This window comes from Bidens hawaiensis, unplaced genomic scaffold (genome assembly GCF_021521415.1).
Source record: "Bidens hawaiensis isolate Kalapana, Puna unplaced genomic scaffold, B.hawaiensis_p1.1 tig00002307_1, whole genome shotgun sequence".
NCBI lineage: Eukaryota > Viridiplantae > Streptophyta > Magnoliopsida > Asterales > Asteraceae > Bidens > Bidens hawaiensis.
This window is the reverse complement of record NW_027491124.1, coordinates 2,006,780-2,078,868: the sequence shown is the minus strand read 5'-3', so window position 1 is coordinate 2,078,868 and position 72,089 is coordinate 2,006,780. Positions and strand designations below refer to the sequence as shown.

At 36.8% G+C, this 72,089-nt stretch overlaps 2 protein-coding genes across 2 annotated transcripts; both read left to right on the top strand.

Moving 5' to 3' along the window:
* The first annotated feature begins 54,735 nt into the window (after positions 1 to 54,735).
* LOC143616784 (prohibitin-1, mitochondrial-like) lies at positions 54,736 to 56,795 on the top strand. Its single transcript, XM_077089519.1, has 5 exons — positions 54,736 to 54,906; positions 55,022 to 55,138; positions 55,203 to 55,373; positions 56,163 to 56,375; positions 56,467 to 56,795. Exons 1-5 carry the CDS (start codon positions 54,748 to 54,750, stop codon positions 56,650 to 56,652), a joined length of 846 nt encoding a protein of 281 aa, XP_076945634.1. The 5' UTR covers positions 54,736 to 54,747; the 3' UTR covers positions 56,653 to 56,795.
* A 6,985-nt stretch (positions 56,796 to 63,780) lies between these two features.
* Positions 63,781 to 68,199, top strand: LOC143616773 (bifunctional riboflavin kinase/FMN phosphatase-like). The gene is made up of 10 exons (XM_077089510.1): positions 63,781 to 63,844; positions 65,133 to 65,319; positions 65,419 to 65,549; positions 66,094 to 66,163; positions 66,294 to 66,359; positions 66,450 to 66,604; positions 66,686 to 66,763; positions 67,137 to 67,273; positions 67,879 to 67,971; positions 68,080 to 68,199. The coding sequence occupies exons 1-10, from the start codon at positions 63,781 to 63,783 to the stop codon at positions 68,182 to 68,184; spliced, it is 1,086 nt and encodes a 361-aa protein (XP_076945625.1). The 3' UTR covers positions 68,185 to 68,199.
* Positions 68,200 to 72,089: the final 3,890 nt, after the last annotated feature.

The following is a 72,089-nucleotide window of genomic DNA, read 5'->3' as shown; positions in this document are numbered from 1 at the left end:
GATGATCTTGAGCTTATGGATTTGAAGTGGAACATGGCCATGATTGTTCGAAAGGTTAAAAGATTCATGCAACGAATGGGAAAAGATCTTCCCACGTTGAACAAAAGGGTTGGATTTGATAAGTTAAAAGTCAAATGTTATAATTGCAGTGAATTTGGCCATTTTGCCAAAGAGTGTGACAAGCCGAATAAAGATTTTTCTGGCTCACGTAATTCTGACCGTTCTTCTACAAAGTCTTCATCTGGAGGAGATAAAAGTAACACTACTGGCTCTAGTGATCAAGAAAAATCTCCAGTTACTCAAGCTTTATTGGTAAATGATGGAGTTGATTGGTCTCAGCGTTTATTGGGAAACCAGGCAAACGTTGCTATCGTTGAGCCTGTGGAGAATTTTGAGGATGCAAGTAGCGATAATGTATTAGAAGGTAGTGATTCTTCTGACTCGAAAACTGACAGTGATCAATCTCTGTCATCTTCACAAGAATCATCTCCTGAAGAAACTGCATCTTATGCCTGCATGGCTAAAATTGATGAGGTATGTCTTACACCTCAAAGTAATGTAAATGAATCTGCATCAATAATGGTGGATTGTTCTGAGTGTGCTGTGTTAAAAGCCAAACTTGAAACAGAATTAACTCAAAACAATACATTTACTAATGATTACTTTACGATCAAGGAATGCTATAAGCAGAAAACAAAATTGCTTGAACAAGCTAATCTAAAAATTCAGAAATTATCAGATAATAATCATGATCTTAAAGCAAAGGTTCATTGTAAAATTATTGAAGTGGATCAACATTTAAAGGAGATTCTTCGTCTTCGAACTTGCATTTCCAAACTCGAACAAGAAAAAATGGAATTAAATCATAAACTCAGTAAATTCAGATATTCTTCTTTTCTGTTGAATGAGATAATTGAGGTTAATCATTCACACAAAAAGAACGGAAAAGCAGGTTTGGGATACGTCGAAATTCCTCCTCCATTTAATCAGGATTACAGTAGCATTCCTAAGGCAGAAAATTCTTTAAATATGTCTACTGTTAAACCTGAAAATGTTGAGTCATGTAAGCCGACTCATGAACCAGTTATTATTGAAAGCAAAAAGGTGTTTACCAAAAATGAAATGGACGGTTCAATTGAGGAGTTGACTGAAACAGATGTGATTGTTAAAAATAAGGATATTCCAATTGATAATCACATTCTGTGTGAACCAGAAGATTTTGAATAAGTTGTTTATGATGCAAAATCTTAAAATGTTTCTTTAAACAATTCAAGTGTTCCTAACGAGCTTCCTAAAGTAATTCCAAAGGAACATTTTAATGTAACTTCCACAGACAAGCTTTCAGTATCTGATGAGGAATTAATGCAATTTATTAATCCTCCACTGAAAACTTCAACTGGAAAAGTATTTAAATTAAAAGGTCTCTCAAAAGTGTTCTCAGAGAAAGAAGTTCCATTGAATCTTCTTAAACCAGAATTGATTGAAAGTGTATTTCAAGATGAAACTACTCAAATGACTGAACTTGAGAGGAAATTTCTTCAATCAAAAACTAGTAATGTTCAAAAACAAAAAACAAATGTTTTTAAACCTATAAAACTCATCAAATCGTCAGGTTTGGAAAATTCATCGAATTTGAAAAATCTTGAATTTTACAAAATGAAGAAGGGTTTAAAACATGAGTCATCAAAGAAGGTCACTTTTGAGACACCTAAATCTGATAATCTGAAAACTTTGTTATCACAACCGACCGGTACATCATCACAACGAAGTTTAGACTCCCGACTATGTTTCAAGTGTGGTGAACCGGGTCACGTTTCAAGACGATGTAAAGCAAAGATCGATAATATCAAAAATTATTCAACTTGCAAAACGAATGATTTTTCTAACATAAAAGAAAATCAAGTTGATGATTCTTTGATAATATATTCAAACATCAATCCGAGGAAAGTTATTCGGGTTGATGAACTTAATGTATTGAACACATATGTTGACCGTGCTCAACCCATTTGTTCAAACACAGATTCGGGAAGAATCCGTAATGGTTATCTTAAGAAGAAATCTAAGAAAACTGCCACTTATTCTCAAGTACCGAATATGTGTGTTAATTTATTAAGTTCTCCAAAGGTTTCAAAGGGAAAGCCCAAGACTAAGGCTTGGGCTGCCTTTTTGAACTAATCATTTTACTTGATTATGCAGGGTACATCTAGGTCCGTATCAACTCAAAAATGGATATTGGATAGCAGATGTTCTCGGCATATAACCGGTAACATAGACCTTCTGTACAACATTAAAGATATTCAAGGGGGTCATGTGGCGTTTGCTGGTAATCAAGGATGGATGATTACAAAAGAAGGAGAAGTTTCAAATGGTAGAATTACGTTTGAAAAGGTTAATTATTGTGAAAAGGTGGATCACAATCTGTTGAGTGTTTCACAGAATTGCAATAAGAATTTTACCACCATTTTTACCGACAAGGAATATGTTATTCTTCAACCAGGATTCACAATCCCAGAAGACATGGTTGTCATGAGATCACCTCAATCAAATGATATTTATGTACTTGACATGAGTTACGATATCAAAGTTTCGCCCTAATCTACTTGCTTCGTGTCTAAAGCAACGGAAAAAGATTATATTCTTTGGCATAGACGCATGGGACATATTCACTTAAGAAAAATGAACTTTTTGATGACAAATAATTTAGTGAATGGTGTATCCCTCAAGAACTTCAAATTTAATGATCATTGCATTGCATGCAAAAAGGGGAAACAAAAGAAGAAATCACATCCAACCAAATCACTAAACGATATCGTTACTCCTCTGGAACGACTTCATATGGATCTCTTTGGTCCAGTGAACCGTGCTAGCATTGCTGGAAATTTTTATTGTTTGGTTGTGACGGATGATTTCTCTCATTATTCGTGGGTGTTATTTATGGGATCAAAAAATCAAACTCCTGTGCTGATTCAAAACCTTATTACAAAGATCGAATCACTTTACAACCTGAAAGTGAGACGAATTCGTAGTGACAATGGAACTGAGTTCAGGAATGATGTATTGGATTTCTTCTATATACAGAAAGGAATTCATCGGGAATTCAGTGCACCTTATGTTCCTCAACAGAATGGTGTGTCTGAGCGAAAGAATCGTACGTTGATTGAAGCTGCACATACAATGCTGGCTGATTCAAAGCTACCTGTTCAATTCTGGAACGAAGCTGTGAATACTGCTTGCTACACATTGAATCACGTACTAACGGTAAAGAAGCTCAAGAAGACTAGTTACGAGCTTCTATATAATTGTAAACCGAACTTAAAGTATTTTGAACCATTTGGGTGTCCATGTACTGTGTTGAAGAAAGATGTTGGAAAGTTCGATGAGAAAGCTTTTGAAGGTTATTTCTTGGGTTATAATTCTCCGAAGAAACGGATTTTCAATATTTCTTCTGGCTGCGTAGAGGAATGGTATCACGTTGATTGTCAAAGTTATACTACTCCACCAACTGGTACAGGACCCGATTGGATGTTCGATTACGATCGATTATTTAATTCATTTACATCAACAGTTACTGATATACCTGAAGATCTCGTTAGATCGTATTTGGAGGATCAATGTCTTCCAAATCCAAGGTTTTTCTCGGTTGATGCAAGTGACTCTCCTAATGTATCTGAAATGTCAAACAATGCTTCTGAATTTTCCGATGATGCTGATTTTGTTGATTCATCGTCTATAATGGTAGATGACGCTCAAGAACCTACCGAGCCTATTCTAATTAGTGATGATTCATCATCTGTCTCTTTAGACACTACGGAGGAGAATATTACTAATTTGGGTAATAATGTATCTGTTCCTGCGAATCCTATTTTACGGATTCATTCACAACATCCACAGGATAAGATAATTGGTGATGTGAATGATGGGGTTCGCACAAGGCATTAATTGGCTAACATATGTAACGATCAATCTGATCATAATGTATCTCCTACTGAGGATTCGATTGTTTGTGCTTATGCGGATTTGCACTCTTCGGGTATCCTTAGTATCGCACAATACACCTGCTTTTTATCACAAATAGAACCAACAAGTGCCGCAATGGCACTCAAGGAACCATCATGGGTTGAAGCTATGCAGGAGGAGCTGCAACAGTTTGTTAGACTGGGTGTATGGGACTTAATCGACAAACCCAATCGCGTTAAAAGGCGATTCCTACAAAATGGGTTTTTAAGTGCAAGAAGAACGATCGTGGGGTTATTGTGCGAAATAAGGCATTTGGTCGTTCTTGGTTACAATCAACAGGAAGGCATAGATTATACAGAAGTGTATGCTCCGGTGGCACGACTGGAGGCTATACGACTATTTCTTGCCTATGCAGCCTACAAAAACTTCAAAATTTATCAAATGGATGTAAAATCGGCATTCTTGAACGGAGCAATTCAAGAAGAAGTGTACGTGAAACAGCCTCCTGGCTTCGAGGATCCAGACTTTCCTAAGCGTGTTTATCGTTTAAACAAAGCTCTGTATGGTTTGCATCAGGCCCCGAGAGCCTGGTACAGCACGTTGGCTGACTATCTGATTGAAAATGGATTCAAGAGGGGAACTGTGGATTGTATGTTATTTTACAAGAATATGGGTGATGATCTGATCCTCGTCCAAATTTACGTGGACGATATTATTTTTGGTTCGACAAATGATAGTTTATGCAAAGACTTCTAGAAAACAATGCAGGCAAAATTCGAGATGAGTTCGATGGGAGAAATGAGTTTCTTTCTGGGTTTGCAAGTTCACCAGTCTGACGCCGAGATCTTTATCCATCAGACAAAATATGTGAACAATGACTTGAGACGATTCAAGATATCCGATGGCAAAATTCCCTCTACTCCTCTTCCCATGGGTCACAATTTATCACCGGATGTATTGGAGGATACTGTAGATCCGACCCTATATCGAGCTATGATTGGATCACTCATGTATTTGACTGCTTCTCGACCGGACATTATGTTTGTTGTCTGTTTGTGTGCTAGGTATCAATCGAGTCCCCGAGTGACTCACCTGGCAGCAGTAAGGCGTATCTTACATTATCTGCGGGGAACTCCAGACATCGGGTTATGGTACCCCAAAGACGACAACTTTGATCTCACCGCCTTTACTGACTCGGACTATGGAGGTTGCAAGATCAATTTCAAATCGACAACGGCGGGATGTCAATTCTTAGGAAACCGGCTTGTTTCCTGGCAGTGTAAGAAGCAGACAACGGTCTCAACTTCAACAGCCGAAGCATAGTATGTGGCGGCCTAGAGTTGCTGTTCACAGGTTCTCTGGATCCAGCAACATTTGCGGGATTACAGTTTGAAGTTTCTTACTACTCCTATTTTTATTGATAATTCTGCTGCAATTTCTATCACCAAAAATCCAAGTCAACATTCAAAAACAAAACATATTGAAATCCGTTATCACTTTATTCGTGATTGTTATGAAAAGAAATTAATATCAATTGACAAAATTCATACGGATTTTCAAAAGGCTGACCTTTATACTAAAGCTTTTGACAAAACGCATTTTCAATACTTGCTTGGTATAAATGGTTTAAAATATTTCACAGAAATTCAAAAGCTTGGTTAGATCATTTTTTTTTGTTTTGTTTGTTATTTCACTTTTTACTGTTTTTAGGGGGGGGGGGAAATAGAAAAATACAAAAATAGTGTGGTTTCGTTTGTACAGAAAAATTCTATAAAATCCAAAAACATTCAAATATTGAAAAATCCAAAACCATTGAAAAATGCTCCTCAAAATTGAGTTTTGAAGCAAAAAAAGGAAGATGACACTACATTGACTTAGCGGTCCTAACACATGAAAAAAAATTGTAACACCCGTTAACTCCGGTTTGAAGAACTAAAACTTGTAGAGTATGTATAACTCTCGGGACTTAACCAACGTTTCTCGGAAGCCTTCACGTCATCCCGGTACATTAAAGAACCTAACCATTCCTTCCATTTTGCCTTACACTTGAATCTAGAAGGGGTTAGTGCTTCGTCAATCGAGTCGGCGGTTAGTGCTTCGTCAATCGAGTCGGCGGTGCGCGAATTTTCGTTTAAATGTTAAAGTAAGTGTTGTGAAAAGGAACCGTCAACCCTATCAACTCGGGTGACATATTTATGATGAATGAAAAGGTTTAAGACGGAATTTGGTCCATTCGGGGCTGATTCGGTTAACAAATGGTTTTAAGGATTATTTCACGCGCATTCGACCCGATTTGACTATCTTTGGGCCTTGGGCCAAGTATTGGGCCTTGGGCCAAGTTGTTGGGCCTTGGGCCAAGTAGTTGGGCCTTGAGCCAAGTATTGGGCCTTGGGCCAAGTTGTTGGGCCTTGGGCCAAGTATTGGGCCTTGGGCCAAGTGGCTAGGCCTTGGGCTAAGTATTGGGCCTTGGGTCAAGTTGTTGGGCCTTGAGCCAAGTGTTGGGCCTTGGGCCAAGTTGTTGGGCCTTGGGCCAAAGTGTTGGGCTTGTGCGGCCCATTAGGCTAAAATGTTCCTACAGTCTAGTTTAGTAACGCGTTATGTATAATTTACAGGCCCTTGCTTGTGATTTTGCCCTTAGGAACTTCCTAACTCGTTGCAAGTATTCGATCGATCTCAGGTGAGTTCATGATGCCCCTTTTTACTCTTTTAAGTTTTTGGGCTAGCATGCACACCTAAAAGTTTTTCTTACTTGATGAAATGTTTTGAATGGTTTTACATAGGCTTGCTAGTACTGGTAGGCCTTGGAATTTTATAGAATGTGTATGTATATATATATATATATATTTATATATATTTAGAATGGCCAATATTTGGCGAATGTTATAGTCGTCTCGACTACTGAATATTGCGTATGCCTACCTTGTGTTTGTATGCGCCGAATGTTACGTGTTTGGGTTGTACGTTTGCTTGACCCTGAATGTTTGTAGTCGTTTCGACTACTGAATGTTGCGTATGCCTACTTTGTGTTTGCATGCGCTGAATGTTACGTGTTTGGGTTGTACGTTTTCTCAGCCCTGAATGTTATTTATTGAATGTTATATATATATATATATATATATATATATATATATATATATATATACTGATATATATAGGAATGCACGTATAGAGATGCTTATACGTAAGAATGACTATTTATCGAATGTGGTGACCTAACCGATGTATTTCCGTTTACCGTTTTAAAACCGTTGGAATGATTATTTACAAATTTTGTTACTTATTTAAAACTTGAACTCACTCAGCTTAAGCTGACTTTGTGTGCATGTTAGTGTAAGTTTCAGGATTTGGAAGAGGATGCCTTATCGCTTGGAAGTGCACGGAGCTACATAGATGGTGAAGGGCATACTGGAAGGAAGAATTGTTATGAATATTTTATTTCAAGGAAACTTATAAGAGTTATATTTACTTTGGATTTTGGGCAAAATTCCCGGGTTTCGGGAACTTATTTCATTTTTTTCATGTTTTCCGCAAAACTGATACTCTGATACGTTGGTTTTAATGGAAGAAACCGTTTTCAAGTTTAATTATTTTCCTAAGTGTTTTGTATGATTTCCAACTGTGGGGTTCCCGGGGTTCGGGGCCTTACAAGTTGGTATCAAAGCCTTGGTTCGAGGAATCCAAGCATCCCCGAATGCTTGGACTCGAACTGTAAGAAAAGAGACCAGTATGCCCGCCACGAGTAGCTTCACGCCAAGAGGTAACTTTAAATTACTTAGTCATTCCTTTACATTTAAGATTTCCCTTATGTGATTAACTGTTAAGGGTTAGATAGAGTGCTAATATGGTTAGGGGCCAAGGGTGATTAGGACGGGTAGGTAAAGTAAACGACTAATCACACTTGATCAACGTCATTAGCAGTTTACCCTTACCTTACATGTTCTAAATGCCACTTGTACTTAATTATATTAAAACTCTGTCTTTGTAGGGATAAGTCATGGTTAATACTCGAACAACCAGGAGAGGTGGTTCTAGCGGTCGCGTTCGTGGTCGTGGTCGTAGGCCACGTGCCGAAGCCAAGAATGAGATTCCTACTCCCCAGCAGGAAACTCCGATTCATGAGGAGGGGGGTAACCCCGCCTTAGATCCTGCCTTACGCGCGGCTATCGCGGATGAGGTTTACCAGGTGCTCCATAGCGCCATTCCAGAGATCGTTGCTGAGTCCGTCAGGGTCATGGAAGAATCACTAGCTGGTAAGGGTTCGGATAGGGGAAGGAAGAGTAATGAGGTACAGGTCGAAGAGGAAGAGGAAGTGTATGTGCCGAGTGGGGATGATGATGAGGTGCGGACCGTTAGTGTATCGACCCCCATTCTTTCGATGGTACTAAAGATGCATTGGTAGCACATCAGTGGGTAAGAGAGATGGAGGCTGTTCTGAGGGTTAGTAAGTGCAAGGGGGAGGATATGGTGACTTATGTTGGTTGGATAACTTGGCGCAAGCTATGGGTGATCGTTCAATTAGGAGGATGACGTGGGATGAGTTTAAGAGATTGGTTCTTGATCAGTTTTGTCCTCCGCATGAATTGGATAAGATAAAAAAAGAATTCTTGACCTTGGAGGCTGGTACTATGTCGCATCGGGAGTATACCACAAAATTCAACAAGATGGCTCGCTTATGTCCCGATCTGGTTACCCCTGAGGCAAAAAGGATTAAGAAGTATGTGAAGGGCCTCCCGGCGGATGTTCGTAGGGGTGTGGTGACCACCGACATGAACTCCTTTCACTCGGTGGTTACCTTGGCAGGTACATTGTATGAGCAAAGGGAGAAGTTACCACCGAACGAGGCTAGGAAGCCCTGGAACACTAATTCGTATGGTAAGCGGCCTGGGGGAAACAATTTTAGTTCGTCTGGCAAGAGGGTGAAGACTGAAACTTCTGAGTTTAGAAGGGATGCGGCGTTCAGTAACTGCAAGAAGTGCGACAAAATACAGAAGGGGGAGTGTAAGAGTGGGTCCGGCACCTGTTTTCGTTGTGATAAGGTTGGGCACCCCCAATACGAGTGCCCGACTCTGACTTGTTTCCGCTGCAGGGGTTCTGGTCACTTGTCATCAAACTGTTCTACCAGTAAGGTGGGGGGGTCCGGTCAGGGGACTTCCTCAAGAGGGAAGATGGATGAGAAGCCGAAGGCCAGGGCGAGGGCCTTCAACATCTCCAAGAAGGAAGCAAAAGGGGATGCGGATGTCGTTTCAGGTACTTTTTCCTTGTTTAGCTTTCATTCCACCGTTATAATTTCTTATTCCTTTGAAATCGTATGTGTTAATCGTGTAGCTAAGCAGTAGTATAATATTGTCCTAGGTACCTTTCTACTTTATGAATTACAGGCGTCAGTCTTATTTGATTCGGGCACCAATAGAATTTTTGTGTCTACCGCTTTCTGTTCCTCGTTGGACAAATCGCCCAATCGCGTAGTCGATGTGTTTGAGGTTGAGGTCGCCGTAGGAAAATCCGTGTCTAGGGCTATTCAAGGTTGTTCCATCGAGTTTTCTAGGTATAGACTTCCAGTGCAATTGTATTTGATGCCGCTTGGCTGCTTCGACGTGGTGCTCGGGATTGATTGGCTTGCGAATGTTGATGCGCATATCATTTGTGGTCAGAAACTCGTTCGTCTAAGGGCCCCGGATGGGACTCAAATTACGGTCTTCGGTGATCGGAATGTTGCGACGCCACATATTATATCCATACTTAAGGCGAGGAAGTTGATGCAGTGGGGGTGCGGGGCGTATCTGGCGTATGCTATGAATGTGAATACCGAGGTGACTACCGTCGGTAATGTTCCTATTGTTCGGGATTTCCCGGATGTATTTCCAGATGATTTGTCAGATGTGCCGCCGGATCACGAGGTCGAGTTCCAGATAGACCTTGTACCGGGCGCCAAACCCGTTGCCCGAGCTCCCTACCGCCTAGCGCCGAACAAAATGAAGGAGTTTATGGCTCAGTTGGAAGACTTGCTCGATAAGGGCTTTATTCGACCGAGCATCTCACCTTGGGGTGCCCCGGTCCTGTTCGTTAAAAAGAAGGACGGTAGCATGCGGATATGCATTGACTATCGTGAATTAAACAAGCTCACTGTCAAAAATCGGTACCCTCTCCCAAGGATCGATGATTTATTTGATCAGCTCCAAGGAGCTAGTTGGTTCTCGAAGATCGACCTTAGGTCCGGGTATCATCAGCTGAAGATTCGGGAGGAAGATATTCCTAAGACTGCCTTCCGCACTCGTTATGGACATTACGAATTTCTGGTGATGTCTTTCGGTTTGACCAACGCACCGGCTGCGTTCATGGATCTTATGAACCGGGTGTGTAGACCGATGCTCGATCGTTCGGTTATTGTGTTCATCGATGACATTCTTGTGTACTCTAAAAGTGAAACCGATCACGCCGGTCATCTCAAGGAAGTGTTGGAGGCTCTGCGGAAACACAAATTGTATGCAAAATTTTCTAAGTGTTCCTTCTGGTTACGTGAGGTTCAATTTTTGGGCCATGTTATCAACCCGAGTGGTATTCTGGTTGACCCTGCAAAGGTGGAAGCCGTGATTGAATGGGAGTTTCCTACGTCTCCAACTGAAATACGTAGTTTTCTGGGTTTGGCGGGGTATTACCGCCGCTTTATTCCTGATTTTTCGAAAATTGCTTTTTCGCTAACCAAGCTGACTAAGAAAAGTGTTAAGTTCGATTGGGGTACGGAACAAGAGGAGGATTTTCTCGAGTTGAAGAACAGATTGACGCATGCCCCGATCTTAGCTTTACCTGATGGCACCGACGATTTGGTGGTGTATTCTGATGCCTCTTATCAGGGGCTTGGGTGTGTTTTGATGCAGCGAGGTCGAGTCATCGCTTATGCCTCACGACAATTGAAGCCTCACGAGGCGAATTATCCTACCCACGATTTAGAACTGGCAGCTGTTGTGTTTGCGCTTAAGTTGTGGAGGCACTATTTGTATGGTGTTCCTTGCGTTATTTATACCGATCATAAGAGCTTAAAGTATTTCTTCGAGCAAAAGGAACTGAATATGCGGCAGCTTCGATGGTTCGAGTTGATTAAGGACTACGACCTGGAGATCATGTACCATCCGGGTAAGGCTAACGTGGTGGTCGACGCATTAAGCCGGAAGGAGAGACCAAAACCTATCCGTGTGAAATCCTACCAGCTTATTCTCAAACCCGACATTTTGAAACAATTAGCCAACGTACAGAATGAAGCGTTGCAGGTGGAATGGATTATGTCAGAGCGTATTTGGGGTCAGGAAAAGTTGTTGGAAGACATAGGTGATGGGGTGAAATACAAGGATGGTCGTTTATGGGTACCGAGGTATGGAGGATTCAGAGATAAAATTTTGGATGAGGCACACAAGTCGCGCTATTCTATTCACCCGGGCGCGACCAAGATGTACTAAGACTTGAAGAAAAATTATTGGTGGCCTGCAATGAAATTTGAGGTGGCTCAGTACGTGAGTAAGTGTTTGATGTGTCTACAGGTTAAAGCCGAGCACCAGAGGCCATTTGGGAAACTTCAGCCATTGGAAATACCTGAGTGGAAATGGGAGCATCTTACTATGGATTTCGTGACTAAATTGCCTCGTACTCCTAGGGGTAATTATGACACCATTTGGGTAATCGTGGATAGATTGACCAAGAGCGCTCATTTCTTGCCGATTCGAGAGACTTTTAATTCTGAGCAGCTGGCCGATGTGTTTATTCGTGAGATCGTCTCTAGGCACGGGGTGCCGGTATCTATTGTTTCGGATAGGGATACGCGTTTCACTTCCAGGTTTTGGAAAAGGTTTCACGAGGAGATGGGCACCAAACTCCTCATTAGTACCGCTTATCACCCGTAGACGGATGGTCAGTCCGAGACGACCATTCAGACTCTCGAGGATATGTTGCGGGCTTATGTTATCGACTTTGGTGGTAGTTGGGACCGTCACTTACCGTTGGTGGAGTTTTCGTATAATAACAGTTATCACGCCACGATTGGGATGCCACCGTTTAAGATGTTGTATGGTAGGAGGTGCAGAACTCCTGTCTGTTGGGGTTCCATTGGTCAAAAGCAGTTAGGTAGTTTAGAGGTGGTCGAGGCTACGACTGAGAAACTCGACAAGATTAAAGCATTTATGAAGGCCGCGCAGGATCGTCAGAAATCTTATGCCGATAAAAGGAGAAGGCCTATCGAGTTTGAGGTTAGGGATCGGGTTATGTTAAAAGTTTCTCCCTAGAAGGGCATTATTCGTTTTCGTAAGAGGGGGAAGCTCAGTCCGAGGTTTATTGGCCCGTTCCGTATTTTGGCCCGAGTTGGAGAGGTAGCTTATAGACTGGATTTACCCAAGGAGCTCGCGGGAATTCATCCTACTTTTCACGTGTCACATCTGAGGAAATGCTTAGCGGATGAGGAGGCCCATGTGCCTCTTGACGATGTTGAGCCCAATAGTAAGCTGAACTACGTCAAGTAAGCGATTGCTATCCTTGACCGTCAGGAGAGACGACTGAGGAATAAGGTGGTTAGGCAGGTGAAGGTGCAGTGGAGACACCGTAGGGTGCCGAGGCTACTTGGGAGTCCGAAGACGAGATGAGGAAGCATTATCCACAGTTGTTCCTGTTGCGTAGGGATTCGGGGACGAATCCCATTGTAAGGGGGTGGACTTGTAACACCCGTTAACTCCGGTTTGAAGAACTAAAACTTGTAGAGTGTGTATAACTCTCGGGACTTAACCGACGTTTCTCGGAAGCCTCACGTCATCCCGGTACATTAAAGAACCTAACCATTCCTTCCATTTTGCCTTACACTTGAATCTAGAAGGACTAGAGTGTAATATCTTAAGTTATAACAAAAAAAATAAAAAACCCTAGCCACACTAGCTGTGCGATCGGTAGCTTCTTCAAGACCAAGACCCATGTTTTTTTTCTTTTGCAGCCAATTCTAAGCCTTAGAACTTCAATTCAAGGTATGTACTATGATTCCCCAAGTCTTTTTCACGTTAATTGACCCTCATATTGCGCGTGTTGATCGAAAAACGTCTTGTTGTAGGCTAACCGGGTGGCTGCCCAATTGAGCGTTTCCGGGGCTGTTTTGAGTGAGGTTTTCGCATCAAAATCCCACTAGGTATGACATGTTCATCATATTATAATTTCATGGTCATTGGACGTGTTTAGGTCGGTCAATCGATTTTAGTTTGAAAACTAGGGTTTACCGGGTGTAGAATTGCAAATTGTTGAGCTTGATGCGTTAGTTGATCGGATGACCGACCGATTCAGTTTGTGCAGCCCTAGGGAGGTTTAAGGGCTGTGGAAAAATTATTTTGTTGGTGCTCAGGGCTGTTGGGGTTAGTGCTTCGTCAATCGAGTCGGCGGTGCGCGAATTTTCGTTTAAATGTTAAAGTAAGTGTTGTAAAAAGGAACCGTCAACCCTATCAACTCGATTGACATATTTATGATGAATGAAAAGGTTTAAGACGGAATTTGGTCCATTCGGGGCTGATTCGGTTAACAAATGGTTTTAAGGATTACTTCACGCGCATTCGACCCGATTTGACTATCTTTGGGCTTTGGGCCAAGTATTGGGCCTTGGGCCAAGTTGTTGGGCCTTGGGCCAAGTATTGGGCGTTGGGCCAAGTTGTTGGGCCTTCGGCCAAGTATTGGGCGTTGGGCCAAGTTGTTGGGCCTTGGGCCAAGTATTGGGCCTTGGGCCAAGTTGTTGGGCCTTGGGCCAAGTTGTTGGGCCTTGAGCCAAGTATTGGGCCTTGGGCCAAGTTGTTGGGCCTTGGGCCAAGTTGTTGGGCCTTGGGCCAAAGTGTTGGGCTTGTGCGGCCCATTAGGCTAAAGTGTTCCTACAGTCTAGTTTAGTAACGCGTTATGTATAATTTATAGGCCCTTGCTTGTGATTTTACCCTTAGGAACTTCCTAACTCGTTGCAAGTATTCGATCGATCTCAGGTGAGTTCATGATGCCCCTTTTTACTCTTTAAGTTTTTGGGCTAGCATGCACACCTAAGAGTTTTTCTTACTTGATGAAATGTTTTGAATGGTTTTACATAGGCTTACTAGTATTGGTAGGCCTTGGAATGTTATAGAATGTGTATGTATATATATATATATATTTATATATATTTAGAATGACCAATATTTGCCGAATGTTGTAGTCGTCTCGACTACTGAATGTTGCGTATGCCTACCTTGTGTTTGTATGCGCTGAATGTTACGTGTTTGGGTTGTACGTTTGCTCGACCCTGAATGTTTGTAGTCGTTTCGACTACTGAATGTTGCGTATGCCTACTTTGTGTTTGCATGCGCTGAATGTTACGTGTTTGGGTTGTACGTTTTCTCAGCCCTGAATGTTATTTATTGAATGTTATATATATATATATATATATATATATATATATATATATATATATATATATATATATATATATATAGGAATGCACGTATAGAGATGCTTATACGTAAGAATGACTATTTATCGAATGTGGTGACCTAACTGATGTATTTCCATTTACCGTTTTAAAACCGTTGGAATGATTATTTACAAATTTTGTTACTTATTTAAAACTTGAACTCACTCAGCTTAAGCTGACTTTGTGTGCATGTTAGTGTAAGTTTCAGGATTTGGAAGAGGATGCCTTATCGCTTGGACGTGCACGGAGCTACTTAGATGGTGAAGGGCATACTGGAAGGAAGAATTGTTATGAATATTTTATTTCAATGAAACTTATAAAAGTTATATTTACTTTGGATTTTGGGCAAAATTCCCGGGTTTCGGGAACTTATTTCATTTTTTTCATGTTTTCCGCAAAACTGATACTCTGATACGTTGGTTTTAATGGAAGAAACCGTTTTCAAGTTTAATTATTTTCCTAAGTGTTTTGTATGATTTCCAACTGTGGGGTTCCCGGGGTTCGGGGCCTTACAAAAATAGACTAAAAAGTGCTGTAAGATCAATTGCATGATGTGTATGATAGGCTTAACAGATCGCATAAGTGCTGAAAAGATATATACCTAAATGCTTGCCAAATCTAGTGGTGTTACATCTTGATGCATAGTTAATATCCGTATTAAGTATCAAAAGATTTTAAGATTGCTGTGTGTGCATGCGCTCATTTTTGAAGAAATTTCTGCTTTATTTTATTTTTAATTTTGCAAAGAAATTCAACTTTATTTTTTTCTTTATTTTTATTCAAATCTTGGATTCTCTCCTGCGCGATAAGATTATCCAACCTGAGGGTTAAGATTTGGATATTCTGCTTTATTTTCTTGGTGTTTCATATGAGCTTTGGATCTCCTATGCGTATACTATAAGCACAAATGTGTGAAAGTCATGTATCGAACTAGAGGGAAAATTATTTTTATCTTTTTATTTTGTTAAAATGGAACCTTATCTGCGTGTAGTAATACCGATATTAAGGGAAAATTTTAATTTTCTGCTTTATTTTCTGTTTATTAGTTTTGTATGAGTCACAGCAAATCAATTCAAAGAAAACTGAAAAATGTACATGTGAAATTCATTGTATAAGAGATATGAAACTGTGTCTGACAGGTGGGGTACACATAAGATTTGTGCTTAATTGAACTTTAAAATGTATCGTAAAGTTACGGATGGATCTGTCTAAAGTTTAAAGTGGACAATTATATCTGCAATCATCCTTGGGTTACGTGCATAATAATGTCAAAATTGAAGTGTAGTCTAGGACGTTATTAGTCAATATGATTCCCTGTTCAACTCACAAAATATGTACTGCTTTTCATTTACTGCTATTTGAAATTTTTCAAAATATACAAAAAGATTTTATATTCTTTTTATATATTTTTTTTCCTCTTCTTTAGTTTCGATTTGCCAAGCTAGCGAATTAATCATTGAGAAAAGGAAAAAGAGTTAAACCCCGGAACAAAATTTAAAGTTAAATCGTGCTTAACGTATTTTCAATTGGTAACAATTGATGTTTTTAACGTAAAAATCCGTTTAAATTAATTAGTACCGATGTTTGTTGATCGGGAAGTTTAATGTATCCAATTAAAACCTAATTTGGATTTAATTGATTAATTTAATTCATTTGAAAACCTAATTTGGTTTTTAATGATTATTTAATTTTGTTAAAGAGTATTGGTGATTCGTTAACATGTTTAACGAATGTAAGGCCATTCGTTATTTAAATGTAACGAATGAGTTATCTTATTCGCTATATAGACATTCGCTTCCGTTGTGCATAACGAATGGAAGACATTTGTTTAAAAATTTAACGAATGTGAATGGTTAACGTATTATTCGTTAAAGGTTAACGAATGACTTAGTTAATCGTTAAAAACTTAACGAATGGGATCTCACAGTTAACGAATGGGTTCATTCGTTAGTTCAAATTTTGAACGAATGACCTCGATTCGTGTGAAATTATTGGATATAATCCCTAGGTTAGACGAATGACGGTTCATTCGCCTATTTCCTATTTCGTCGTCTTCTCTAAACGAATTGTTTTTTAGAGTAGTCTTTGGCTACAAGTCTTGCTTAGTGCCTTAAAATTTCACCATTGGGACCACGTTTGGTTTTAAACAACCATTTGACTCCTACATGATTCTTGCTTTCTGGGAGATGGGTAAGCTCCCATGTTTGATTCTTCTCAATCGCCTTAATCTCTTCCTCCATTGCCTCCTGCCATTTTTCACTCTTTGCTGCTTGCTCATAAGTAATGGGGTCAGAGATACTTAAGGCAAACTGACAAGACGTGAACAAGCTTTCTTCATCTAATAAACCTTCACCCGTATGATAATCTTGAAGCCATGAAGGAGGTTTTGAAACCCGATGGGATGGACCAGGATATGATGAGTTTTGGCTTTCTTGGATTGGTATGGTATTATGACCAGCTGGTTCAATGGGTGTAGTAGAGGACAAGGTAGAGTGAGTAGATGTAGGTGTAGGTGTAGGTGTAGGTGTAGTGGAGGACAAGGTAGAGTGAGTAGGTGTAGGTGTATTTGACAATGAGGTGACATATTCAACTGGAAATGGGTCAACAAAAGTGTATGTGTAGTTGCTATCACCTTTGTTAGTTTCTTTCCAGTTCCATTGTGTATTTTCAAAGAACACTACATCCCTTTTGACACTAAAGTGCTTTGTGTCAGGGTTGTACAAACGATAGCCATGACTTTGTGAAGAGTACCCAATGAAAATATTTTTCTCAGTTCTTCCATCCAGCTTCCTCCTGTGCTGAGTTGGAACCATACCATATGCTACACACCCAAAGACCTTCATGTGGTTAATATGGTTTCTTACCTGTCCATGCATGGATGGGAGTTTGTTTAGAGAGAGCTTTAGTTGGAGATCTATTTATGGCATATACTGCAGTGGAAACAGCTTCTGCCCAAAGATAACTTGGAACTTCTTTCTCCTTAAGCATGCTTTGAGCTAGACCCATAATGGTACGATTCTTTCTTTCCACTACCCCATTGTGTTAGGGGGTATATGGAATGGTCAGCTCACGTTTGATCCCCTTTTGCTCACAGTAAGTATCAAATTCTTTTGAGCAAAACTCGCCACCCCTATCAGATGACCATATAGATGTCATACCTGAGGTGCCATAGACAAGACTGATCATGTAAAGGATCATGGTCAGGGTTCATTGAGGTGGCATCAAGGATGAACATATTGTTGCTGGCTACTGCAGTTTCCTAACATGTTTGCCGGACTCTTTACATGTGATAACACATTTCCCATCATCAAAGTGAACAGAATATCCTCTCTTCATGAGCTGCCCAATGCTTAATAAATTGTACTTAAGCTTTGTAGTGTAGTAGACATCATCAAGCAACTTGAATGAAGTTGGACTAGTAATGATTTTGACAGTACCCTTTCCTTCCACTTTTAGTGTCTTTCTATCACCAAGATGGACTTCCAATATGAATGTCTCATCGAGTGATATAAAGCTAGCCTTGAACCCCATCATATGATTAGAGCAACCAGAATCAATAAACCAAAGGTGATTAGATATAGTACCGGTGTTGTTATCAGTGGCAGTCAATGCAGCAGGATCCTTATCACTGATGGCCATCAATAGACGTTGGTTTTCATTTTCATTGATTGCTTCTCTGATTTCCTCATTGTTGTCTGCCACATTTACTTGAGCCTCTTCATTGTACCAACAATCCTTTTGCATGTGACCATATTTCTTGCAAATGTAGCAGTGGGGTACTTTACTTCGATCCATACCAGTTCTACTTCGTCCTCTTCCTCTAAACATTCCTTTTCCACGACCACGCCCACACATGGTTCTATTATTCTCTTGAACACTTGAAATGCTTTTTCATCTTGGTGTTCAGGGGCTTTGTTTTCACGAGAGATTCGACCATTCATTCTTTCTTCTTGGGATTGTAGCATTCCCATCAATTTTATTGGTGTTATGGTGGTCATATCTAGTGCCACTTCAATTGAAGGAATCACATAATCAAACTTTGGTGATAGACTTCTAAGAGTTTTTTCAACTACCTTTTGATCTGTTATATCCTCACCATACGCTCTTTGTTGGCTCACGTTAGCCATGACACGGGAGAAATAGTCTCCCACCTTTTCTTCTTCCTTCATGAATAGGTTTTCGAACTCTCTTCGCAGGCCCTGCAGCTTGACAGCCTGCACTTGTGAGTCTCCCTGAAACTCTAGGCGTAGAGTTTCCCATGTTTCTTTGGCAGATTCAGCTGCTGCAATTCGGGAGAACAACTGGTCGTGTACTCTTTGTTGGATAAGAGCCATATCAAGTGCATCCTTGTTCTTTGCTTCTCTAAGATCATCAACTCCAGTGTTCCCGGCTGTGATACCGAGATAAACAACATCCCAAAGTTCACGAGACCTGAGAATTGTTTTCATTCGAAGGCTCCAATGCTCATACCCTTCCCCCTTGAAAACTGGAATCATTGGAGCCATCGTGACGGGAATATTTGTACTATCAGCCATGGAATCGAGAGAGGTAAGTGAGAGAGCAACCAGGCTCTGATACCACAAATGTTGATCTAAAGAGCTTGTATGCACTGTAAATGGGGTAAGAAACAAGAGAGATAGTGAATAACTTGGAACTCTAGGGGTTTTTTTTATTATCTGAATTGCTCAGTTACACAGGAGGCTATCATGCCTTAAATACTAAAAAGACTCACGAAAATAACTCAACAAACAAAACAACCAAACTACTAATTCAAAAATAACAAAAGAAGTCGTTAAGCTTTATTCAGTTGACCAAACCATGAGACCCGGACCCATGAACAACAAATCCCACGTGATAGTTCCAAGATAGTAGCAACAGTTTTAATCAGTCTTCATTAATAACAACTCACCTATATTTCAAATCCAAATAAATTACAAGCAAGTTAACATCAATGAAACGCATATCGAAGTAGCTCGCTTGCCGGTATTGTGTGATAGTGGACCTTACATGTGGTATTCAAATTTATAACCCTAACAAAATTAATTCAATAATTTGAAAACACTATGGATTTATATGATACCATTATAATCTATTTAACTCATGAGAAATGGTGAATGTCTTATATTTTATATCTAACCGGTTTGATTTTGTTAAGCCACACATCGTAAGTCCATAACCAAAGCCAAACCACAAGTTTCATATACTTAGTTGACTTAATCAAACCATCGATTAATCATTAGGTTCAGTTTAGTCGGTTATGGTTTGGCTAGTTTGGTTATTTGGTCACCCTACTGTATACGCAAACAACTTGATTAATGAATGGATCCAATGTTTTGATTGTTGGCGGATAGTATATAGCCATATACGTTGGTCATTTAAAAAAATTACAAATATTTCTAATATATAAAAAAACATAAAAATAAAAAAGGGTTGCTTTAAAAATTAAAAAAAAATGTTTTTTTATAAATGATAACAAAATGGCAAAAGAAAAACAAAAATGTCTAAATTGCAATAATGTAAAACTTTTGGGATGACGTATGTTTAGTAAAAATACAGCAGAGGGGATTGGTTTTATGATTACACCCTTTACTATTTTTATACATTTAATGTTTTACATCCTAAATTTTATGCTATTTTTTACTGTGAAGGGTCCGAAGCTTCTTAACAAATATATTGGTGAGAGTGAGTCGGCGGTGCAGGCTATATTCAGTCGTGCAAGGACATGTTCTCCATGCATATTATGCACCCATTCAAATATCTTAGATGTTTCATGTGCACCCATTTTATTAATTACAATTTATAGTATGGCAACTATAGCCTTCATATTTGGATTAATACTACAGATAAATGCTCTGACAACAAAGCCTGGAAAGGAAGGGGGTGGGTTGTTGAGAGATTTCTAAACCTGGTAAGATTCTTACTTGTGCATCAAATTATCGACATTCTTACATTTTCAAAGTTTTATACCCATAATCTTCTTGTATTTAAGATATGAAGATTCATTATATTTTACAGCTATTGATAGAGCTAGATGGTGCTATCAGCGCAAGGGGGTTTACATAATTTGTGCTTTTTGTAGGTACTAGCAACACATCACTTTATGTTATAAAATTTACTTGTGAACAATAATTTCTAGTCATTGAACTTGTTTCATGATTATCATAGGCCTCAGGTGATGGATCGAGCAGTTTTACGACCAAAAGGTTTGGGAAACTTATGTATGTCCCTCTGCCAGATCAAGACAAGCAGGGGTTGATTCTAAAAGCTCTTTATAGGAATAAACCATCATATGCTAATGTGTACTTGATTGCTATTGCACGGAGCTAGGCTTGTGCAAATTTGAGTGGAGCTGAACTTTCTACATTGGTTTGTGACCCACTTCTCCTGCTAAACAGCCAATACAGTTTATCTCATTTGTTGGACCCTTTTGTTCATATTTTAGATGAATGAAGGTGCGTTGGTTAATGTTGAAGAAAATTTTAGTAAAATTGAAGTTACTGCCCTTGAAGGGACATCAGAAAGCTATGTAGGTGGCATGAGGCATACTATTAGTATTAAAGCTATCCAATTTGAGAAGCATTGGGAAAAATCTTACCTTTTGTCTCTGATAAGGTATAAACTTGCTCAATTTTGTGTCGCGTGTTCATAAACATTTTAGGTGTGTTTTTGTAAACTGTTCAAACCGATGGAACCGCCCAAACCAACACCGATATGTTTTTCAGCCTGTTTGAGACTTATGCAGATTGGTTTTGGATTTTGGTAGCTTACGGGCTAGGCTAACTTTTTGGAACTTGGAATGGGGTTGTTAAGCTATATGAATTCGAACTAACGATTTTGAAAAGGAAAATTGGTTCAAGTGCCAAAACCGAACCGACACTCTATTAAGTTTGGCTAGTTTGTTTGTTATCTTTGAAATCTTAGGTTTGAGTTGACCCACAATTTTTTATAGTAAACACTCTTATTGTTCTCAGTGTTTATAAATTGGTAGGGCTTTAAAGCACCATAAATGTGGGTTATGGTTTTTGTTTATTGAAGGTACCACTTACGTAATTATAGTTTGGCACTTTCCTCGTTTTAGAACGAGCTACACCTACCTTGACGATTTTAAAGGGTGGTATTCATTTTTGTTACTCAAAATATAGCATTTTGAATTATTATGATGTATGCTTACAAGATTGATAATAGGCTATAATAGAAATCGGTAATATGTTTTGAGTAATACATCGAGTTTCTTTTGGGTTTCAGTTTCAAAACTTAGGCTCTTTTTCGTATGCAGTGAATTTAATGGTTAATGTAGTTCTAGTCTTCCTCAATCATTATCTTGGTTATGATTTATCATCTCTAATAAAAGTCATATGTCAATTCCTCACATGACATGAAAATAATTATGTTTTGGGTGGGTGTGTTAATTAATTAGGTCTACTTTAGTAACCCATTTATTACAATCACCTAGGGGTGTTCACGGTTGGATTTTCGTAGTTTTTAGATCAAACCGTGAACCAAACCGTTAGTAACGGTTTTTGATTTTCATAAACCAAAACCAAACCGTTGAACTCTTAAACCAAACCAAACCGAACAATTAGTAACGGTTTGGTTCTGGTTTGGTTTCACAGTTTGAGCTTATATGGGTTTTATACAAAATACTCAAAATAATTTTGTGACATTTAATTTGTAGAGCTCCCGATAATTTACAGAATATTACACAAACCAACTGATTCTTGAGTTCTCTTTTTAAATATTGAAAGACCACTTGAAGTTTTTTGAGTTTTGGCACTTTGTTTTATATATTGTGTACATTCTGTCAATACTCATATGTATACCATATGCATTAATAATTTTTATTTAATTATGTCTATAAATAATATAGTTGTATACACATATATAATATATAAAACATTTATGAAATATATATGATTAAATCATACGGTCCAGTCCGGTTTAAACGGTTTGTACCAATACAAACTGTAAACCAAACCGTTCGCTAAGGTTTGAAAATTTTCAAACCGACCGACCGAAAATTAAGAAAGAAAACCAACCGTGAGACCAAACCAATGACCGGTTTGGGTAGTTTCACGGTTTCAAACCGAACCGTGAACACCCCTACAATAACCAACCTAAACGCTAGACAGTCAACACATCTAACACAAACAAGTTGAAAATGAATGATTAGGGTCTTGAGACATAGCGATCAAAGTGTTCAGTAGTGTGCAAAAATGGATCAGTTTTACCTAAAGTGCCCAACTAACTTCTCTTGGTTGGATACGACTCCCGTAAAACAAATCCAAGAAAACGATGATTGAGGCGATTAGCACCGCTTGGTGGCATATTTGACGATTGAAAATAAATTGGTAAATTGGAAAGAAGGATGATTCTCCATAAAGTGAACATTAAGTAGTGTTGTAGTTACAAAACTCATTTATGTTTTTGTAATGTCCTATTTTTTTCTCTTGTCTCGTTCTTTACAAAGTGATACTTTTAAAACACAAAGGACCCTTAAATCCATAAATTGAATATAGGTTTAACAAATAATTGATCCAAATTAAAAGGCCAACTAAGGTAAAACTCAAATCATCCAATCATGTCACACCCGGCCCTGAGCGGCGGAAACAGCCGGGCGCGCACGAGTGGGGATTGATAATTAAGCACGGGCCATTGCAAACATTCAAAGATTTTCATTGCGCATGAAAAGTTTAATACAAATACATTACATTGATTAAAAATTACATAAAAACATCCAAGTATAAAAACTGTTGAAGATTTCCACGCCATATCCCCTTGCGCGGCGGGAACAACCACGCGCATCGAAGGGATAGAACTAAAATCTTCCAAAAAGCTAGTTTTAGATGTTCAGCGTGAGGTGCTCTAAGTGTGACTCCATGCGCTACCTAGTTATCTCCTGAAAGACACGTAAAAACATTTGAATCAGTATAAACTGAGTGAGTTCACAAGTTTTAGTAACTTGATAAATCGTATTGCATCATAATCTTGATACAAATCATTCTGAAACATAATTCTGATAGCATCATTAAAACACATGCTTGGTAAAACATAGTTCTATCAACATATTCTGATAAAATCGTTCCGCGGGTTACGCGCGAACATTTCTGGGAACTGTGCTCGTCTATGCAAAGTGGCGCTGCCACTACGAGCTAAAATAAGTAATACCGTCCCGCGGGTTACGCGCGAACGTTTCAGGAAAATGTGCTCGTCCATGCAAAGTGGCGCTGCCACTACGAGCTAATCAATAATTCCGTCCCGCGGGTTACGCGCGGACGTTGTGCCGGAAAACAAGGCGCTCGTCCATGCAAAGAGGTGCGACCCCTACGAGCGGGCTCAAACCCATAGTACTGCCCCATGACCGTACTAGGCACTCGTCCATGCAAAGAGGTGCGACCCCTACGAGTGGGTGGATCAAACCAGCAGTCCCTACCCTTAGAGTTCCAATGGTAAAGTGATCACTTACTCGAGTTCTAGCGCACATACATCGAAAACCTTAGGTAACCGTTTGCATTGCTCATCATGAAACATAACTTAAACACATAATCGCTTGCATAGCTTGTAAGTATACCATGATAAAACATTATTTAAGTACGTGTCCCTCGCCCCGAAAACAGTTTAAAAATAGTGAAAACAGTGAAAATAGGGGCTGTGAGACTCACCTGTGGTTCTTGTTAAGGGATTAATCGAGATTCCGGTTTTCTTGGTGTTGGCCTCGGAATCGAAGGTCTAGAATACGATTAAATAACAAGAAGTATATATATTAAGATCAAGAAATAGGAGAATATAAGGTTTGGAAAGTAGATCTCAAGTTTATAACCTCGGCTTACCTAGTAACTGGAACGGAATCGAAAATAACGGATGCTCGGGAGATGATTAGTGCAAGTTTGCAGTTCTTTGAAGTGTGTTTTGAGTGATAATTTAGGTTACATATTTATAGGCAAACTCAAGGGAACACAATCCCTTGCTTTAGGGGATTGTAATCTTTTCATATCTAGGTGTAATGATGATAAAGTATGGAAATTATTATTGTTTATTGTTTATTTAAAAGTGGAGGAGTGGACAAAAGATCTTGATTTGATTTGGACAGGACATGCAGGTCTGGGGTTAGTGAGAATAGGGTGGCTGACAGTTGACTTTTCATGTTTCAGTGTGCTTTTTCAGGTACTTTTGTCAGTGTACAGTAAAAAGTGGAAAATCTCTGAAACACGCTACTGTTTCCTTTTGGGCGGGAGTAATCTCCTTATGTCTGGAGAATAGACTAAGTGTTCTGTGCGCATCACTTTGTGCGCATAGCTTTCCGCGTGAAGGACATTTCTTTGCTGCGGGTAGGTGCGTAACCTTCTCGCAGTTAGGGATATTGAGTTTCATTTGTAGATTCTCCAGGTGGTCTTGGTATTTCAACATAGTGATCATTCATGTTGAAGTCAATTCCATCTTGGAGCTTCAGACAAACTAGCTCTCAATGTTCCCGCCATGCGGGGAGGCTAGTTCCCTTCCGCACGCGCATAAACGATTTAGGATGCACCCGCCTTAGCATCATGCGGGATGGTCAACCCATAGACAACATAACGTTAAGTTACATGAAAACATAAAGCCAAAACATTCGCGCATGGCGCATATAACATATGCTCACGCTGGTTCTTAACATGGTGCGCTCGCGCAGGGCGCACATAACAAATGCACGCGCTGACTAACATGGCGCGCTCGCGCAGGGCAAACATAACAAATGCCCGCGCTGATTCTAACATAGCGCGCTCGCGCAGGGCGAACATAACAAATGCCCGCGCTGATTCTATATGGCGCGCATAATATTTACAATCACCTAATTATTAGGTTGATTACTTAGTTTAAGGGATTGGGAATTTACCGGGTGTCACATTCTCCCCTCGTTAAACGAATTTCGTCCCGAAATTTAGGAGACGTTGCTGGCAGAAGCCATGCTCTGAAAGAGGTGTGGGTATTTCTTGCGTATTTGGTCTTCTCTTTCCCAAGTGAATTCAGGCCCACGCCTCGAGTTCCATTGAACCTTTACTAACTTGATTTTGCTCCTGCGTAACTTTTGTTCTTTCCAATCGGTTACTGCTATAGGTTCTTCTACGAAGTGCAGCTGTTTGTCGATGTGAATCTCTTCCAACGGCAAAATCAACGTTTCGTCAGATAAGCACTTTTTGAGGTTGGACACATGAAACGTATCATGAACTCCACTGAGTTCGGCGGGTAAACGGAGTTTATAAGCAACCGGACCGATCCTTTCCAGGATCTCAAATGGTCCAATGAAGCGCGGATTCAACTTTCCTCGCTTGCCGAAACGGGGGACTCCTTTCCATGGAGAGACTTTCAAAAGTACTTTATCCCCTACTTGAAATTCCAATGGTTTCCTTCGCACATATGCGTAGCTCTTCTGTCTGTCGCGCGCTGTCTTAAGGCGATCCCTTATCTGAAAAATCTTGTCTGTTGTTTCTTGGATCAATTCTGGACCAGTCATTTGCTTGTCACCTACTTCAGCCCAGCACAGTGGGGATCTACACTTGCGCCCATACAAAGCTTTGAACGGCGCAGCCTTAATGCTTGTGTGATAGCTGTTGTTGTAAGAAAATTCAACCAATGGGAGATGAGTATCCCAGCTACCTTCGAAATCGATTGCGCACGCGCGTAGCATATCTTCCAATGTCTGGATTGTTCGCTCGCTTTGCCCATCCGTTTGAGGATGATATGCCGTACTCATGTCAAGACGAGTACCTAAAGCCCCTTGTAACGATCTCCAAAACCTTGATGTGAACCGACTATCTCTATCAGAAATGATGGACACTGGGACTCCATGTTTTGAAACTACTTCTCGAATATACAGTCGGGCTAACTTTTCCATCTTATCGGTTTCCTTGATCGGCAGGAAGTGCGCTGACTTAGTTAGCCGATCCACAATAACTCATATTGTGTCATAACCCCCAGGTGTCCTTGGCAGTTTGGTGATGAAGTCCATAGAGATTTGTTCCCACTTCCACATGGGAATTTCTGGCTGCTGAAGCAACCCTGATGGTTTCTGGTATTCAGCCTTCACCTTCGAACACGTCAGGCACTTACTGACATACGTCGCGATGGCGCCCTTAAGATTGGGCCACCAATACAGCGTTTTAACATCTTGGTACATCTTGTCTGCGCCAGGATGTACGGAATACCGCGTCTTGTGAGCTTCGTTTAATACTTGCTCGCGCAATCCTCCCTTGAGAGGGACCCATATGCGGTTAGCGAAATATAGATTGCCGTTCTCTTTAAGTTCCAAACTCTTAACCATACCCCCAAGGCATTCGTTTTTAACAAACTCTGGTTTCAAGGCTTCTTGCTGAGCGTCTCGGATGCGGGTAGAGAGATCTGCGTGAATGGTCAACCTTAGAGCCTTGACTCGTAGCGTTTTAATTGCGCTCCTTCCTACTTAGCGCGTCTGCTACCACATTCGCCTTTCCAGGGTGGTACTTAATTTCACAATCATAATCATTCAACAACTCCACCCATCTTCGTTGCCTCATGTTTAAATCCTTTTGATCAAATATATGTTGAAGGCTCTTGTGATCCGTAAAGATTATACACTTTGTACCATAGAGGTAATGGCGCCAAATCTTTAGCGCGAAGACAACCGCTCCAAGTTCTAAATCATGCGTTGTGTAGTTCCTTTCATTGGTCTTGAGTTGGCGTGAGGCATACGCTATGACTTTGTCTCGCTGCATAAGGACACATCCAAGTCCCTGATGTGAAGCGTCGCAGTAAACAACAATGTCATCCATCCCCTCGGGCAAAGACAAAATTGGCGCACTACATAACTTCTGTTTCAACATTTGAAATGTTGTTTCCTGATTTTCGCCCCAAACAAACTTCTTGTCTTTCTGAGTTAGCGCGGTCAGAGGTAGAGCTATTTTGGAGAAGTTCTCAATGAAGCGTCGATAGTAGCCAGCTAGTCCTAGGAATTGCCTCACCTCAGTTGGGGTTTTTGGCGCTTCCCAGTTTTCGATGGCCTTGACTTTGGAAGGATCAACGTGTATTCCTTTCTCGTTTACAACGTGACCGAGAAAGTGAACTTCTCTAAGCCAAAACTCGCACTTGGAAAACTTCGCATACAACTTTTCTTTCCTCAACAATTCCAAAATCAATCTCAGGGGTTGCTCATGCTCGGCCTTGGTCCGTGAGTAAATCAGAATATCATCTATAAACACAATCACAAACTTGTCCAAGTATGGTTTGCACACGCGGTTCATCAGATCCATGAACACAGCCGCCGCATTAGTTAGCCCGAAAGGCATCACTAAGAACTCATAATGGCCGTATCTAGTTCGGAAGGCTGTTTTCGGCACATCTTCCTCATGGACCCTAAGTTGGTGGTATCCTGACCGTAGATCTATCTTCGAATAATAACTGGATCCCTGCAACTGGTCAAATAAGTCGTCAATCCTCGGTAAGGGGTACCGATTCTTGACTGTCAGCTTGTTCAGCTCCCTGTAGTCAATACACATTCTGAACGAACCATCCTTCTTCTTAACAAACAGTACTGGAGCTCCCCAAGGTGAAAAGCTTGGGCGTATGAAACCCTTATCCAATAGTTCCTGTAACTGATTGGATAGCTCTTGCATCTCAGATGGAGCTAATCGATAAGGCGCTCGAGCTACTGGCGCAGCTCCTGGGACTAAATCAATACGAAACTCGACTTGTCGCGGCGGCGGTAATCCGGGCAAATCTTCAGGAAAAACTTCTGGAAATTCGCGCACTACTGGTAAGTCTTCAATTCTTCGCTCATCTCCTTTCTTCTCTACGACATGCGCCAGGAAGGCGTAGCACCCTTTCCTTAGGCACTTTCGCGCCTTTAGGCACGAAATCAGTTTCGTCGCAACTCCCCTTCTTTCCCCTTGAATTACCAAGGTTTCTCCGTTCAACAGTGGGATCCGAACCTGCTTCTCATGGCAAATAACTTCCGCGCGGTTCTCGACTAACCAATCCATACCTACCACAATGTCAAAACTTCCCAAGTCTATTGGCAACAAGTTAATATTGAACCCGTGACCTCCCATGACTATAACACATTGTTCAGTTCTTTCGTTCGCGCATAACTGCCTACCATTGGCTAGTTCTATAGTATAAGGCGTGTCTAGCCTACTGGTTGCTAGGCCTAGGGAGTCTTTAAACTCAGCGGATATAAAACTTAGGTCAGCGCCAGTATCAAATAAGACAGATGCAAAATGTCCGTTAAGCAAAAACGTACCGGTTACCACATTCGGCTCTTCTTTAGCTTCGCCTGCGCCGATCACAAAAGCTCTCCCGCGAGCTTGGTTCCCCTTTTGCGGGCAATCCCGACTAAAATGCCCTGGCTTCCCGCATGCGTAGCAGTTGTCGCTTGCTCCAGCTTCTCTGACACGGCAATTCATCGTCTTGTGCCCTGGTCTGCCACATTTGGCACATTCGATTCTTGCGCATTCACCCTCGTGGTGATACTTGCATTTGCTGCACCATGGGCGAGGCCCGCTGTATCCTTTTCGTGGTGGCTCCGCGGCCTGAATCGCGTAAACCCTTGCGCTTTCCTGCTTCTTGAACGGTGGCTGCTTGGAGTCGGACCCTCGGTGGTGAGAGTTCCATTTCCTCTTGGGATCAGAGGTTCGCTGCTCGATTCCGCGCGTAGTCAACATACCCGTACGGACCGTATCCCTTGTAAGGGTGATGGCCCGCGCTACCGCCTCATCAAAGGTTGGAGGCGCTGCGGCGTTGAGCGGAACCCTAACAACAGGAGGTAACCCAAAAATATACCTCTCGATCTTCTTTTCCTCCGTGTTTGCCATGTCTGGCACCAACTGGCAAAGTTCGTTGAACCGGTTGTTGTAGGCGTCGATATCCGTTCCTACCATGGTGTGGTTCCAGAATTCCTGTTGTAGACTCTGGATTTCTGCGCGAGAGCAGAACTTTCTCATCATCATCTCCTTCAGTTCCTCCCAGGTCTTGTGGAGAGCAACTTCTCGCCCCAAAGTTTTCGTTTGAAGCTTCCACCAAGACGAAGCTGCCTCTTGGAACATGCAGGTCGCGTAAAGGACCTTCTGGTTCTCACTACATCCGCTAATGGAGAGAACTGTCTCCATCTTGTCAATCCAGTTGTAGAGCCCAATGGCCCCTTCGGTTCCCTTGAATGGCCAAGGCTTACAGGCCATGAATGTCTTATAGGAGCATCCTTTGTCCAAGGCTCCTGATTCGGGTTCTGGGGTCTCGTTCTGACGACCCTGACTTGATTCGGCCTTGCTGGCCTCATGTGTTGCGATTGCTTGCGCGATTATTTCCGCGAGTTCCTCGGGTGTCATGGTGATTCCTTTGGCTTTAGTTGGAGGCATTCTCGCTTTAAAAGAGTGAAAATATATCAGACTTAGCGCATGTACTCTGAGCACATGATGTTATCATTATTTACTAGACACTGTGTGACCCGTGTTCCTAAGTGTGTGTATAGTTTCTTTTGAAAATATTTTCTTTGAAAAATATTTCATGCGATTCCCCAACGGTTATAGTCTAGGTTAAAACTTCTTTTCCTAGTTCGCTATAACCAGTGCTCTGATACCAATCTGTCACACCCGGCCCTGAGCGGCGGAAACAGCCGGGCGCGCACGAGTGGGGATTGATAATTAAGCACGGGCCATTGCAAACATTCAAAGATTTTCATTGCGCATGAAAAGTTTAATACAAATACATTACATTGATTAAAAATTACATAAAAACATCCAAGTATAAAAACTGTTGAAGATTTCCACGCCATATCCCCTTGCGCGGCGGGAACAACCACGCGCATCGAAGGGATAGAACTAAAATCTTCCAAAAAGCTAGTTTTAGATGTTCAGCGTGAGGTGCTCTAAGTGTGACTCCATGCGCTACCTAGTTATCTCCTGAAAGACACGTAAAAACATTTGAATCAGTATAAACTGAGTGAGTTCACAAGTTTTAGTAACTTGATAAATCGTATTGCATCATAATCTTGATACAAATCATTCTGAAACATAATTCTGATAGCATCATTAAAACACATGCTTGGTAAAACATAGTTCTATCAACATATTCTGATAAAATCGTTCCGCGGGTTACGCGCGAACATTTCTGGGAACTGTGCTCGTCTATGCAAAGTGGCGCTGCCACTACGAGCTAAAATAAGTAATACCGTCCCGCGGGTTACGCGCGAACGTTTCAGGAAAATGTGCTCGTCCATGCAAAGTGGCGCTGCCACTACGAGCTAATCAATAATTCCGTCCCGCGGGTTACGCGCGGACGTTGTGCCGGAAAACAAGGCGCTCGTCCATGCAAAGAGGTGCGACCCCTACGAGCGGGCTCAAACCCATAGTACTGCCCCATGACCGTACTAGGCACTCGTCCATGCAAAGAGGTGCGACCCCTACGAGTGGGTGGATCAAACCAGCAGTCCCTACCCTTAGAGTTCCAATGGTAAAGTGATCACTTACTCGAGTTCTAGCGCACATACATTGAAAACCTTAGGTAACCGTTTGCATTGCTCATCATGAAACATAACTTAAACACATAATCGCTTGCATAGCTTGTAAGTATACCATGATAAAACATTATTTAAGTACGTGTCCCTCGCCCCGAAAACAGTTTAAAAATAGTGAAAACAGTGAAAATAGGGGCTGTGAGACTCACCTGTGGTTCTTGTTAAGGGATTAATCGAGATTCGGGTTTTCTTGGTGTTGGCCTCGGAATCGAAGGTCTAGAATACGATTAAATAACAAGAAGTATATATATTAAGATCAAGAAATAGGAGAATATAAGGTTTGGAAAGTAGATCTCAAGTTTATAACCTCGGCTTACCTAGTAACTGGAACGGAATCGAAAATAACGGATGCTCGGGAGATGATTAGTGCAAGTTTGCAGTTCTTTGAAGTGTGTTTTGAGTGATAATTTAGGTTACATATTTATAGGCAAACTCAAGGGAACACAATCCCTTGCTTTAGGGGATTGTAATCTTTTCATATCTAGGTGTAATGATGATAAAGTATGGAAATTATTATTGTTTATTGTTTATTTAAAAGTGGAGGAGTGGACAAAAGATCTTGATTTGATTTGGACAGGACATGCAGGTCTGGGGTTGGTGAGAATAGGGTGGCTGACAGTTGACTTTTCATGTTTCAGTGTGCTTTTTCAGGTACTTTTGTCAGTGTACAGTAAAAAGTGGAAAATCTCTTAAACACGCTACTGTTTCCTTTTGGGCGGGAGTAATCTCCTTATGTCTGGAGAATAGACTAAGTGTTCTGTGCGCATCACTTTGTGCGCATAGCTTTCCGCGTGAAGGACATTTCTTTGCTGCGGGTAGGTGCGTAACCTTCTCGCAGTTAGGGATATTGAGTTTCATTTGTAGATTCTCCAGGTGGTCTTGGTATTTCAACATAGTGATCAGTCATGTTGAAGTCAATTCCATCTTGGAGCTTCAGACAAACTAGCTCTCAATGTTCCCGCCATGCGGGGAGGCTAGTTCCCTTCCGCACGCGCATAAACGATTTAGGATGCACCCGCCTTAGCATCATGCGGGATGGTCAACCCATAGACAACATAACGTTAAGTTACATGAAAACATAAAGCCAAAACATTCGCGCATGGCGCATATAACATATGCTCACGCTGGTTCTTAACATGGTGCGCTCGCGCAGGGCGCACATAACAAATGCACGCGCTGACTAACATGGCGCGCTCGCGCAGGGCAAACATAACAAATGCCCGCGCTGATTCTAACATAGCGCGCTCGCGCAGGGCGAACATAACAAATGCCCGCGCTGATTCTATATGGCGCGCATAATATTTACAATCACCTAATTATTAGGTTGATTACTTAGTTTAAGGGATTGGGAATTTACCGGGTGTCACAAATCATTTATAGATAAAATCCAATTGATTACCCCAAAACATATATGGTCATCAAATCACAATGAATGCTAAAAGCGACAATACCAAAACCCCCCTAAAATCAACCTAGTGTCAAAAGTTGAAAAGTTAAGGGCCGAAGTGTCAATAGATGAAAGGTTAAAGGAAAAAGTGTCAATCACAGAAAATTTAAATGCTACACAATCGAGAGCTGAAAGTTCAAGGGCCAAAGTGTCAATAGTTGAAAGTTCAGGGGCTAAAGTGTCAATAGTTGAAAGTGCAAAGGCTAAATTATTAAAATTTGAAAGTTTAGAAACTAAAGTGTTAATAGTTGAGGGCTAAAGTGCCAATAGTTTAAAGTTTAAAGCTACAGAGAAAATAAATGAAAATTAAAGGACTAAAGTGTCAATAATTGAAAATTCAAGGTCTAAATTGTCAATAGTTAAAAGTTCGTTGGCTAAAGTGTTAATATGAGGAAAGGTTTAGGGGCTAAGGTGTCAATATGCGAAAGTTCAAGGTCTAAATTGTTATTATAAGAAATCTCAATAGTTAATGTGTCAATTTGTAAAAGTTCGAGGGCTAAAGTGTCAATATGAGAAAGCTCAATAGCTAAAGTGCCGATTTGTCAAAGTTCGAGGGCTAAAGTGTCAATATGAGAAGTACAACAGCTAAAACATTAATATGTGAAAGTTCATAGGCTAAAGTGTCACTGTGTGAAAGTTCATGGGCTAACGTGTTAATATGTGAAATTCAAGTGTTAAAGTGTCAATATGAGAATGTTTAAGGGATAAAGTGTTAGTATATCAAAGTTTAAGGGCTAAAGCATCAATTTGAGAAATTTCAATGGCTAAAGTGTTAATATGTAAAAGTTAAAGGGCTAATGTCTCAGTATGTGATAGTTCATGAGCTAAAGAGTTAACAATTGAAAGTTCAACCGTTATATTGTCAATATGTGAAAGTTCAAGGGCTAAAGTATCAATAACTAAAAGCTCAAAAGTTATCACTATAAGAAAGGTCAAGAGCTAAAGTGTCAATATGTCACGGATCATTGGCTAAAGCGTTAATTTATGAAAGTTAAAGTGTCATTACCCGAAGCTCAAGGGTTATATTTTCATTTGATGAATGTTTAAAGGCTAATGTTTCATTATTTGAAAGCTCAGGGCTAACGTGTCATTATCTTAAAGCTAAGGATCTAAGTATCATTTTTAAGCAGTAGAGGCTCAAGTGTTATTAGTATAAAGATCAGGGGCTATTGTGTTATTATCTGAAAGGTCAGGGGCTAAATTGTTTGTCACGCCCTGATTTAGGGCCTAGGAGCATGACCAATAGTTGGTACCTGTTTTGTAAATATATCAGAGTTTATGGTTTAATTTTAGCGGAAGACTTAAAGGTTTAATATAATATTAATTTACATTGAAAATTTACTTGGGAATTAAAACCCAAGTATATATTTACAAAATATTGTTTTTACATTACAAGGATTTCATTAATCAAAATTGAGCCATCTAGCATGCGAGCTTCTATCTCTTTGATGACTCTAATCCTTGCATACATTATCAAACTTAATTACCTGCAATGGGGAATAAAATACGTCAGCTATCATCATCATCATCATCGTACTCAGTATATCCCACCAATAGCAATGCTATGGTAGGGTCTGAGGAGGGTAAGATGTAGACAGCCTTACCTCTATCCCATAGGGATAGAAAGGCTGCTTCCGGTGAGACCCCCGGCTCGATAGTAGTTTTGAATTAAGCCTTGGACATAAGACACATAACACTCAATCATCGGGACACCGGCTGATTGGTGCATGTGCCCTTGTCTTTCGGCTATCAACGCCACCACATGATGCCTGATTAACCTTCCGCCACTTTTAACGTTATTTTCACGTGATTAGTAAAATAAAGTCAAAATTAGTGCAATTTTACTTTTGCCCACCCAAGGGTTCACACATATATACATTATATGTGCGCACCGCAAGCAGGGCGTAAAATACGTCAGCTATGAGCTGGTGAATTGTTATGACTCTAAAAACATTTAAATAACAATTATAATACAAATATAGTTTTCTTGACAGGCTCAGCAGATTTCTATACCTGGTATTTGTAACACTGCCCTACACACATACAAGTCTCCGAGCCATGTAGCCCATTCCGGAGAACTTAAATATGACCGTTAGTCCGCGACCACGTAGGCTTTGACTGTATAGGCTTAAGAGTTATGTTTGGATCCAGAAACATGTATATTCGGTCTGAGTTGTTTTATTCTCTAATTTGTATTATAACGTTTTAGAGATCACGTAATCTTATGTAAACGTTTGACTGACTCTATAAGACAAACAACTTGCCTATCTTATAGAGTATAAATATGTTTTGACTATTTGTAAAGGTTTAACGTATTCACCTGTATTGTCGATGTGATTGACTGATAAACCTTCTTGATTGTGAATGATTGTTAACCTATAAACAAATAGGTTTGAATGATCACCTTAATGGTATTTCTTGATTAAACTGTAGACTTTAAGTCTGGTTTTAACCTTGATTAGGTTTGTGAATGTATTTTGCAATCATAATTGTATTTGTGTGACGTTTGATATAGCATGTTTTTACCTAATAGAGTCTATCATGTTGGCAAACTTCTCCAGGTAAGTAAACGGGTCCCGCGGTTGATTGGGGTGTGTACGAATTACTCACCTTAAGCAAGAAGAGTCTACTAATGATATCCCCCTTCCAGTTACTATATGCCCGTCAAAATATAGTTTTGTATAACATTGTCTTTATAAAAGTAATGTTTATTGAACTGTTTGTGAATGTTTTGAAAACCATTTCAAGGTTAAAGGCCGTAGCCTTGATTGAGTCTAAGCTATTATAATATGATTGGAAATAACTTAAACTTAGATCCTACCTTAGTGAGTATACGGGAATGTTAATATTAAGGCGGAGTGATTGCCTAACTGGCAGAACCTTGCTTCTAACTTGCTTAACAGATTCTACAGAGCGTTAAGGCTCCTCTACTTGCACAAATCACGAGAAAACGGAACCTCGAAACTTCACGGCAATCGAGCACACTTCCCAATACTAAGTGTGTGAGAATGTGAGTGAAATTTGGTGTGAAATGCTTCAAACCCGTCACCTACTATCGACCCCCGGCTCGATAGTAGTTTTGAATCAAGCCTTGGACATAAGACACATAACACTCAATCATCGGGACACCGGCTGATTGGTGCATGTGCCCTTGTCTTTCGGCTATCAACGCCACCACATGATGCCTGATTAACCTTCCGCCACTTTTAACGTTATTTTCACGTGATTAGTAAAATAACGTCAAAATTAGTGCAATTTTACTTTTGCCCACCCAAGGGTTCACACATATATACATTATATGTGCGCACCGCAAGCAGGGCGTAAAATACGTCAGCTATGAGCTGGTGAATTGTTATGACTCTAAAAACATTTAAATAACAATTATGATACAAATATAGTTTTCTTGACAGGCTCAGCAGATATATTTCTATACCTGGTATTTGTAACACTGCCCTACACACATACAAGTCTCCGAGCCATGTAGCCCATTCCGGAGAACTTAAATATGACCGTTAGTCCGCGACCACGTAGGCTTTGACTGTATAGGCTTAAGAGTTATGTTTGGATCCAGAAACATATATATTCGGTCTGAGTTGTTTTATTCTCTAATTTGTATTATAACGTTTTAGAGATCACGTAATCTTATGTAAACGTTTGACTGACTCTATAAGACAAACAACTTGCCTATCTTATAGAGTATAAATATGTTTTGACTATTTGTAAAGGTTTAACGTATTCACCTGTATTGTCGATGTGATTGACTGATAAACCTTCTTGATTGTGAATGATTGTTAACCTATAAACAAATAGGTTTGAATGATCACCTTAATGGTATTTCTTGATTAAACTGTAGACTTTAAGTCTGGTTTTAACCTTGATTAGGTTTGTGAATGTATTTTGCAATCATAATTGTATTTGTGTGACGTTTGATATAGCATGTTTTTACCTAATAGAGTCTATCATGTTGGCAAACTTCTCCAGGTAAGTAAACGGGTCCCGCGGTTGATTGGGGTGTGTACGAATTACTCACCTTAAGCAAGAAGAGTCTACTAATGATATCCCCCTTCCAGTTACTATATGCCCGTCAAAATATAGTTTTGTATAACATTGTCTTTATAAAAGTAATGTTTATTGAACTGTTTGTGAATGTTTTGAAAACCATTTCAAGGTTAAAGGCCGTAGCCTTGATTGAGTCTAAGCTATTATAATATGATTGGAAATAACTTAAACTTAGATCCTACCTTAGTGAGTATACGGGAATGTTAATATTAAGGCGGAGTGATTGCCTAACTGGCAGAACCTTGCTTCTAACTTGCTTAACAGATTCTACAGAGCGTTAAGGCTCCTCTACTTGCACAAATCACGAGAAAACGGAACCTCGAAACTTCACGGCAATCGAGCACACTTCCCAATACTAAGTGTGTGAGAATGTGAGTGAAATTTGGTGTGAAATGCTTCAAACCCGTCACCTACTATCGACCCCCGGCTCGATAGTAGTTTTGAATCAAGCCTTGGACATAAGACACATAACACTCAATCATCGGGACACCGGCTGATTGGTGCATGTGCCCTTGTCTTTCGGCTATCAACGCCACCACATGATGCCTGATTAACCTTCCGCCACTTTTAACGTTATTTTCACGTGATTAGTAAAATAACGTCAAAATTAGTGCAATTTTACTTTTGCCCACCCAAGGGTTCACACATATATACATTATATGTGCGCACCGCAAGCAGGGCGTAAAATACGTCAGCTATGAGCTGGTGAATTGTTATGACTCTAAAAACATTTAAATAACAATTATGATACAAATATAGTTTTCTTGACAGGCTCAGCAGATATATTTCTATACCTGGTATTTGTAACACTGCCCTACACACATACAAGTCTCCGAGCCATGTAGCCCATTCCGGAGAACTTAAATATGACCGTTAGTCCGCGACCACGTAGGCTTTGACTGTATAGGCTTAAGAGTTATGTTTGGATCCAGAAACATATATATTCGGTCTGAGTTGTTTTATTCTCTAATTTGTATTATAACGTTTTAGAGATCACGTAATCTTATGTAAACGTTTGACTGACTCTATAAGACAAACAACTTGCCTATCTTATAGAGTATAAATATGTTTTGACTATTTGTAAAGGTTTAACGTATTCACCTGTATTGTCGATGTGATTGACTGATAAACCTTCTTGATTGTGAATGATTGTTAACCTATAAACAAATAGGTTTGAATGATCACCTTAATGGTATTTCTTGATTAAACTGTAGACTTTAAGTCTGGTTTTAACCTTGATTAGGTTTGTGAATGTATTTTGCAATCATAATTGTATTTGTGTGACGTTTGATATAGCATGTTTTTACCTAATAGAGTCTATCATGTTGGCAAACTTCTCCAGGTAAGTAAACGGGTCCCGCGGTTGATTGGGGTGTGTACGAATTACTCACCTTAAGCAAGAGGAGTCTACTAATGATATCCCCCTTCCAGTTACTATATGCCCGTCAAAATATAGTTTTGTATAACATTGTCTTTATAAAAGTAATGTTTATTGAACTGTTTGTGAATGTTTTGAAAACCATTTCAAGGTTAAAGGCCGTAGCCTTGATTGAGTCTAAGCTATTATAATATGATTGGAAATAACTTAAACTTAGATCCTACCTTAGTGAGTATACGGGAATGTTAATATTAAGGCGGAGTGATTGCCTAACTGGCAGAACCTTGCTTCTAACTTGCTTAACAGATTCTACAGAGCGTTAAGGCTCCTCTACTTGCACAAATCACGAGAAAACGGAACCTCGAAACTTCACGGCAATCGAGCACACTTCCCAATACTAAGTGTGTGAGAATGTGAGTGAAATTTGGTGTGAAATGCTTCAAACCCGTCACCTACTATCGACCCCCGGCTCGATAGTAGTTTTGAATCAAGCCTTGGACATAAGACACATAACACTCAATCATCGGGACACCGGCTGATTGGTGCATGTGCCCTTGTCTTTCGGCTATCAACGCCACCACATGATGCCTGATTAACCTTCCGCCACTTTTAACGTTATTTTCACGTGATTAGTAAAATAACGTCAAAATTAGTGCAATTTTACTTTTGCCCACCCAAGGGTTCACACATATATACATTATATGTGCGCACCGCAAGCAGGGCGTAAAATACGTCAGCTATGAGCTGGTGAATTGTTATGACTCTAAAAACATTTAAATAACAATTATGATACAAATATAGTTTTCTTGACAGGCTCAGCAGATATATTTCTATACCTGGTATTTGTAACACTGCCCTACACACATACAAGTCTCCGAGCCATGTAGCCCATTCCGGAGAACTTAAATATGACCGTTAGTCCGCGACCACGTAGGCTTTGACTGTATAGGCTTAAGAGTTATGTTTGGATCCAGAAACATATATATTCGGTCTGAGTTGTTTTATTCTCTAATTTGTATTATAACGTTTTAGAGATCACGTAATCTTATGTAAACGTTTGACTGACTCTATAAGACAAACAACTTGCCTATCTTATAGAGTATAAATATGTTTTGACTATTTGTAAAGGTTTAACGTATTCACCTGTATTGTCGATGTGATTGACTGATAAACCTTCTTGATTGTGAATGATTGTTAACCTATAAACAAATAGGTTTGAATGATCACCTTAATGGTATTTCTTGATTAAACTGTAGACTTTAAGTCTGGTTTTAACCTTGATTAGGTTTGTGAATGTATTTTGCAATCATAATTGTATTTTTGTGACGTTTGATATAGCATGTTTTTACCTAATAGAGTCTATCATGTTGGCAAACTTCTCCAGGTAAGTAAACGGGTCCCGCGGTTGATTGGGGTGTGTACGAATTACTCACCTTAAGCAAGAAGAGTCTACTAATGATATCCCCCTTCCAGTTACTATATGCCCGTCAAAATATAGTTTTGTATGACATTGTCTTTATAAAAGTAATGTTTATTGAACTGTTTGTGAATGTTTTGAAAACCATTTCAAGGTTAAAGGCCGTAGCCTTGACTGAGTCTAAGCTATTATAATATGATTGGAAATAACTTAAACTTAGATCCTACCTTAGTGAGTATACGGGAATGTTAATATTAAGGCGGAGTGATTGCCTAACTGGCAGAACCTTGCTTCTAACTTGCTTAACAGATTCTACAGAGCGTTAAGGCTCCTCTACTTGCACAAATCACGAGAAAACGGAACCTCGAAACTTCACGGCAATCGAGCACACTTCCCAATACTAAGTGTGTGAGAATGTGAGTGAAATTTGGTGTGAAATGCTTCAAACCCGTCACCACCTATTTATAGGTGAAACTGAGCATCTTCGCGTCGCGTAAACCGTCTTCAGCAGTCAAAATACACGTGGCGAGCCTCATGATGCCACGTGTTGACACGTGGTTGGACACGTGTCCCCGATTACTTAATGTGGTTTCGCGTCGCACGAAGTTGCTTTATCCATCATCTTCGCGTAACGCGAACTTGCTCTGCTTTGAATTGTGTGCCAGCACCTTCGCGTCGCACGAAGTGTCGTAACCAGCTTCTTCGCGTCGCGCGAAGAAACAAATTTTCAAATTCATTATTTTAAGTCCCTAAACTTTGATAATTGACATTTTTACACAAACTTAAGTCGGAAATTTTTGCGGTGTTACTTTGTCATACTTTTGAAGTTCATAGGCTAAATTGTCATTTGTTGAAAGTTCATGGCTAAAGTGTCATTATGAAATAGTTCAGGGGCTGCACTGCCATTTGTTTTAATTTTAGGGGCTAAAGTGTCATTATCTTAAAGTTCAAAGGCTTTAGTGTCAATAGTTTAAAGTTCAGGGTCTTTAGTGTCAGGGTCTAAAGTGTCTTTTGACTAAAGTTCAAGGGAAAAAGTTTTATTATTTTAAAGTTTAGGGTTCGGGGTTGTTTAGGGCCTAATTTGTCATTTTCTGAAAATTTTAGGGTTAAAGGGTCATTAGTTTTAAGTTCATGGGCTAAAATGCTATTATCTTAAAATTCAGGGGCTTTAGTGTCAATTGTTTAAAGGTTAGGGGCTAAGTGTCATTTGCTGAAAGATCAAGGTCTAAAGTGTCTTTCGACTAAAGTTCGGGCAGAAGTGTCATTAGTTGAAAGTTTGGGGACTATCCTATCTTTAATTAAAAGTTTATGGGCTAATGTTTCATTTTCTTAAAGTTTTAGGGCTAAAGTGTCATTAGTTTTAAGTTCAGGGCCTAATGTGTTGTTAACCTAAAGTTTAGGGGCTAAAGAGTCATTAGTTTAAAGTTATGGGTAAAGTGTTAATATTAGAAAGTTTAGGGGCTAGTGATCAGCATTTGAGAGTATAAGATCTAAAGTGTCAATTGTTAAAAGTTTACGGTTCAAGTGTTAATAGTTGAAAGTTTGGTATATGTAACTAGGGTTGTTCATGAACCGAGCCGAACCGAATGTAGGCTTGCTCATACTTGGTTTATTTTAAAAGCAAGCAAACCGAGCAGATTGAATTTTAAGAAACACGATATTTTTATGCTTGAAATTGGTTTGGTTTGAAACCGTGCGGCTTGGTTTTGCTTGGTTTTGTACAAAGTTATTTATTTTAAATTTCAAAAAGTAAAAATTATCTTTAATTCAAGACTTTCAATTCCAAAATGTCTAGACTTCCAATGTCTAAAACCCAAAGTTAACAAGAAAACATATATAAAACGAACAGCTAGAGTTTAAGATTGAACTTTAAAGGCAACACATAATAGGGAAAATTCAAAAACTTAAAAAAAACTTTATTTTTATATATATACATAAGATATATATATATATGTATGTATGTATACAATAACAATTCAAGCAAAAACGAACCGAACCGAGCGAGGCTTTGCACACCTACACAATATTAATCATAGTCAACTACATATTTTTATATGTTCATATTATGGAGTTTTTTACCAAAATGGGGAAGGGGGGGAAAGTATTTACCAAAATGGGTGATTTGAAAAGTATATATCAAAATAGATTTTTCCTTATAAACTTAACTTTTCTCACTCTTAATCTTATTTAATAAAATAATTCTTATTAAAAGTTCTATATAAGAAGCATAGATAAAAAAATGAAATAGAAATAAAACTTTTATTTTTTGCTTTTCATTAATATTAAAAAAATGTTTTTGGAAACAGTTTCTTATATTCGTAATCTTTTTATTTGCTTAAAAAAACAAATCCGTCTAAGAATATTTTTTGGTTTTTTATTCTCTTTGTTTTTTAATTACTCTGTTATTGATATAAGTTATTTTCTTATACAGGAGTTTTTAAAAATGGAGTTGAGGATTTATCTCGATATTGGTACTGATACTGTTTAGTCGGACTTGGTTCGGTTTGTCATTGGTATTGTTACGGTACTTGCACTAGAACCCGTAAATCTTATGATATCAAAAAAATGTATTTTGAATAAAAGTTGTTTCAACAAAATTTATACTGAAATGTCGGAAAATATAATTATACACAAAAGCAAAAACCATAAAAACAAATGCCGATACCGATGTCGATGTCAATGTCAATGTCAATCTTCAGTCAAAATTGATTCGGTTTGTGCAAGTACTGACACTCAACAAAGTTTAAATCCCGAACACCGAGAAAAAACGTAAAACATGACCGTGTATTCGAATCTAGCCATGTCGTCACCGTGTCCCTCCCGATTGGCGTAATCTTGTTATGTATTTGGATTTTGTAATACAGTTTATTTTTATCTTTTGGTTATGTGATCCAACCCGACCCTACCCGATATGGATGGGCCGAAAAAAATTAATACATAGTGGTAGACAATTGACCTCTCAAACCTTCCAACCGTCATTATAAAAGTTCCTTGCCGGGTGTGCCACTTGTCCACTACGTCCAAAAAAAATTTAGGTACCTGTAAAGTTTCGTCTAGATAGCAGCAACTTACACTGAAATCAACATTGGGTCTACAATCATAAAGTATAGTATAGTATTCGATAACTAGGATAGAGTCCGTGTAATACACAGGTGGTTAAAAATAACAAAAAAGTTAAATTTAGTAATATACATGATAACATACGTTATAGATTCATATGATATTAGTAATGATAAATAAAATTTTAAAATTCATAAATCTCTAAAAACCTCTTTGAATACAACATTGGATGTTAACTTAATTGTTTAATGATTTTCTGGTATTAATTATAAGTGAATTAACAATATCTCATTTATAAGTCAAAAAAACCAACACAATAACTACTTAAGTTAAGTTTGTAAGCATCTTTAGTTTGAAACATGAATTCTTGGGTTCGAGACTTGTATCACACAATAATTTATTTTTCAAAATTTTACAAAGTGTTATCTTCATATAAAGATGGTTGTATTTGAAGAGAAACCGGGTCATGGGTTATAACATAACTAAACAGATTCATGCTTCATATTTAGAAGAAGAGATGATAAATAGGAAACTGCTTACATGACATATATGTGGCACTCTATGTGGAAGCCCTAAAATAGAAAACTGTTTACATGGCATCCTATGTGGCATCCTATGTGAAAGCCCTAGAATAATACCATGTAAATAAATCACGATGCTTTAATATATAGTTAGATTAGATTAGATTAGATTAAATCTTCTAAGTATTCAGCATCTATCTCGTTTTAATTTGCACAGAACCCAAATCCTGAACATTGTTGTATGCTGCTTCACTTCATTTAAATTTTAAATTGTAGGTGGGTTAGTTTCAATATTTGTAGTTGTCAACTGTTTGATGAAATTATATCATGATGCCAACTCCTTTTTAATCATCTGTTTGATGAGATTACATCTTTTATTCTCGATGGGTATAATGTCCCAAATTCAAATTCATATTATTTGCAGTTGGACATTTTGTGCCAACCAACTCAACTGTTTGATGAAATTCATGTCACTGTTTGCACTACGTCTATTAGTTTCTATATACTCGTAAAACATTTTTTATTCAACATTGCTCATGTTTAACTAGCCTAAGATCAAGCCATGACCCGAGCAAAGCTTGGGTCGATTTTGGTTCTGTTACGAAAATGAGCCAACTCAGGTCATACTGTTTCAAATCAAGCTTTTTTAGCTAGTTTTATTCGAACTTTATCAAGCAAGCCACGAGCCGAGCTTCGAGCCGTGAGCTTTTTGAATATTTGTACCCCGCAATACTCGTTCTAAACAAGCCATCGAAAGGGTTGGTTCCTTAGAGCATTCTCATCCAACCCCTTATATTATGTGATGAGTGTTTTTATAATTTAGAAAGTGATTCAGGTTGTGAGTGGAGAGTTTTTATATTAGAAAAAGTAGTGATTTTTCTGTATATTTGAAAAGTTACTGTTCATTCTCTATAATTTTTTAATATATTTTGAAAGTAGTTGTGCGTAACACCCCGGTTAAAGCGGAAACGCCTGAGTGTGACGTACAGATTGCTCAAACACACGTGACACTATTAGGTGACCATAATAACATTATTTCACTTAAATCTTCATGTAACACAAGTTCATCAAATAGTACAAGTTGTAACAAATAACTAAACAACTGAATAGTTGTTCTTTGAATATCCTATAGGCATGCTATGTGTCTTCTAACTTTCATCCTCGTATCTCTACACCTGTAACATATGTATAAAATAAAGTCAGCTACGAACATAGCTAGTGAGATTCCCACAGTTTGATATAATACGTAAAAATCATACAATTCCATGAAACTTGTGAAATGAGCACATAAGGGTTCTTTACACTCGATGCAATGGACCTGAGTGTAAAGAACAAACGAAGGTCCTTTCCAATTAGGGCTACCAACGTACTCGGATATGAGGTCCATTTTCCACTCGATACAAATGCACCTGAGTGCAAAGGGGGGGCGTATGATCCTACTTATTGAGGCAACCACTGAGCAAGTAATTCTGAGCAAGCAATCAAGTAAACATAGAAGTCCATATATTGAATTGTAGTTTGTAATCGAAATCATAAATACTTGAAGTTTTGTAGGATACGTATGCTACCCCAAACTAGGAAAACGTTTAAAAAGGGATTGTGAGAAACTCACCTTGAAATTGAAGATCAACTTGAAATGAAAAGCGAAAGCGCGTTAACGAAACCAAAGCAAATGAACTTCATGAACTATAATTAAAACAAAAACAGAATCTAACTAACGGGATTATAAAAGTTAAACAATTTGGTTTTAGGAATTTTGTATTATTTTAATATATATTTTATTATATTAAGGCATGGATTATTTTAATATTATTTTTAACACTAATATGCGAGTTACAATATTCCAAAGTACGGATCTTAAATGGCAAATTTTATCTCGAACAACTATTTATATTAACGAATTAAAGCTAGCAAATTATAATTCTAACGGTTTAAAGTTTAACGAATTATAAAACTAACTTAACGGATTACGGTTAACGAAAATAAGTTAACGAATGAAGTTATATTAACGGGTTAACAATTTATTAATATTTTAATATTATCTTATTTACAAGATTAATACTAAGTTTGAATATTATAACGTTTAAGAAATTTTGGTGTTAACGGTATATTTTATTTTGAAAAAGGAAGTGTTAACGAAATATAAAGTTTACGAACGACAACTAAATATATAAATGCTAAACGAGTTTAAAAAGAAACTTGAGGTGTTTTGAAAGTTTGGTTCTTAAGTAAAATTGATAAGTATAAATTTATAATTGATTTTAAGTGATTAAAATAATTTTATTTGATTTTAAATGATTTATAAAAATATATATAGTTTATAATAGTTACTAAAATGGTTTACAAAAAAAAATTAAATGTTGCAATGACCCAGGTTCGAACCCGGGTACTCATAGTCAAACCCATATGAATTAACCAACTGGACTAGTATGATTGTTGTTTAAAAGAATGAAAAATAATTTATTTAAATTCTTCAGGCTCATCTTCCTCCTATAAACCCTAGAATTTATTCTCACAAATGGTTCCATGTTTGATCAATTAAGGTTAGGGCTTTCGTTTATCGGCTCAAAACTAAACCAAAGCATGTAAAAATTACCTTCAAGTGTTACGGATTAGTGACGAACCGAGGTTTGGCCGGAGACAGGTTTTAACGAGAGCTTTCAAGATCAGTGTGTGCATTTTAGATGGATTTGATGTTTGGGATGAGTTTAGATAATGATTTAGGGTCTATTTATACTTGTAATTGGAGCGTGTATCAATTAATACTCGTTATTTTGTTTTATAATTTTTCTGGCCATTACGACGGTGATTACGACGTGAACATCAGACATTTTGACACAATTAAACTGTTATTTAAGGTTTGATATCTAAGTCTAAACAAGTTACAGCTAACTAATTGGTCAAAAAGCGAGTTTAGAGGGTGTTTTATGGCCTCGCCGACGCCGGAATTCCGATCGCCGGTTTTCTCGTCAGAAAAACGTGGCTGTAGGATCCTTTCTTTATTAATATGTTATATTTAATCCAATTTACACTATTAGTCCTTCAAGTTTCAGAATTCTTTCAAGTTATATTATAATAAACTTAATTAATATATAATTACAAATTAAACCTAACTTTGAGAAAAGTTGGACATGTAATAAAAGTTAGTTATAAAGTCTTTGTATTATCATATTATACCCGAATAGTTCGCAAGTCCATTAGATTTAATAAAACTCTAAACTCGAGGTTTCGATAATCGATCAAAATGAAAATAAAGCGAACGAACAATAACTTAAATCCTTGTAAATATTATCTTAACGATGAACGTCAGCACAAATAAAATGAAACGATGAAAACGTGTCGGTTTAACGAATACACATACAAATACAAATACAAATGAAATTGACGAATGACACATAAAATACACGCAACGAAACTTGATACATACATACATACATATATATATATATTAATAAACAAAACCAAAAATTTAAAACGGGTCGGGTTTTCGGGTTTGAAAAGTAACAAATGTTACATTGTGGGTGAAGGAAAGAGAAAATGTAATAATAAAAGTTATAAAAAGTATTATTTAATTGAAATGGAGAGAGAAAATAAAGTGAGTTTTAATGTAATTTTTTGTTTGGATATAGGGGGTGGGAAGAAAATGCTTTTAGGTTAAAGTTTTATTTAGGTTGTTGTTAATGCTATTTTCCTCAAGTTATTTGAATATATGAGGTATATTGGTTTTTAATGGTCCCAATTATTACCTTTTGGTTACTGATGATCCTAACTAATGAATTGGCTACTGATGGTCCCAACTTTTAAAAGTATTTGTTCCTAATGGTCCACGACTAACAAAATCCTAACGCAGTTAGTTTCAGGTTGTCGGGAAAACGTTTTTGGCCGAAAAATTCAAATTTGTTGCCGGAAAACACCACCTGAAAACCGTAACCACCGCCAATTGACTCACCGCTAACCAACTACCACCACTTGAGCACCATCAACAGATTCCGACGATGGTTCTAAGGTTTCCAGCGACCTCAATAATTGGGGATTTTAGTAGAATAAGGTTCCTAAAGGTCCGATACGAAGTTACCAAGATGTTTGGGACGAAAATGTTGAGTTTTCCGGTCAAAACCGTTTTTCCGATGATCTGAAATTAACGACGTTAGGATTCTGTTAGTCGCAGACCGTTAGAAACAAATACGTTAAAAGTTGGGACCATTAGTAGCCAATTCATTAGTTGGGACCACCAGTGACCAAAAGACAATAGTTGGGATCATTAAAAACCAATATACCAATATATGCTGATATTTTAGGGGAATCTACATGTTCATAATAGCATGGATGGACCGACGCCTGTAGCAATATGATGAGGGCCCTAAACTGGTAATCCTTCTTTTGTTGGTTATGGCTATACAAGACTCCTCACTAAAAGATTATGAGCCAAATGTGTAAAATCCAAAAAACAAATAAACAAGGCAAATTGGATTTTAACAATCCTAACTTTTTGTTTTTGGCTGATAATAATCTCAACTTAGTTTATTCCCACTAGTGGTCCCAAATTTACGTTAATCCCAACTCTTGAAACATCATTTTGAGCTAAGTTTTACGTTAATCGACTCGTATCCATCTTCCGATCAAAAGCCCTAAAAATCAGTTTGAAATTCGGAAAAAACTCAATGCCGTTAAGTTTTTTTAACGGAGGACCATTGAGAGCCAACTTTTTTAAATTTGGGACCACTGGTGGGAATAAACTAAGTTGGGATTATTATCGGCCAGTAACAGAAAGTTGGGATTATTATCGGGCAATAACAGAAAGTTGGGATTATTAAAATCCAATTTTCCAAAAAAAAAAAGAAGAAAAAAGAAGTAGAAGAAAGCTGTAAAGGAAAGGCTTGTATTTGCAAACGAACATGAACAAGGTTTATTTGTTCATGCTCGTTCGTGTAGCTTTAACCGAACAAATGAATGAACACGAACACTTAATTGAACAGATTTTTTGTTCATATTAGTTCGTAAGAAAATAAACGTGTTTGTGTTCGATCTTTAATATTCTAAGCTCGAACATTGGACACAGATGAATATAATCGGACACAAACTTCATATAACCGAACAAGCATAACCACCTGATATTAAAGTCTAAAATGCCATAATCATAATTTAGATTTTGCCATCTTAGAAGTGATTTGATTTGTTACACCTAATTGTCTATTACTATGATTCTCTTGCAATCCATTTTGTTTGTATATTAAAGATAAAATAATGATAAATTCTGTTAATTTAGTTACATAATTCATAAATCTGTATGAATTGTTATTCTAAGTACCTTTGAATTATTATATATAACAAATAGAAAGTTTGGTGTCGCAAGTGTCTTACCGGGCCATTTGGCGGCACCTAACTGGTCCGCAAAGTTTGTTTTTGTTTTTTTAGTTCAATAATCGTAAAGAACGTAACGAAAACCGAGAGAACGTCAATTTTTTTGTGTTTTTTTTTGTTTCAATTTCAGGATCACAAAGATCGGCTTTTACCAACGCTCGTGTTTTATCGACTAACGTTACCCTATTAGTCCACCTCAACTTTTAACTTTTTTGTTTTATATTTGGTTTAATTCCGGTACAATAGCACATGTCACCGAAACCGACTGAATTCGTGTCGATTTACTAGCTCAATGCTTGGGGCCGACAACACTTGGGTTTTACCACTGCCCGAGTTTTACTAACCTGCCCGACGCAAGTTCAGTCATCGTAACGAAAACCGAGCGAACGTCAATTATTTTTTGTTTAAATTTCGGGATCGACAATGATCGTACCTCAACTCTTATACTTTTTTGTTTTATATTTGGTTTTAATTACAATACAATAACACGCATCACCGAAACCGACTGAATTCGCGTCGACTTACCGGCTCAATGCTTGGGGTCGACAACACTTGGGTTTTACTACCATCCGAGTTTTACTAACCTGCCTAATTCGGTCGACTTACCGATTCAATGCTTGGGGTCGACAACACTTGGGTTTTACCCCACCATTCGAGTTTTACTAACTTGTCCGGCGCAACGCGCCGGGTAAAAAACTAGTTAGGATACAATAATTTTCTAAAGATTTGTTGTTACAAGAATGGATATAAAGAAGGTCTTGAAATGTCTAACTAACAGCTTTTCTTGATTCGTTCATCTTGTCGCGTTTGGTGCACCGATGAACCAGCCAAGTCCGCAGGGCTACAAATATGTTGCTAATTCAAACAGGTACTTTGATAACACTGATAGAGCATGCACTCAGATGAAGTTTTGTATAAGGAGCTTGAAGATGTAGCGGTAATTGAGGCCCGAGAGTTCATTAAAAATTGGAATTCTCACATAATTCTTACAAAATTATGATGGATTATACAAATCGTTGACAAAATAAATGTTTTTTTTACCACTTTAATAATGTCGACAAAAAAATTGTTATTTCTGTTCGGGTCGGTATAAGTTCGAGTGTCAGTAATGCGCTAGTTTTCTTTTTTAGTTAACAAAATACATGTTTTTAAAAATTTAGTCCATAAAGTCTTGCAATGCTATCTATCTTTTGTTGTTTATTGAACACCTTTGATGTTTTTTAAAAATTTAGCATATTAACGGAACAAAATGTATCTTCTTTTATTTTGAAATTGGAAGGTCATTTTACACTCAGATGCTTTTGGTAGTCTTGGGCAGTACTACGTCTGTAAAGATTGGTTTTTGTTGTTTATAAGTTTTTAAGTGAAGTTATTTTGCTTAAAATTTTATATAAACAGGATAATGACCATAATGCCCCCTGATTACGGTAATGATGATATGGTTACTTAGCGTAAGCGAACATGAAGAAGTCATGAAGAAAGTATTTATGAATAAGATAATTGATTACAGTTAAACGGTACCTGGCTAAAATAAAAACGGAAAGGAAAAAACAAGTTACACTTATAAGTTTCTTATTGACTTCCTCTAAATTATGGTTATAAACAATGTTGACAACTTCACAGATGTGTTGTTGAGACGGGAAATAGTGCAGCTTTAGCATGGAGAAACAAATTTTGGCTATGTATTGGAGTTCGTTTTGTCCACTGATATAACGTTTAATATATATAAATCCCGTGTATATTTTATTTATTATTTTATTACTTTTGTTCGGTTTCTTGCAAGATTTGTATACTACTAACATGGTTTTGTATTATAAGTTCTGGGTTTCAATTGTGGTGAAGAGAGGGAGAAACATGAGCGAAAACGAGCTAAACCGGAGAACCGGACCATCAGGAAACAAATCGGACCAGATCAGGAGTGACCCGGACCGCGACCAAGTTAATTTGGCCACGCTGCGCGGCCAAATAAGGGACTTTGGTAGCGTAGCGCGGCCAAATTGCCCACGCTGCCCAGCCAAGTGGGGGTATTTTGGTATCGTGACGCAAGCAAGCTAATTTCTAGAATATTCCGGGTTTGGGCTTTAATCACTATATAAACACCCCTAATCTAACCCTTAATCAGACCAGAAGTTGCCAGCCGAATTTGGAGAGTTCCCGAGCTTAGGATTGCTACTTTTGGCGACTTTGGAGTTGAAGAATCATCCGGTGGTGCGCGTATTAGTTGAAGACGAAAAACACGGGTTTTATCTTCTGTTTTCTTTCATTTTCTTTATTATCCACCATGAATTCTTATTTGCTTGTTTTGTTTAAACTTGAGATGTTAGGCTAAATTGCATGAACTACTTAGGCTTATGATGAACTTACTTTGATGTTTTGATTTGACTCGGGATTTATTTACGTTATGGTTTTTATGATTTAATAAAGATTTACTTATATTAAATTGATGCATATGGATGCTTAGGATTGTTTGATGAGTTTTATTTCATAGCTTTCCTTGATTATTGTTTGCCATATGATAGGTTGCTATTAGATCAATTACTTTGTGTTCTTGATTATTTTATGGTTAATTTCATGATAAGATCATAGGAATAATATTGTTAAATAAACTTAAGCGTGCTGCTAACCTAAAATATGTAAAGTGCTAGGTTATTGATAAGTCTTTAGTATTTAATCTTGCTAGATTTAGTTCTTCGTAAGGAGTCCGTCCAGGGTTGATTATTTATTATTGTTTACCAAATCAATTAAATATAGTAAATTGCCTTTGATTTTCGCGCTGTAAGGTAGGATTTCGTATAAAGGAACTAAATCATAATTAATTAGGTGACCGTAAGGGAACTTGATTTTTAATACTGGTGTGCGTTAAAACTTGTTAGAAACCCATAGGTGTCTTCTTGAGAAGGGTCAGTGGTCTTGTTCGGGTTTTCTTTTAAGTGTCTATTTTACGATCCCAGTCCATAACTAAATATTTTCCCAGGTTAATTCATTACTGAAATTTAGGGGATTCTAGCCTAGGTAGTTTTCTTATCATCATCTTATTTTAATTAACAAACTTTTGCTTTCGTTTAAATTACTTGTTTTCTTAATTATTTTGTAAATATAATATTAAATTAGTATTTTAAATAAAAACCCCCAAAACAAATATAAATTAATAAGTAGTGTTTGTAGTCGAGTCTAATTAGTTAATAAACGTAATTTAGAGAGTCTCGTGAGTTCGATATCCGGACTTACTTAGCTTATTAGAGTCGATCGGTTCACTTGCCGGTTAGTAGTTTAGTCGAGTTTTAGAGAGTCTAGAGTATTACTTAGTGTTTATTTTTAGTTAATTTAGTTAATAATTATTAAACTACTTTTAGCACATCATCCACCAAACCAATGGTGAATATGCTGTTAAGGAGAGCACATCTAAAATCAAGATTCATAAATTCATAATAAATCTTTTCAGGATGCTGCACCATTTTTTTTTCTTTTTTTGGCTTCTATATCACCATTTAAAAATCTTACTATTTAGCTTGTTTCATTTGTAGAACTTAGAGCATTCCCAAGCCATCCCTTAAAATTATGTGAGGAGGGTTTGTAAATTAAAGGGTGGGGTTATGAGTGGTTGTGAGTGTAAATTATAGGGTGAAGAGAGAAAAGGTAGTGATTTTTTGTAAATTTGGGGAAAAGGTAGTGATTGTTTTGTAAATTATAAGATAGAGAGATAAAACTGTAATGAAAAGAGTAGAAAAAAATATTATTTAATTAAACAGGAGAGAGAAATATATTATTTTTTAGTGTAATTATATGATATATATGGATATAGGGATAGAAAACTGAATGAGAATACTCTTATACTGGGCAAATAGTGGCAATTTCATTCTTTGTGCTAAAAAACAATTTCATTGTTACATTAAAAAACAATGTAACAATTGAACTTTGCATCAACAAACTAACAGGTTTGACCAAAAAAGTCAACGTGTGTGAATGCATGTGGAGTTATGTTTTACTTCCTAGGAGCATTTTCATTTCACTCTTTATCCCTAAATCCAAAATTACACTAAAACTTATTATATTTTCTCTCTCTATTTTAATTAAATAATACTTTTTATACCTTTTATCATTACCTTTTCTTTTTCCTTCACTTACAACCACTTTCAAAATATATTAAAAAATTATAGGGGGTGAACAGTAGCTTTTCAATTATACAGAAAAATCACTACTTTTTCTAAAATATAAAAACTCTTCACTCACAACACCCTAAATCACTCTCTAAATTATAAAAACATTCTCACAAAAAATGAGAGGTTGAATGAGAATGCTCTAAGATCTGGTCCAATAAGTCGCACCTTTACATAACCTGAAAAGAGTAACCATGAAGTTAAGCTTTAGTTAAAAATTAAAAGTCAACACTGTTAGTCAACATACTCCATAACTATGGTTACTTGTTTGAACTTTAAACCTAGAAGTTAATGTTAACTCCTCTTATCTTTATAGATCAAACATGTTCTCTAGGACATTACACATCATATAAAACCTAGACAGATCAAACATCTTATCTTCTGCTTAACGAAATCAAGCCGTAACTGAACCGAACGATTAATCCAAACTGATTTAACAGGAACCAAACGATTTATTAAATCCTTTAACCATGCACAGCTCTAGTTAAATGTAACATTCAATATTTAATCTAATCTAATCTAATCTAATCTAACTATATTAGTAAAGCAAGATTATTTTTTCACATATCATCATTCTAGGGTCTTCACATAAAATATCACGTAGATGTCATGTGAACAGTTTCCTATTTTATCAAGCCAATCAATTATATTATATTTGAAATCTCAATAATAAGTTATAGAAATATTCTAGATGAGTGAATATATATATGCAACTTCGTTAAATATTATATTAGCATGTTATAAGTTAACCTTTGAATGTATTTAAATATAATGATCTTAATATTTCTCATAATCACACGGGTCACTATCCAATGTTGTGTTTAAAGATGTTTTTAGATCTAAAATGAAGAGAGTATATTTCTAAATACAAAGTCAAGTGGGTCAATTCATCTAATAGAATACATCGAAACAGAAGGCAAGCGGGCAACAAGCTGCGCCGCTACCCCTTTTTAGATATTTATGAATTGTAAAATTTTGTTTATCATTATTTATATCTTATTAATCCATAAGGTATGGTATTATGCATTTAATTAAATTTAACTTTTTCGTTTTATTTTTTTAACCACCTATGTATCACACAAACTCTATCATAGTGTGTTAAAATTGCATTACCCTTTTGATTCTCATGCCAGTAACAAGGCACTTTGAAGGACCAGCTATTCTTTGGTGTTTATAAATATCGGTTTATTAGATTTTTAGATAAAATATATGATCTAAAAAATCTAACATTATCTAATTCTTTGTATCATATATATGTATATATGGATAAAACTAAAATAGTTTCAGAACTAATCCTAATTCTCTATCTTTAATCCCTTTTGAATTTTTTATTTCTTGTAATTAGACTACATGTTGTGATTCGTGATGGGAGCCGCGAGAAGGGTGGCGTGAGCCACGTCAATAGTGCACACCGCAAGGTGGTGGCCCGAGCGAATGGCACGACCCCACTTGCGACTTGGTAAAGAGAGATTTGGTCTTGTGATTTGTGAAGGAGCCATTGAATCTTGCCCTTTTGAGTGTTGGCTTGTTTGGAAGAAGATGTATTGCTGCAACAGGCCATCGATGAAGAAGAAGGCAACAAGTGGGACCTAATTTGTTTTACTGCATGGGCTTTATTTTTATACACAATTCCTGGCCCAATTTTTGATCTAATTTATCAAGTTAGTTTGTATTACTTGGCCCAATTTTGTTTGAGATGGTTTGATAAATAAAAAAAATTATTTATACATTATTTTCTTTTATTAGAAAATTTATTTTTTATTTTATATTGTTATTTCATTTTTCGAAAAAAAAAAAGAAAAGACAAACTCATAAAATTCGCTGAATCCACCGTTCACCTGAATCACAACAGACTCAAGCGGCTTAAGTGGTGGCTTCAATAAGTGGCTAGTCAGTATTCAATTAGCACTGTATGACGTAATATTATTGGATGAATTCAACAACAAAGCATAGTCTTAAAATGTAAAAAGGTCATGCTAGCGTCGTCTGCAAGTCACATAATCAGACTTAATGGAAAAAAACGAACGCTCGTTAATGAAAAGTAAAAGAATTATAAATTTGAAATACTTTAGCTTACTATTAGTATTGAAAAAGAAAAACCGTAGATAGTAAATGTTAATAATAGTTAATTAAGTAGGGTTTGAGAGATTTCTTGAAGGGCACTTTACTTGCCTCCAAAACCAAAACCCAAACCCAAAACCCTCGACCGCCGTTAAATAATTAATACCCATCCTGCGACCGACCGATCCATCATTTGAAACAACGCCGGTGACTCTGATCTTGATCTGATAAAGGTACAATCTCTTTTCTTTCTTCTTTCGCTCCATATTTTCTTATCTTTCACTGTAATCACTGTTGTTTGATTAAGCGGTGAAAGGGTTTAAGCCTTGCTGTACTGACTATCATAATCATAATATTAATGGGCAGTGAAAGATGAACAATCTGAAGGTGCCTGGGCGTGGAGCTTCTGCCTTGATAAAGTTTGGGGCTGTTGTTGGTCTTGGACTGTATGCTGCTGGTAACAGTTTGTACAATGTAGAGGGAGGCCATCGTGCAATTGTCTTCAACCGTATAAACGGCATCAAAGATAAGGTGCTGCATTTATATATTCCTCTCTTTTTTATAAAATTATATTATAAATGCGACAATGTTTACCTACTAATAATTGTTATGGTACTAAATGATTACATATTTGATAAATAAATAGGTTTACCCTGAAGGTACACACTTCATGATCCCTTGGTTTGAAAGGCCAATCATCTATGACGTTCGTGCACGGCCCCATCTTGTCGAAAGCACTTCTGGTAGCCGTGATCTACAAATGGTATTTATCACTTTATCAAAATATACATTATTTTGAATATTACTAATTGAAATGCATGAATCAGGTGAAAATAGGTCTTCGTGTGCTTACTCGTCCGGTTGCTGATGAGCTGCCTGCTGTTTACCGAACTCTCGGTGTGGATTACAACGACAGAGTTCTGCCTTCAATTATTCATGAAACACTGAAAGCTGTTGTTGCACAATATAATGCTAGCCAGCTTATTACTCAGCGAGAGGTATGCCACATACCTCCCCCCCCCCCCCCTTTTCTATCTTTTTCACCCTGTATATACCCCGTAGGTGGTGTAAACGAGCCAAGCCTCTTGCGAGCTACTCGGTATCGGCTTGTTAAAAACTCGCATTGAGCCAGGCTCGCTATTATTTATATAAATTTAAATAAACGAGCCTATTATCTATATAAACTTAAATTAATGTATTTAATTTATAAATTATAGTAATATTTTTTTTATAAAGTTATGATAAAGATAATTAATCATATTTATTATATTCTATAAAAAATATATTAATAAAATAAATAATAAATAATAAACGAGCTGAGCCCGAGCGTGAAAAACCTTTCACCAGCCGAGCTGAAGCTTTAGAGATTTAACTCTAAACAAGTGGAGCTTGCACCTGAGCTCTTTTAATTGAACGAAACCGATCCAAATTAGAAATGATTTGGATATCGCCATATCGGTTAATTCTATTCGGTTTTGAATGCTTTTTGGTTCTAATTGAAAACCAAACCGATCTAAATTAGAAATGTGTCTAATCGAACTGATTAAATAGGTCGTATTTCAGTCTCTTCATTAGTTTTGGTTTGCTTATCCGGCTAAGCAAGATTTGTGGATCCGAAAACCAAATTCACAGTTCGGTTTGGTTTTTCACGGTTACGGTCCTACAGTTACTGTTTGGTTTTCTTTTTTCTTTTGCACACAACTTATTATTGCGGCCACATTCTTTGGACTGCAACGAAGATAATTTTTTGCAAGTGAATGCATTTATATAAAAAAGGTGTTGTTTAGGGTGTTAGTAGGGAGATACTGAAAATACTGACACAAAGGGCGGCCAATTTCAACATTGCACTGGATGACGTGTCGATCACCAGTCTTACCTTCGGGCGGGAATTTACTGCTGCAATTGAAGCCAAACAAGTTGCTGCACAGGAGGCCGAGCGGGCCAAGTTTGTTGTTGAAAAAGCCGAGCAAGACAAGCGCAGTGCTATCATCAGAGCACAGGTAAGTAACACTTAACAGTTTTTTTTTTTTTTTTAATTTACCAATTAATGAGATAACGCTTAACAGTTTACTTAAAAATTTTTAATAACAGGGAGAGGCTAAAAGTGCACAACTGATAGGTCAAGCAATTGCCAACAATCCAGCATTTGTAACACTGAGGAAAATCGAAGCAGCTAGAGAAATTGCAGCAACAATCTCTAAATCATCAAACAAAGTCCTCCTGAATGCTGATAATCTCTTGCTTAACCTTCAAGAAATGAGCTTGGAAAAGAAGTAATAGTAAGGCTAGACCACATTCTTTTTGTCGTTTTGTAAAACTCGTTGGTTAGGGTGTGTGATGTAGGATAGTAATTGGTTGGTTTATCAAACGTCGAATGCATTTAACAATAATCTATGAATGTGGACATGAATATGCGATATATTCTTGTGAGCGCGGTTATGTTTCACGTGTGAATATTGTATAACCTATGAATCAAATAGGTATGAACTTTAGAATATTTTACAGAACGTTATTACGAAAAGTTCATACTTGTTTACTTCATACATTATACAATGTGAGATTTTAGTGTTACTTGTGAATGATTAAATATGGAATTATACAATGTAAGGCGTAATTACCTTTAAAACACAAAGATGGAAGCCTAATAATTCATTCTTTGTCATGATACTTCCTAGAGAGAAACCGAGGAACAAGAAGCTTGTTTTTGGGTCTGACTCCGTTAGCATACTGTAGAGAAGGGTTTTTGGCAACATTTCACTGGGAGAAGTCATCTAAAACGATTCCAAACATATCAAACAATTGATTTTGGTTAGGGTAGAAACCGGCTAAAACGATTCCAAATGACTGATCAAAGCTTTGGTTAGCTTAAAGGTTAGATTGCACATCGAACCCAGGAAACCATACATTGTTTACAAAAAATATTGTACACACCTAAATACAAATAACACTCGAAACGAAAATGTGCACCATCATTCCTCTAATTCTAGACCGACCATTCCCGCTATTCTCCACCCATAAGAATGAGAAATGCTTTGGTGCCTTCCTTTAGTCCAGTGACCGAGACTCTTTTGTTAAAATTTCCCCCCTTCTACGAACACTGGCATGCCGTGAAAATAATTTATTGGATAGTCTTTCTCTTTCCATCTTGTGCCCTTATGTTTTTTGTGTTTTTTTAAAAGCATCAGCAACGTTGGACCTCCACAAACCGTTACATTAGCGTCACACTACTTTTCTTAAAAACCTTCACTTTCATCCACGACACCAAACACCTACAAACTCAATAAAAATTATTAAAATTATATATATATATATATATATATATAGGGTAAGGATCTTAAGAGAACCATTTGAAAATTGAGAACTATGAGAACCATTTTGGTTCACATGTTTAAAGTTAAGGAGTTTTAAAAAAGCGGTGGCATTTTTGTAAATATGAAAAACTGGAAGGGGCAATTTTGAAAGACTCAATTCCATTTAACAAACCTGCAAACCACTATTTTGGTTCATATCGAAGATTCAATTCCAATTCCATCTAACCCTATATACAAAACGAATGAACAAAACAGCCACCAGTCTCCATCACACCTTCGAGTTAGGTGATACGAACGAACCGTCGCATATCCACCACGTTTACCGTCACACCACCAGTCTCCCGTCGCACCATCGCCGTTGAGTTAGGGCTATCTTCTCCTTCGCACTTTTCAGTTAGGGTTTCGTTGCAGGTTAGTCTCGTCTTCAGTCATTGATTTTGTGAAGTTAAGATGTTATGGTTATTAACTGTTGATTTTGATTTTGATGATTACATAAGTTTTTAGGGTTTTGTTGGCTAGTTAGTCTCGTTTTCAATCATTGTTTTCGTTGCTAATTTAGGGTTAATTATGACTCTCAGATTGCATAAAGTTTGAGTAAGATTTTAGACAATATACTTATTTGAAAAAATATTGAACAAATAGGTTTTTAAACTTGAATAATAGTTAGTTCAGTGAATTGTGTACGCGATGCTAACTTTTTGCAAGAACCGTCTCTAAACACCATTAATAGAAACACAATTAAATGAGATATAAAAGAGAGTGATGGGATTTGAGTTTTCAATTCTTTTCATTTCAAAATCAATTTGTTAGTTATGTTCATATAGCAACAATACAAATCATAGGCATACATGTTCTTCATTTTATCATTGTTTATTCGATTATAATTCCAACAATCATCTTTGTGACACATAATGGTATGAGTTAAGGAAGCTTTGCCTAAATCTTCTACTCATTCTATTCTTTCGGTGCAAACATGAGCATCTAATTCATAATTGTTTCCTTAAGTTTGTATACATAATTATGATTATACATATATGTATAATATGATTATACATATATGTATAATTAACGTAAAAACCTTGCGGTTACATGTTTTAAGTGGGGTGGTACATATATGTATAGCCACTGTATGCTCATCTCTTCGTCTCTATACATAGCCTTTTAATTATGATTATACATATATGTATAATTAGCGTAAAAACCTTGTGGTTACATGTTTTAAGCGGGGTGGTACATATATGTATAGTCACTGTATGCTCATCTCTTCGTCTCTATACATAGCCTTTTAATTATGATTATACATATATGTATAATATGATTATACATATATGTATAATTAGCGTAAAAACCTTGTGGTTACATGTTTTAAGCGGGGTGGTACATATATGTATAGTCACTGTATGCTCATCTCTTCATCTTTATACATAGTCTTTTAATTATGATTATACATATATGTATAATTAGCGTAAAAGCCTTGTGGTTACATGTTTTAAGCGGGGTGGTACATATATGTATAGTCACTGTATGCTCATCTCTTCATCTTTATACATAGTCTTTTAATTATGATTATACATATATGTATAATTAGCGTAAAAGCCTTGTGGTTACATGTTTTAAGTGGGGTGATACATATATGTATAGTCACTGTATGCTCATCTCTTCGTCTCTATACATACATGTATGTAGTTGTTTTGTATTACTTATGAACACTTGGAGTTAATGTGTTAAGTTAAATGTATGTATAATATCTGGGTTTTATATGAAATTTGCAGGTTGCCTGCATACGAAAGTATTTACGGGACTCAGTGCATGAACTCAGGAAGATATATGCGGCTGCCCTATGGTTATCTAAATCAAACATCTATCGTAGTAGAGTTTTTAAGGAAGCATATGAGTTTCAAGAGAGTAGAAGAAATAGTTGTTTAAGAAAATGAGACTTTGAGTTCTAGACTTATATTACTAAGGAACTGTTTATCTTTGCGTTTTAACTTTTTATTATCCCAATGGAATGATTTACCAATAAATGTTGATTGTGAATGTTTCTTATTAATCTTCTTTGTACACTTATATGCATCATGTTGATATTAAACTGTTACCAAATGTACAGTTAGCTAAATACACATATATGTATAGTTTACTAAATATACGTATATGTATAATTCGTAGTGGGTTTGTATGTTCAATAACTAACACAAAATACATCTAATCTATCGTACTGTATGTGTTACGTTTTTTTTACCAATGCATATGTATCCCATACACACAAAAGTAGCAGTATGATCTAACAAAGAATAATTAAAACAAATAATCCATTTAATTTGAAAAAAATAATAAATTAAATGTATGCATAATCTGTAAAAGTATACATATACGTATAATGCATATATTATACATATATGTTTAATATCATTTAAAACCAGAAAATAATACTTCTAATCAAAACATACACTTCTCTTCTCCTTGCTCTATTTATTTTTTCCACAGCCTTTGTTCTATACAATACATGTTAGCCATACCATGAACGCTAGTTGGAAGAACATCTCTACGCCATCTTCGATGAATGTACTTCACACGAACCTTCTATATGTTGTGATGTCTAAACAGTGTACACGCAAAATGCAAGCTGACAAAGATACCCAATGTGTGTGAATTTCATACACATAAAATAAAGAGTAGCATGGAAATAAAAAAATAAATGTATCACTAATGCGAAGCCAAATTATCAAATATATTCCATCCATTTCCTCTCAAGTTACAATTTAACACAAAAGAAATCTATACTGCTAGCATTAATGTTACACAGTTAACAAAGTGATTATACATATATGTACAATTAAACAATGATTACATATATGTGTACAATTAAGTAATGTTTATATATATATATATATATGTGTGTGTGTATAATATTATTGTACATATATGTATAATCTATGTAAATACATTGTACATACATGTTTTAAGTTGTAATGCTACATATATGAATAAGTAGTATGAATTTAACAGATGTATATCATTGCATGTGTAGCATTAAAAATATGCATATATCTACAAAATGTAATATTATTATACATATATGTACGTTAAACATATACATAAATACCTTCCACATACATACTTAAGTGGTAATGATACAAACATGAATAATTAGTGTATTTTCATCTATGTTCTTAGGTTTTCTGAGATGTATTGAATTAAGCATATACGTGTGATTAGTGCATGCATTTCTTTAAAATATACATATATATGTTATTATACATATATGTGTAATCAGTGTATGCCCATACATATATATACAATATTATTATACATCAAAATTTTCAAAGATGGTCAAAATGTGGACAGGAAATGAAATTTCACATAAAACTAAACAACCAAATTTAACTATGAACATCTCAAATTTAACCTAAAATCATTTTTAAGCATTTAGTTCTCGTTGTTATATTTCCTATTTAGGTGTTAGCAGAAGTAATGCTGACCGAAATTTAACCAAAATGAAACCGAAATGTTGCATAAGGTTGGTGTTCAGGTCCCGTATATACGCACTCATAGGTTCAAGTTGGTTCTGAGGCCTGGACAGATAAAAACCGAAAAACAAAGACACCCAAAATTAAATCAAGATTTTTTTTAAACTCATACAGACATTTGGTCGAGCATCTGGTGTGCATGTATTTACGACAATGAAAAAAGGTTAAATTTGTTCAATTCAATCCCATAATCAAACAACATTCAATAAACATCGATTAGGATACAAATTAAGCATGTGTACGATATCAAATTGATGTTAGGATAACTAATTAGAGAACTAGGGCTAGGTATGCCTTGAATCTGGTAGTTCCAGTAATTGCAAATTACATGATTAACTTCAAATAAAATTTGTAACCTAAGTTCAACAGATTGAATGAACAAACCTTAACAACTCCAGTTTGAAGGCTCGATTGTTCTCTGAATCAGATTTTAAGCTCCAATCGTCCTCTCTTGAATTTTAAGCTCCGAACATTCAAGAAATAGGATGCGTGCTGATCGTTCTCTGACTCTGATTTGAAATCATATAGTTCTCTAAATTGATTTGATGTTCTGATCATTCTCTAAATTGGAATTGAAGATGAGATACTCAACATTCCAAGTATATTTCGATGTGTAAATTCCTTTTCTACCCTTTTAATAGAATTTTAGAACTCCAATTTAAAAAAATAAATTAGAGGCTAAGAATGGTTCTCAAAGTTCTCATTTTATATATATATATATAGGCTAAGTATAAAATGAAAACCCACTTGAGTTGTGAAAACTCTAGAAACCCATTCTCAACCACATGTGTTTAATTAATGTTTAAATCTTGTGGTCCACAATTAAAGTGAATAAAAAATGTAAATATAAATATAACTTTTTCTCGCTCCTGAAAACATATATAAAAATTAGTAAAAAAATGTTAAAAGTAGCAAAACATTTTTTTTTATGTTTCGATGTTTTGTATTAAATGTTACAACATATATTACATGTAACAAAAAAAAAACAAAAAAAAAACAATGTTGCATAGGGTTTTCACAACTCAAGTGGGTTTTCATTTTAACCTTACCTTATATATATATATATATATATATAATATGAATACATGTGATGTGAGAGAGTGAGAGAGGGGGGCACCTTTCCCGTCCGCCTTTTCATTGTGAACTCTATAACGGTGGAATGTGTTGCCACCTCGTTTGTTGTAGTGCCACGTAGATCCGGACCATGGGTTATTGATGCGGTGTGAGTGTTTTAAGAAGATCTCTAACCTTAGCGTATACCTGAGAAATACAACACCAATCCAATTGCTTAAACACTTCCAAATAACTTTATTATTAATTTTTTGATAAAAAGGCCATGTTTATTGAAACAACAACAATTTAGGAGTGACAAATGGGTTGGGTCGAAATGGGCCATGGGTCAGAACGGGTTAGGATCGAAATGGGTTAGGGTCGGAATGAGTCAACTAAAAAAAGGGTTGTTTTGGTTCGGGTTAGAACGGGTTAGGGTCAAAAGGTTCGGGTCAGAACGGGTCTGGGTCGGAATGGGTCAAGGCCGGAACGGGTCAAAACGGGTTTTGGATAGTTTTTTTTTGTTTGTTTTGAAGAACGAGGACGACCGCGGAAACGTTTTGCTTTTTTATATTTTTCGTTTTTGATTTATATTTTGAGACATGATTTATTTATTTTTTTTTTTGAATTTTTTTGGAGGGGTTTTTATTAACAATAAAAACCCCTCCAAAATTTTTTTTTCAAAAAAATACATAAAAAATTATAACTCAAATATAAATCAAAAACAAAAAATATAAAAAAAACCAAAACGTTTCCGCCGTCGTCCTCGTTCTTAAAAAAAACCCGAGAAATGAACTGAAACCGAAAGTCGACGAAAACGAAACATAAACCAAAACTGAATCGAATTAATCGAAACCGAAAAAATCTATCAAAACAAAACTAAAAAAGTGAAACTAAACAGAAATGAACCTGAAAAAACAGACCACAACGAAACAAAAGGCCGAAAACGAATCCGAAACCGATAAAAAACAAACAAAAGAAACAGAAACCCAACTCGTCCAGTGCTCTGAAACCGACCAAAAAGAAACAAAGAAAACCAAAACTCAACCCGTCCAGTGCGAAAACTTGTGTCGGCTCGAAACCTAAACCAAACTCATTCCAATCCAAAACCCGTTTCAACCCGAGCTTGCCACTTTTCCTTTAGACACTAACCTACATCGACCCATTTATTTAAATTTGTCGACCCATTTTGACCCAAAAATAAGAAGGGGGAATTTCAAGTGACTCATTTTGACCTATCTTATTAAAATCTATAACACAAACCCATATAATTTTTAAAACAACCCAAATTGATCCATTTTTCCCCGACATTTAACATTGTGTATAATAATAATTTGACTAATGAATAATAATCCAATAATAAAATAGAATCTTTATAGAATAAAGAGAAATGTCGATATGCGAATCACCCATCACATCACGATCTTAAAAACAAACCCATTTGTAGTCGTCGTAATGCTTCATGCCTTGCGTTGTCTTGACGGCACCCTTCTCAACACCGGAATATTGAGCCACCAATGGACGGCCGTCGCAGCATCTCCGCCGTGATCTTTGATCTTGACGGCACCCTTCTCAACACCGGTATATTATCATTATCATTTCAAGAACCTCTCTCTCTCTCTCTCTCTTTATCCCATTCTAATAATAAAAAAACATATATATTTCAAATTCACTTGGCTTTACCAACTTCTTTACGAGTTTCTGTGATTGGGTTTATAACTTATGTATGAGCCGAGCCAAGCCAAGTTGAGCCTAGGTCCACTTGTGCTCGGGACCTGCATACAAGGTAGGCTACCTTCGATAAAAAATATAATAAAAATTAGTGTTACTGAAAATCCCGATTGCCCTATATAAAATTTTGGCCGATCGTCCTCATGATAAAATCATGGGCCCGCCATTGGTGCCCGGTTTTTAAATGATCTAAACCGAGCTAGCTGTATTCGAAAATGATCCAAGATGACCGAGAGTCCGATCTTGGTATGCAAACAAGCATAACCGAATAAACGAGCCAAACTGAGCTAGGCTCAGGCTGTAAATGATCTGAGCTGAACTAGCTCGGTTTGTAAACAAGCTATCGGAGTCAAGGTCACTTAGTTTGAGAACAAGCCGATTTTGAGCAAATTTCAAGCAACGAGCTATATATTTAAATATATCTAGACTTGGTATGAGCAAATGGGCAACAATTAGTATTAGGTATTGGGCCAAAATTATGACATAAATTAATATATATATATATATATATATATATATATAATTATTATTGCTTTTGAAAAATATGATGAGTAGGCTACCCAATAGCATCCACCACTCACAAAAAATCAAATATACACACATATAATAAGTTAAAAAGGAAAATAATTCGGGCTGAGCTGGCTCGGTTTGTAAATGGGCTGATTTCTAGCAAGTTTTTTCGAGCGATCTTCAAGCTGAGCCAAGCCGAGCTCGACTAAGCTCGAGATCAGCTCATTTTGACTTATGAGGGCTCAAAGTCGGCCCGTTAAATTTTTTAAAACTCGGAATTGGCTCATTCATTATTTATTAGTTAACTTATATACGTTTTTAGTAATTTTAAATATAGTTAGAGAAAAACTTTAAACTCCTTTAGTACCTTAAACGTGCCAAAGCTCGGCTTGAGCTCGACTAGGTAACGTAAACTAATGCATAGAAGTCTAAAAGAGGCAAAATTAAAAAAAAACAAACAAGGCTCGACGAGCGTAAACGAGCTTCTCAGACAAGGCTCGAGCTCGAAAAAGCTCGCATCGTTTTGATATTTTTATCAATCCGAGCTCGTGAGCAGCTTTTGCACTCCTAATCCAACTTTTGTGGGCATTTCATAATTTGTTTGGATTTTGCATTTTGGGTATTGAAGAACAAGTGACAAAGGATCTATTGAAGGAGTTTCTAGTTAGATATGGAAAAGTGATTGATACAGAAAAAGAAAATAAAAGAATGGGAATGATACACCATGAAGCAGCAATTGCAATTGTTAAGGATTATGATCTTCCAATCACACCTCAACAGTATTCTCAAAGCATCATGCCTATGTATCATGAAAAGTGAGGTCTCTTTCTTATCATTCAATAATATAAATTTATTATCTAAGAACATGTTTTTAATGAAATGAAATGAATTTGGTAACATGTTGTGTTTTGTAGGTGGCTGCAAGCCAAACCACTTCCCGGCGTTAATCGCCTCATGAAGCATCTTAAAAAGCATGGGATCCCCTTTGCACTTGCTTCAAATTCTGCAAAGAAGAATGTACTAGTCAAAGTTTCTTCCCAAGAAGGTTATTTATTGTTTTCTTCTAAAGCAATATAGACGCATTTATACTAAAGCCCCAAGAATTAGCTAATCCACTCATCCCATGTATATATATATATATATATATTAATTTATGTCATAATTTTGGCATAATTTTGGCCCAATACCTAATACTAATTAGGTATTGGTGGGATATACTGAGTACGATAGCTTTGCTATTGGTGGGATATACTGAGTACGATGATGATGATGATGATGATGATGACTCATCCCATGTGAGTTTGTATCCTGCCCAACCTCTGCATCCTCTAACTCCAGCTTCCACTTCCATGTATTCTTGATGGCCCAACAATCAGTTCCGTATAACATGAGCTGCCACCCTTTAAAACTTTCTGTTTAATCTTGCTGAGAACCTCTTGTCTTACAATGCTCACGTGGCTGCGCAGTGGGCGTTATATTCGCTCATTTTACTTGTTTTAACCATGCTTGTGTCTTCAATAGCTAAGGTTAACCGGAGAAACTAAAGTGTGATATTTTGTAGTAATTTGGGTCTGATTTTGTTTTAATAGGCTGGGGAGACTCCTTTTCGGTAATTCTCGGAAGTGATGAGGTCAAGTCAGGGAAACCCTCTCCAGACCTGTAAGTTCATTATACAATAATTCATTGTTTGTTTTCAGTAATATGTTCTTAGATTAATTGTTTTAAACTTGTTTTCTTTTAATTAAATCGGCCCGTTTAGTAAAAATGTTATGTGGTTGTAAAACGTCAGATTTCTAGAGGCTGCTAACCGAATGGGCGTGGATGCATCATGCTGTCTTGTGATAGAAGATTCTCTGTATGTTATTATTCCAAACTTTGTGGGCATGCTTACAACTATGCATTGTTAAATTCGAGTTTAAGGTTAAGGTGGTAATTATATGAACAGGGTAGGGATTAAAGCAGGAAAGGCTGCACATATGCAAGTGGTGGCGGTTCCATCAATTCAAACCGAAACAGATGAATTTTCAATTGCTGATCATGTGATTCATTCGTTCCTAGATTTTCAGCCACAAATATGGGGACTTCCTCCGTTTGATGACTGTATGTTTCATTCGTTTAGAGGGCGTGTGAGTTAGCCATTCGTAAAAATTAATTAATAAAAAAAACTTTTTATGGTTGCAGGGGTGATGAAAGCATTGCCAATTGATCCAATTTATTTGAAGGGATTATACAAAAATGGATTTCTTGAAGAAATTTCAGGTATAGAGTTTGTCAGTGTACTCATTTTAATCACATTTATTGTTATAAAAGGGTAAATGTGGTCGACTGGGCGAGTCGGGTAATGGGTGATTATTGGAAACTCCTTTTTTCCAATTTTTTATAAATAATTAGTCTTAAATACTATTGCATACACTATAGAAGTGCATTTAATAATTACTTTTTCTATAGAACAATACTTAAGATTTTATGCGATTAAAATTCGACTTTTGACTCGTTCTACACGTTCACTTTCTATCTATTATGCACATTATAAATCAAATAAAACCACACCATTCATTTGTTCCTTCTTTTGATTGTGACTGTTTTATACAAATTTTGATCAATGTTTATTTATGTTTTATTAATTACACAGATAACAGTGCTTCTGATATTCCGGGTCAAGCCTGGGGTGTCTATTTTGGTTGGGTTGACTTTGACTTACACGAGAGGCTTAAGGTTGTTGTTAGCATCAGATGGGATTCTACCCGTGGCTCTTACATGAGAAACATTGTGAGAACTTAACATTTGCAATATTTTTAATTTCTATGAAACGTGCTACTATTTAATCGAGTCAAACTAGTCAAATAATTTAGTTAATTTGGGTTATATTTCATTAATAGTGGGCTAAATTGGTCAAATATAGGAGGTTCCCATTTTGCCCTTCCTGTCCAACTTCTCATTTCGCCACCTCAGCAGTTACCTTGAGTGCAAAACGAAACTAACACGAAATTCGTGGGTCAAACTACGAACGTGTTTAGCCAAACAAGTTACGTTTGAGACATAAATTAAATTCGTTACGTGTTCTTTTGTCAAAATTTAAACCTCAGAGAAATTGATGTAGGACTTTATAATCAAAATGTGACTGTTTTATATAAATTTGTATTTTTGTTTTAAAATTTGTAATTTGAAAGTATTCATACACGAAAGATGAAAAAAAAATTTGGGTTAAATCATAAATGAGTCGTGCTCATATCGACCTGCAAATATGCATGTTGTGTTCAGGTTCTTGTCGGGTTGGACCCGTCAGGCCACGAACATGACTCGTCTAACATCCCTTTAAATCATTGTCAGGTTATGGTTTTAGGACATTTTGTAATGTGTAGCTTTCGTTTCAGCAAGCTTGTGTTATCAATGGAAACGATGAGCAAATTTTGGATAAGAAAATTGATGTAGCACTTGTTGGTTATATCAGGGGATTTCAAACCAAGGTAACTTACTATTCATGTATTGAAATTTGAAGCGTATTTTGACTGACTTGTTATTGTTTTTATATTTTAAGTTTTCATTTTTTAACTAAATTTCTGCATGATATGCAGAAAGATTCTTCTACCGAAACTCAAATTCTTGATGTTGACAAGTCAACCGCGGAAGCTTGTTTGGATTCAGAAGCATATAGCTATCGTAGGTGCGGCCCTGCTTAACTTTAACGAACTTGCATTGGTTATAGAAGTCAAAGCAATCGGTTTGACTGTTACATTTGATGAGTCCACATTGACTCAAAATGCATGCTACAGAATTTTCCATTCGATTTAGCTAAGGCTTGTCCAAGGTGAGATATGGCTTTGGATCAAGGTTTAGTTTAATGATTTGGCTCTAATGGTGTAATATAACTTGATATTACATATTTCTAATGGTTGAAATAATAAAGTTTAGTGTATATTGTTTTTATTAAACTTACATGTGTTATTGTGCTACAAGATCTATTGGTGGTTTTGAAAGAGTTGGATAATATAATTTGACGACTTAAACGGATGTTCATCGGTTAGGATTGGATCCAAAGGAGACTAGACCCTAGTCGAAGTTGATATGGAATCGAAAAACCTGAAACAGTGAAGCCGGAAAATAGGCTAAACTGAACTGGTTTGGTTTAGAGTTCAGGTTAAGCTCCAAATCACAAACTAGAGAGAACTAAATGTGTGCTTTGGTTTGTTTTATATTTAAAAGTACATGTTGATATGAAAAAAATTCAAAAGTTAGTAGACTTGACTACAAAAGAAATCTAAACCATATCTCCTAATTTGTGACAATAAAGCTATAGTGACAAGACCTACGACGGTGGCGACAACGAGAAGACACGAGTAAAGAAAAACATAATATGTGTCAGGACGACCAACCATATCTCATAATTGTTTCCTTAAGTTTGTATACATAATTATGATTATACATATATGTATAATATGATTATACATATATGTATAATTAACGTAAAAACCTTGCGGTTACATGTTTTAAGTGGGGTGGTACATATATGTATAGCCACTGTATGCTCATCTCTTCGTCTCTATACATAGCCTTTTAATTATGATTATACATATATGTATAATTAGCGTAAAAACCTTGTGGTTACATGTTTTAAGCGGGGTGGTACATATATGTATAGTCACTGTATGCTCATCTCTTCGTCTCTATACATAGCCTTTTAATTATGATTATACATATATGTATAATATGATTATACATATATGTATAATTAGCGTAAAAACTTTGCGGTTACATGTTTTAAGTGGGGTGGTCATATATGTATAGTCACTATATGCTCATCTCTTCATCTCTATACATAGCCTTTTAATTATGATTATACATATATGTATAATTAGCGTAAAAACCTTGTGGTTACATGTTTTAAGCGGGGTGGTACATATATGTATAGTCACTGTATGCTCATCTCTTCATCTTTATACATAGTCTTTTAATTATGATTATACATATATGTATAATTAGCGTAAAAGCCTTGTGGTTACATGTTTTAAGTGGGGTGATACATATATGTATAGTCACTGTATGCTCATCTCTTCGTCTCTATACATACATGTATTTAGTTGTTTTGTATTACTTATGAACACTTGGAGTTAATGTGTTAAGTTAAATGTATGTATAATATCTGGGTTTTATATGAAATTTGCAGGTTGCCTGCATACGAAAGTATTTACGGGACTCAATGCATGAACTCAGGAAGATATATGCGGCTGCCCTATGGTTATCTAAATCAAACATCTATCGTAGTAGAGTTTTTAAGGAAGCATATGAGTTTCAAGAGAGTAGAAGAAATAGTTGTTTAAGAAAATGAGACTTTGAGTTCTAGACTTATATTACTAAGGAACTGTTTATCTTTGCGTTTTGACTTTTTATTATCCCAATGGAATGATTTACCAATAAATGTTGATTGTGAATGTTTCTTATTAATCTTCTTTGTACACTTATATGCATCATGTTGATATTAAACTGTTACCAAATGTACAGTTAGCTAAATATACATATATGTATAGTTTACTAAATATACGTATATGTATAATTCGTAGTGGGTTTGTATGTTCAATAACTAACACAAAATACATCTAATCTATCGTACTGTATGTGTTACGTTTTTTTTACCAATGCATATGTATCCCATACACACAAAAGTAGCAGTATGATCTAACAAAGAATAATTAAAACAAATAATCCATTTAATTTGAAAAAAATAATAAATTAAATGTATGCATAATCTGTAAAAGTATACATATACGTATAATGCATATATTATACATATATGTTTAATATCATTTAAAACCAGAAAATAATACTTCTAATCAAAACATACACTTCTCTTCTCCTTGCTCTATTTATTTTTTCCACAGCCTTTGTTCTATACAATACATGTTAGCCATACCATGAACGCTAGTTGGAAGAACATCTCTACGCCATCTTCGATGAATGTACTTCACACGAACCTTCTATATGTTGTGATGTCTAAACAGTGTACACGCAAAATGCAAGCTGACAAAGATACCCAATGTGTGTGAATTTCATACACATAAAATAAAGAGTAGCATGGAAATAAAAAAATAAATGTATCACTAATGCGAAGCCAAATTATCAAATATATTCCATCCATTTCCTCTCAAGTTACAATTTAACACAAAAGAAATCTATACTGCTAGCATTAATGTTACACAGTTAACAAAGTGATTATACATATATGTACAATTAAACAATGATTACATATATGTGTACAATTAAGTAATGTTTATATATATATATATATATGTGTGTGTGTATAATATTATTGTACATATATGTATAATCTATGTAAATACATTGTACATACATGTTTTAAGTTGTAATGCTACATATATGAATAAGTAGTATGAATTTAACAGATGTATATCATTGCATGTGTAGCATTAAAAATATGCATATATCTACAAAATGTAATATTATTATACATATATGTACGTTAAACATATACATAAATACCTTCCACATACATACTTAAGTGGTAATGATACAAACATGAATAATTAGTGTATTTTCATCTATGTTCTTAGGTTTTCTGAGATGTATTGAATTAAGCATATACGTGTGATTAGTGCATGCATTTCTTTAAAATATACATATATATGTTATTATACATATATGTGTAATCAGTGTATGCCCATACATATATATACAATATTATTATACATCAAAATTTTCAAAGATGGTCAAAATGTGGACAGGAAATGAAATTTCACATAAAACTAAACAACCAAATTTAACTATGAACATCTCAAATTTAACCTAAAATCATTTTTAAGCATTTAGTTCTCGTTGTTATATTTCCTATTTAGGTGTTAGCAGAAGTAATGCTGACCGAAATTTAACCAAAATGAAACCGAAATGTTGCATAAGGTTGGTGTTCAGGTCCCGTATATACGCACTCATAGGTTCAAGTTGGTTCTGAGGCCTGGACAGATAAAAACCGAAAAACAAAGACACCCAAAATTAAATCAAGATTTTTTTTAAACTCATACAGACATTTGGTCGAGCATCTGGTGTGCATGTATTTACGACAATGAAAAAAGGTTAAATTTGTTCAATTCAATCCCATAATCAAACAACATTCAATAAACATCGATTAGGATACAAATTAAGCATGTGTACGATATCAAATTGATGTTAGGATAACTAATTAGAGAACTAGGGCTAGGTATGCCTTGAATCTGGTAGTTCCAGTAATTGCAAATTACATGATTAACTTCAAATAAAATTTGTAACCTAAGTTCAACAGATTGAATGAACAAACCTTAACAACTCCAGTTTGAAGGCTCGATTGTTCTCTGAATCAGATTTTAAGCTCCAATCGTCCTCTCTTGAATTTTAAGCTCCGAACATTCAAGAAATAGGATGCGTGCTGATCGTTCTCTGACTCTGATTTGAAATCATATAGTTCTCTAAATTGATTTGATGTTCTGATCATTCTCTAAATTGGAATTGAAGATGAGATACTCAACATTCCAAGTATATTTCGATGTGTAAATTCCTTTTCTACCCTTTTAATAGAATTTTAGAACTCCAATTTAAAAAA

Excerpts from the sequence above, each read along its gene's own strand:
- LOC143616773 (XM_077089510.1), top strand. The coding sequence starts at position 63,781 with ATGGACGGCCGTCGCAGCATCTCCGCCGTGATCTTTGATCTTGACGGC. Across the intron at positions 66,360-66,449 it reads CTTGTGATAGAAGATTCTCT|GGTAGGGATTAAAGCAGGAA; the intron begins GTATGTTATTAT and ends TTATATGAACAG. Across the intron at positions 67,972-68,079 it reads TCAGGGGATTTCAAACCAAG|AAAGATTCTTCTACCGAAAC; the intron begins GTAACTTACTAT and ends CATGATATGCAG.
- LOC143616784 (XM_077089519.1), top strand. The coding sequence starts at position 54,748 with ATGAACAATCTGAAGGTGCCTGGGCGTGGAGCTTCTGCCTTGATAAAG. Across the intron at positions 54,907-55,021 it reads TAAACGGCATCAAAGATAAG|GTTTACCCTGAAGGTACACA; the intron begins GTGCTGCATTTA and ends ATAAATAAATAG. Across the intron at positions 56,376-56,466 it reads GTGCTATCATCAGAGCACAG|GGAGAGGCTAAAAGTGCACA; the intron begins GTAAGTAACACT and ends TTTTAATAACAG.